General features: G+C 35.7%; 5 protein-coding genes and 5 long non-coding RNA genes across 13 annotated transcripts in view; 3 read left to right on the forward strand and 7 right to left on the reverse strand.

The window, feature by feature from the left end:
* Nucleotides 1–10,999: 10,999 nt before the first annotated feature.
* On the reverse strand, nucleotides 11,000–11,461 carry LOC113340654. Its single transcript, XM_026585776.1, has one exon. The coding sequence runs from the start codon at nucleotides 11,459–11,461 to the stop codon at nucleotides 11,000–11,002; it is 462 nt and encodes a 153-aa protein (XP_026441561.1).
* A 2,139-nt stretch (nucleotides 11,462–13,600) lies between these two features.
* LOC113340662 lies at nucleotides 13,601–14,272 on the reverse strand. The gene has a single exon (XM_026585783.1). The coding sequence runs from the start codon at nucleotides 14,270–14,272 to the stop codon at nucleotides 13,601–13,603; it is 672 nt and encodes a 223-aa protein (XP_026441568.1).
* A 5,572-nt stretch (nucleotides 14,273–19,844) lies between these two features.
* Nucleotides 19,845–26,247, forward strand: LOC113324959. 2 transcript variants are annotated; one of them, XR_003347959.1, is made up of 7 exons: nucleotides 19,845–20,201; nucleotides 20,517–20,631; nucleotides 20,762–20,810; nucleotides 24,746–24,800; nucleotides 25,048–25,332; nucleotides 25,558–25,615; nucleotides 25,707–26,247. It is a non-coding gene; the product is annotated as an uncharacterized LOC113324959 (long non-coding RNA). The 2 variants fall into 2 exon arrangements; XR_003347958.1 differs by lacking the exons at nucleotides 19,845–20,201; nucleotides 20,517–20,631; nucleotides 20,762–20,810 and having other exon boundaries at nucleotides 24,670–24,800.
* On the reverse strand, nucleotides 21,345–23,060 carry LOC113324968. The gene is made up of 4 exons (XR_003347960.1): nucleotides 22,894–23,060; nucleotides 22,700–22,770; nucleotides 22,427–22,621; nucleotides 21,345–22,078 (listed from the first exon to the last, which is right to left on the reverse strand). It is a non-coding gene; the product is annotated as an uncharacterized LOC113324968 (long non-coding RNA).
* An 8,570-nt stretch (nucleotides 26,248–34,817) lies between the features above and the next one.
* Nucleotides 34,818–36,190, reverse strand: LOC113277241 (protein LIGHT-DEPENDENT SHORT HYPOCOTYLS 10-like). 2 transcript variants are annotated; one of them, XM_026526391.1, is made up of 2 exons: nucleotides 35,357–36,190; nucleotides 34,818–35,267 (listed from the first exon to the last, which is right to left on the reverse strand). In XM_026526391.1, exon 1 carries the CDS (start codon nucleotides 36,000–36,002, stop codon nucleotides 35,379–35,381), a length of 624 nt encoding a protein of 207 aa, XP_026382176.1. In that variant the 5' UTR covers nucleotides 36,003–36,190; the 3' UTR covers nucleotides 34,818–35,267; nucleotides 35,357–35,378. The 2 variants fall into 2 exon arrangements, with proteins under 2 accessions (XP_026382176.1, XP_026382171.1); XM_026526386.1 differs by having other exon boundaries at nucleotides 34,819–35,267; nucleotides 35,361–36,190.
* An 11,447-nt stretch (nucleotides 36,191–47,637) lies between these two features.
* LOC113340676 lies at nucleotides 47,638–49,881 on the reverse strand. Its single transcript, XM_026585799.1, has 2 exons — nucleotides 48,347–49,881; nucleotides 47,638–48,241 (listed from the first exon to the last, which is right to left on the reverse strand). Exons 1-2 carry the CDS (start codon nucleotides 49,879–49,881, stop codon nucleotides 47,638–47,640), a joined length of 2,139 nt encoding a protein of 712 aa, XP_026441584.1.
* Nucleotides 49,882–50,760: 879 nt separating this feature from the next.
* On the forward strand, nucleotides 50,761–53,506 carry LOC113277253 (7-deoxyloganetic acid glucosyltransferase-like). The gene is made up of 4 exons (XM_026526398.1): nucleotides 50,761–51,260; nucleotides 51,528–51,588; nucleotides 51,683–52,291; nucleotides 52,378–53,506. Exons 3-4 carry the CDS (start codon nucleotides 51,772–51,774, stop codon nucleotides 53,313–53,315), a joined length of 1,458 nt encoding a protein of 485 aa, XP_026382183.1. The 5' UTR covers nucleotides 50,761–51,260; nucleotides 51,528–51,588; nucleotides 51,683–51,771; the 3' UTR covers nucleotides 53,316–53,506.
* Nucleotides 53,507–63,180: 9,674 nt separating this feature from the next.
* Nucleotides 63,181–66,865, forward strand: LOC113277264. 2 transcript variants are annotated; one of them, XR_003324827.1, is made up of 4 exons: nucleotides 63,181–64,461; nucleotides 64,577–65,326; nucleotides 65,714–65,947; nucleotides 66,035–66,865. It is a non-coding gene; the product is annotated as an uncharacterized LOC113277264 (long non-coding RNA). The 2 variants fall into 2 exon arrangements; XR_003324824.1 differs by having other exon boundaries at nucleotides 65,714–65,943.
* A 3,383-nt stretch (nucleotides 66,866–70,248) lies between these two features.
* LOC113324974 lies at nucleotides 70,249–71,655 on the reverse strand. Its single transcript, XR_003347961.1, has 3 exons — nucleotides 71,612–71,655; nucleotides 71,195–71,296; nucleotides 70,249–70,305 (listed from the first exon to the last, which is right to left on the reverse strand). It is a non-coding gene; the product is annotated as an uncharacterized LOC113324974 (long non-coding RNA).
* Nucleotides 71,656–71,664: 9 nt separating this feature from the next.
* LOC113324980 overlaps nucleotides 71,665–72,089 on the reverse strand; it is an 809-nt gene continuing 384 nt past the window's right edge. The window contains exons 2-3 of the long non-coding RNA XR_003347962.1: nucleotides 71,859–71,933; nucleotides 71,665–71,728 (exon numbers count right to left, since the gene is read on the reverse strand). This is a non-coding gene — a long non-coding RNA (uncharacterized LOC113324980). The remainder of the gene's footprint in view (nucleotides 71,729–71,858; nucleotides 71,934–72,089) is intronic.

Consider the following 72,089-nt stretch of genomic DNA (forward strand, 5'->3'; position numbering starts at 1 on the left):
CATGATCCTTCCATCGACTCATGTGCATTCTCATAATCCGTCAGGATTTCATTGTTCTCTAGAGTCATTCAAAGACTCGGAGCGTCCTCCAGTATTGATTCATGGACATAGTCAGAGACAATCTTATGAGATGATTTCTGATGATATAAATAAGTTGTGCCTTATTCACATACTTCTTTTGTAGGTGAGGATTGATCGAACCAAGTGGTCTCTCCAACTTCCTTTATGGAGCCACGACCTCAACCACACTTCCACTGAGTGTAGTTGCAACACCTTAGTCTATGGTGTATAACCCGTATTGAGGATTTGTAACTTTGTAGGTAGGTTTGCAGCTGGTATGTGTGATCTCATCACTTTAGCAACATCAATGTACATTTTGAAAATCGAATATTGATGTGATTTCAAATTGAGTTGTAGTAATAGGTTCGTTGAGACTTGTGAAAGCAATAGATTTTAGATTCAATTTTTAAGACTAAAAATATAGCAAACTTAAATAAAAGTGATATGAAAAATATGGAGAAGACTGAGACTATGGAATCCACTATTTACCAATATCAAAGTAATTTATATTCTCTAATTATAATCATGCAAATCATGCATTCAAATTGATTCTTAATATTTCAATAGTTGATTTTTTAGAAATAACAATTGTAGATCGAAAGTATGGGACATCAAAACCCTAGGCTAGCATGCTCCATCAATTGAAATGACAATTGTTTAACAAAAACCATTTTATCAATTTATTTATCTAGGCAAATAATATAATAATAATTGCATAAATTACAGATTACCACTTTTCATTGGTGAAATAGCTCCTCCTTCGCCCCAGAGGATGGGTTTAGCTCATTATTGTGTTAACACGCTCAAAATATTTGTTCATTGCTTCAAAAATTGTTTACAAAAATGAAATGAAGAGAAACAATGATAACCGGGTTTGCAACAGTTATAAGTGTTACAAACTGAAAAGAACGATACAAAGGATGTGTCACTGTTACTGTAGCTCTAAGACTGTCGCTGAGCAGTCGCAAATACTGTAGCAAAAACGACTGCTTCTATGGGTCGATGTTCTTCGTGTTCTTCAATGGCAGCAGCAGCAGCAGTTTTCACTGGTGATCGTGTTTCGCCTTTGTGATGTTCCAAAGCTTTCCCCCATTCTCCGTAAACCTTCTAAGACATCCCAGGGCACTATATATAGACTCCATAAGCTCAAATATTCGAACATTACTCCATATAATTCCCGTATCTTCTCCATTAGATGGAAATATCTTCCACGGGATAATTTCCCTTTTTGAATTTCTCACGTTGTTTACTGGCCATAGACACACTCCAAAACGTTCTAAATATCTTCAGAAGGAGTCCAACTCACTCTAGATACACGCCAGACACATGAAATCCCGTGACTTTCTCCATGAAAGTACGTCCCCTGTTTTGGAAAATCTCCGTAAATAAAGAGATTTGATCCCTTAAGAATACTTCCGAGACACGTACGCAACCCTGTTTACATGGTAAGATTTTTATATTCTATTAAACTCTTAAGAATACACCCAAAAATCTCGCCACACACTCTCGCAGTTGAGAGTAAAATTTCCCGCCAAAAATCAAATTTAAATGTAGATGATGGAGTATCCTTATCCAAATACGGTGTGCGAGGATGAATTTGGGCTACGCATAACCTTGGGTACCCCTTAGCCAAATATGGGGTCCGTATAGCAAATGTCCTCCAGGGGTCCGAATAGCACTTTTTGAGCAACTTTTTCCACACAAGTGTATTTCTCCAAAAACACCTACACAAACATAAAAACAACATAATAATTACAAAATCAAGCATTAGTAATAGAGACACTGAGGACAATTCAGACACAAAAATGTGTCTATCAAATATTCTTTATCACTTCACATTTACATTTGTGGAGTACAAGAATAAATGTGAGACACAGTGGGAACACACCACGAAAATTCATGTCGTTCCCTTAGAAAATACTTTTTCTTATCTCCCCCTAACGACGGGAAAAATATCTTATTAAAGTGATAACCTGCAAATCTAGCAGTAAGAGATCTCCTGCCAAAGGTTTTATGCGGATAACTATTGAGAGTAAATATCCAACAAAATTACTTAATCATTTTCGTGATCCATCATAGTACGATGCGGACTCGTAATGGCACATATATAGTGCAACCAAAAATACGTAAGAACACAAACGTCAGGCTTAAATTCAGTTACCAACTGGTACGCAGAAAAGGTTGACTAATATTGGGTTCTAAAAAGAATTAAGTAAATATGCACGTAATATTGCATATCCCCAAAGCAATAAAAGCAGGTTGGTACGCTTAACCTATTCCTTAGACACCATCTGTATCCTTTGATGGTAGCCTCTGCGAGACCATTGGGTATAGGATGCTCTATATTAATCCTATTAAACATGCAATATTCATCAAGTCCTTTTGATGTAAATTCTCTAGCATTAAATAGGGTGGTGAGCCTTTACACTTTGCATTGTGCAATATGTGCTGGGAGTTTTCAAATGCAAATTTCTTGGGAACTATAACTAGTCCAAAATGTCAAAACATTCATCAGATCCATCAGTCACTTTAATGGTCCGCATTCTGCATGAATATGTTTCTAAATTTCACCTTGTTTTCTTTGTAATATGGAATTTTTACCATTTGCATCTTAGGATGGTCTCGATCCTGTTATACTGAAGACTTTGTAAAAATGAGTGGATATGCTTTCTTACCTAAAAGCATAATGGGAAGGGGGGTTGTGCATCTAGTACTTTAGAGAACACTATTTGAGAGATATAACGTTACTTCACATTATGTCAATATTTTTCCCATTGTCTTGTCCACTCAAACACAGTGATGTACGTATGATTCCTTTCAAAATGAAACATCATGTCACAACCAAAGTGCCTTTATGGTTATGTCAAATCCTAAATGAGTCAATTCCCAACATTAATGGCAACTGCAAGATGAAACTTAGCTTATATAAAGACAACTCTCTTTATTGATGTTTAGAAAATCTCTCAAAACTAAACACAAGCTCTAATCTTGCTTATATGATCAACCACAACTTTGGTGATCATATATATATAAAACTATGAATTCCTTTTCCTAGTCCTATTACCTTATTACATGTCTTTCCTTTTCTTAGAACTAGATGACTTCTAATTCCGTTAGGATTACATCAATTTCCTAATCTTGTCCTAACCAGCTTGTTAGTGACTTCTATGTTGAAGTTAATCCAACATTCTCTCCGTTAAGCTTCAACCTTACCCGTGACATATCTTGTACTCCAATCAGTTGTCTCATTTCATCAAACTTGATCCGAGCTAATGCCTTTGTCAATATATCTGCTTTCTGCTCAGTTTCAGGTATGTGTTCTACGTTAATGATCTCCTTCTCGATACATTATTGTATGAAATGATACCTTTTGTGAATGTGTTTCGTCTTCCCATGAAACACTGGATTTTTAGAGAGTGCAATTGCAGACTTATTATCAATCTTGATGAGAACTTTTTCAGGTCCTCTTCCTTTGATTTCACCCAACAGTTCTTGAAGCCATATTGATTGTTTAGCTGCTTCTGTTGCAGCCATAAACTCAGCTTCACAGGATAAGAGAGCTACTGTGTCTTGCTTCTGTGAACACCATGTAATAGGTGCTTCTCCTAGATAAAATATATGACCAGTTGTACCTTTTCCATCATCTTGGTCAATATTATGACTGATGTCACTATACCCAACAATTCCTTTTGATCCTCCTCGACCATACTTCAATCCACAGCTGATTGTTCCTCTTAGATATCTTAATATATGCTTTATTACATCACGATGAGACTTGCGTGGACTCTGCATATAACGGCTTGCTACTCCCACAGAGAAAGCCAAATCTGGTCTTGTGTGTAATAAGTATCTAAGGCATCCAACATTTCTTCTATAACTCGTTGGATCAATCTCAGCTTCTTCTTGTGCCTTTGAAACTTTAAGTCCAAACTCCATTGGTATCTTAGTTGGATTACAAGTTTCAAGTCCTGCTTCTTTCAGAATTCTCCTTGCATAAGCTTCTTGTTTAATCTGAATCCCATCTACTCCTTCATGGACTTCTATGCCAAGGTAATAAGTGAGTTTTCTGAGGTCTGACATCTCAATCTTTGATGACATTTCTCTCTTGAACTCATTGATCACCTTAAGGGAGTTGCCAATCAAAAATAGATCATCTACATAGACTGCAATCACAAGAAGCGTTCCCTTTTCTTCTCTTCTGTATACTTATGTTTCTTTAGAGCACTTAACAAATCTGATTTCTCTTAAGATTTGATTTAACTTTGTATTCCAGGCTCGAGGAGCTTGTCTTAGACCATATAGAGCTTTTGATAACTTATAAACCTTATGCTCTTGTCCTTTTACTTCAAAACCTTCTGGTTGTTCAACATACACATCTTCTCGCAATTCACCATGTAAGAACGTTGTCTTAACGTCTAAGTGGTGAATTTCCCATGAGTTTGATGCTGCTTCTGCTATTAAGAGACGAATTGTCTCTAGTCTAGCAACTGGTGCGAAAACTTCATCAAAGTCTATGCCTGATTCTTGAACGTATCCCTTAGCTACAAGTCTTGCCTTATATTTGTTAATACTTCCATCAGCATTTCTTTTAACCTTGAAGATCCACTTAAGACCAATCACTTTTACCCCACCTGGCTTATCAATTAGAAACCAAGTCTTGTTTCTGTTGATTGAAATAATTTCTTCTCTACATGCTCGTGTCCATTTAGTCGAGACCTTTGCTTCCTGAAAATTCATTGGTTCATCATTAACAGAAAGTAGCATAATCTCACATTCTTCTGCAGCTTGAAGAACATAATCCTCCAGATACTGTGGCTTTTGTATCTGTCTTGTTGATTTTCGCAGTGGAATGGGTTGAGTTATTTCATCGATCTCCTCTTCTTCTTCTTCTTCGTTATTCTCAGTGTTTTCATTATTCTCTTCTTCTTCTTGATTAACATCATTGTTTCCATTGGTATTGATGATTATGGGTCCTTCAACTTCATCAATTACTTGACCCCATCTCATGTGAAACATTCCTGGATCCCTACTTGGTCCATCATTAGTTTCTTTCCAGTTCCAGTTTGCTTTTTCATCGAATACCACATCTCGACTCACTATTACTCTTTTCGTTGTAGGATTGAATAATCTGTAAGCTTTGGATCCAGGCTCAATTCCTAGATGCACAAGAGTCTGAGATCGATCATCCATTTTCTTATGAGTTGCAGAATCAACTTTTGCGTATGCTTTGCAACCAAACACTCTTAAATGATCTATGTTTGGTTTTCTCTTTCGCAAGCTTTCATATGGAGTCATGTCTTTCAGAGCTTTCGTAGGTATCCTGTTTATTAGGTATGTGGAGTGTCGTACAACTTCTCCCCATAGATAATTAGGTACCTGCATATCCTTTAAAGAACTTCTTGTCATCTCCATTAGAGTCCTGTTTCTCCTCTCCACCACTCTGTTTTGTTGTGGTAGCCCTCAAACCATCTTGTTCTGAGACATAGTTTTTAAGGTTCTGAAACTTATGTGTCCTAATCTTGCATGCCACTTCCATGTCTGATCTTCAAGTCTCATATTCAGACACAATGGCCTTCCAATCATGAGACTTATCTTGTAGAGTATATTCTGTGAGCGTGAGACTCTAACTAAAAGTCTTCCACTTGGGTCATGAACTGTTAGATAATCTTGTCGCATTCTAACATCACATCCAACTTTTGTAGCTTGTCCTAAACTTAGAATGTTGCTTTGTAAGTTTGGGATGAAGTAGATGTTTGTGACAAGCTTATGTTCTCCGGTCTTTCTCTGAAATAGAATTGATCCTTTCCCTTCAATTTCTACAGAAGATCCATCCCCAAACTTCACTTGTCCTTTTATTTTCTCATTGAGTTCAGAAAAGTAGTGTCTCTTACCAGTCATGTGATTGCTGGATCCATTATCTAAATACCATACTCCTTCTTCACTATCCTTTGTTTCATAGTTCTTTGGTATTAATTTCTCTTCGTTTAAGAATACCACTTCGTGCATGAAAAGAGCAGTATCGGCTTCCCTTATTTCATTCTTGTTTGCTTCTTCCATCTTTTGTATTCTTTCAGGGCATACAGAGGAGAAGTGTCCTGGTTTATCACATCTGCAACAAATAATGTTTGATCTATCCTTCTTTTCTTTCCCTTGGTTTTTATCATTCTGACTTGTTGTTCTATCTTGTGAGTTAAACCTTCCTCCCCTTCCTCGGCCTCTGTTTACTCTACCACCTCTTCCACGTCCTCTTACTCTTGTCGCAGAGTTTTGTTGGTAAGAGTTTGTGTACAAGAGTTTTCCTTGAGTTTCTCCATTGTTTTCTTCATCAAGGATTCTCTCTTCATATGCTTTCAATCTTCCAATTATATCTTCATACCTAGTCTTCTTTAAATCTAAGACTTGTTCGAGAGAAGCTATGATATGAATATACTTGGATCTTGGTAAACTATTGAGAAACTTCTTTACCAGTTTATCTTCATCAATGGATTGTCCAAGTGACGCAGCTTTTGAGGCTATCTCTGATAGCTTTCCTGCAAAGCTATCAATAGTATCAGTGTCTTTCATCTTCACTCTTTCAAATTCAGACATTAAGGTTTGCAGACGGGCTTCTTTAACTCGATCAACTCCGAGATTACGTGCCTTTATTGCATCCCAAATTTTCTTTGAAGTTTCCTGTTCACCAACTTGTAGAACAAGACTTTCTGGTATTGCTTGAAAGAGTAATCCTATAGCGATGTTGTTCTTATCTTCATCATCTGTTCCTGGTTCAATTGTATCCCACACCTTGTAGATTTTCATCAGTACCTTCATTCTCATGGCCCATAGTGTGTAGTTTATGGCGTTGAGGATTGGAACTTGTTTTAATGGTGGCGTGAACTGTTTTGCACCCACAATGGTGGTTTCGTTTTCCATGGCTCAGAAACACGCTCTGATACCAATTAATGGCAACTAAACACAAGCTCTAATCTTGCTCATATGATCAACCACAACTTTGGTGATCATATATATATAGAACTATGAATTACTTTTCCTAGTCCTGTTACCTTATTACATGTCTTTATTGATGTTTAGAAAATCTCTCAAAACTAAACACAAGCTCTAATCTTGCTCATATGATCAACCACAACTTTGGTGATCATATATATATAGAACTATGAATTCCTTTTCCTAGTCCTATTACCTTATTACATGTCTTTCCTTTTCTTAGAACTAGATGACTTCTAATTCCCTTAGGATTACATCAATTTCCTAATATTTTCCTAACCAGCTTGTTAGTGACTTCTATGTTGAAGTTAATCCAACAAACATTTCATCGTCGGAGTCAATATGGATTCAATAATCCAAATACTATAGTGATTTACGTTTCACTAGATTGACTCATTAGTTTCTCTAAGAAATATTTCCTTCCAAATATATTAGAAACTATAAAAGATGCAATCGATTACATTATCATCATTGTGAGGTTCCAAATGATATCCATTTGCATGAGTTACTTTGGAATTTAACAAGGTGTGATTATCTTTCGGTACATGTAGAGATTTTCTGACATCTTTGTTCTATCTTGAAAATAAATTTTGAGCAATGCTGTGCTCGATGACCCAATCCTCGTAGTCACATTATAAGTAAATAGTTCAACAACTAGTTTAAATTCCTTAAGCTAGTGGAAGAAAAATAACTATGAGTTAAACACATGGGTCTTGAGAGTTTTAAGAGGTGGTGTCGCTTTATTACGTAATAAAATTAGGATTCAACTCAAGTACTATAGAGTGAATATATATTACGTATCACCAAATATATATCTCAAGTGCTTTAGAGAATTTATGTCTCGTGTTTTCATTCCATAAGTGCAGACATTGGATCTCGTTAAACTCAATAAGATAGTCGATTGGCCCAACAAAGTTCTTGTTGCCATTAAAGTTAATGTGAAAATTGGTTGCTACTATGATACATACATTACATTGTATATAATAACACCTACAACTAGATGCATTTCCAACTCTTGCATTTATGATGGAAGCTAAAATTACATTTTTAGCTTCACCCCATGATATATATGTCCCTTTTCTTATGCTTTATATGAGTCATTACGTCCAACCCTTATTACTTCGGGGTTCTTTCCATTTTCAATTTTGCTACATTTAGCTTAATTCGAGAAATTCCTTTATCTCAACGAGCCAAGAGAACCTTACTACACATGTCAACCACTTACTTTAGGTTGAATATATTAATAAAGATAGTTCTCTTGTTTTCATACTTCAATATATACTGATTCGTTAGTATGATGGATGAAGTAGAGAATGGAAATTTTCCTACTCATATCACCTTTTGTGAGTTCTTACACAAAAATTACAATACATGTAATTTTATTTTCAACGTATCTTTTGAAACTAATAGTCGAGCAAGTGGATTACATCCCACGGAACATTCAAATTTAAGGAGAAAATATCATGGATGCAACAATGGTTCTCAAGTACTTTTAAACATCAAATGAATACATTAGATTTGGTGCAACCAATTGAAAAAAAATCATTCAACCATAGCCAATATCATATTCAATAGAACAAAATATCATTAAGATCAAAATTCTTAATGATCTAGATAAGCAATCATAATTTAATTTGACTGTTGAAATGGACTTATCTTAAGAGAAATAAAAAAACAATGAACTAAGAATGTTCTAAAAAAAATTAGGTAAGCCCAATAATTACTCACTGTAGTGTTATGTTACATACCTCAAAGCCAGAACCTGAAGATTCAAGACAGAACAGGATAGCTTGGGCAGAACAGGAACAGTCAGGCAGGCAGGACATGATAGCTATGGGCGAAACCGGAATAGGCAGGACAGGATAGCTTTGGGCGGAACCGGAACCGGAACAGGCAGACAAGACAGGATAGCTTTTGGCGGAACCGGATTGGAACGGTTTTTCTTCCTGATTCCCAGGACATAATACGAACAGATCTTCTTGGAGGAGAAGACGAACAGACTTTGCTCCTTTAAAGGTCGATTCCATAATATCCCTTGATGTAAATCCGAACACCATTTTATTTTTCTTTCTTTGTTGGTTTCTTCACCCAATCATGTTGCCTTGAAAAGGATTCCTCTGCTTCTCCGTTTGCTGTTTAATAGGAGATATGAGGACCCCGGATTTCCTTTGATTTTCTTCCACGGCCACTAACTTTCTGGGCGACGTATTAGAAGATTATAAAATATCCTGTTTGAAGTGTGTGGGTTTCCAATTCAAAATTAATTGGCAATGAATTGGAAGCACACACACTTCTATCATGGATTAGAACTAGGCCCGTATGAGAGTGGAATGAGAAGTAGATCTAAAGGGTTGTCCGTCCACCCGTACAGAGGTCCATGTTGTAGTGGTTTATCTTCGTCCTACACGTGGAGGGGGAGCATGTTGGAGGAACTATAAAATAGTCTTACATAGCTAACTCCTAGCCTTCATCTTAATATATAAGGTGTGGAGCCACTCCACTGATTGCCAATTGGTTTTGAGTTGGAAGCCCACACACTTCAAACATGGTATCAGAGTTAGGCCCGTATGAGAGTGGAATGAGAGTAAACCCAAAGGGCTGCCCGTCCACCCGTACAAAGGTCCACGTTGTAGTGGCTTTATCTCCGCCCTACACGTGGAGGGGGAGCATGTTGGAGAAACTATAAGATAGTCTCACATTGCTAACTCCTTAGCCTAGATCTTAATATATAAGGTGTCGAGCCACTCCACTCATTGCCAATTGGTTTTGAGTTGGAATCCCACACACTTCTATCATGGTATCAGAGCTAGGCCCGTATGAGAGTGGAATGAGAAGTAGACCCAAAGGTCAGCCCGTCCACCCGAACAGAAGTCCACGTTGTAGTGGTTTACTCCGCCCTACACGTGGAGGGGGAGCATGTTGGAGAAACTATAAGATAGTTCCACATTTCTAACTCCTTAGCCTAAATCTTAATATATAAGGTGTGGAGCCACTCCACTCATTGCTAATTGGTTTTGAGTTGGAAGCCCACACACTTCTAACAGATCCAACATGGCTTAATCGAAGATTTTACGAGATGAGACAATATCCTCACTTTCCCGTATTTGATTGATAAAAAAAAATACAGTACAGAACCAACTAAGATGTCTGCGATGGGAACCATTTTTTTTTCCGGATGAGCTCATGCTTATTTTTAATATTCAATCCAAGAACAGAAATACTAATCCAACAAGATGAGGATCGAGATTTCTTCTTACGCACCGAGGGTTTGTTCAATTACATGGTGCAATGTCAAAAAAGTTCTTGCCGCGGGGAAGAGCTCGTGCTTGATAACGTATTGCAGTGGACGGAGAAGATAAAGAAACAAGCAGGGAAAGAGATTTCATTCATTAGAGAAGGTATATATGTTACATAGATATAGTCTTTTATATACAATAGGAATAAGGCCCTAGCTACTATATTGGCCCGCACATCCATAAATTACAGCCCTACAACAAAAAATCAATTTTTTGTGAAGCAAAATAATTTTGGTGCTGATTTCTACTTCCGGAGAAACAAAAATCTTTTGCTTTTGGTATCCAAAGGCAGTGTTAGGGTTTTTCTGAGTCTCTTGTAAGGAAAGAGAGATCATTTTCATTTTCTTTAGAAACCTGTGTTTTAACAACAACGAATATCTCAACAAGCACACATGGATGTTTCTCAGCATGCAACAGTACCGATCAACGTTTGAATATTTTGATCAGCCACCCTAGCTACAAATTAAGTCAGTGGGCGTTAAATCAAATGAAATCGACCCTAGAATTTTAACCACATAAAGAAAAGATCAAGCTGTAATATGTTTTACAGTGACTTTCAGAATGGATTAACACGAAAACCAGTACAAATCCTTGAAAGCAGGATAAGAAAAGTACACAAATAAAATGGAGCAGCAGCAGTATTATTTCAACGTTGCTAATTAAAGGGAAATAGGTAACAAAAGAACTAATAATGCAGCAACAATCACGCGAACCCAGTAAGCAACTTGCAATGGAGCAGCCATAGATGATAGCCAATTAAGTTTCTCCGTAGACTTTCCATGATCATTTACGTCTATATAAGCTCCTACGCTCATCCCGTATCTTCTTGTACGTGGAAAAACATCCGGGATAGATTCTCTAAGTAACGCTGCAAGAGTAGAAGTATACCTGATATCGGTAACCAAGTTAACTCGAAACATAGCTGTACTTCCATTTGAAACAACCGATCTAGCATCCTCCCAAGGCACATCAAAAGTTTCAATTGTCTCACCATCATAGAAAACCTCTCTTCTCCTGATCGTAAATTCAGGTATAGAAGTAGTAGCAATTGGTAAACTTAAGTTCTCACCGTAATAAAACGTCACGTTAATGGCATCACAGTAAACCTCCCTATGTGACATAGTGTTCCAAAATGCTATGCGGAACGATATAGTGTTGATGGTCTGGATATCATATGATCTTACGTCCAGAGAAGGAACGTATAATCTCTCGATTGAAAATTTGGGACCGGATGGACCGAAACATAGGAAAAAGAAACCCAATATCGAACTGACTATAAGTCCATAGATACATCTGTTACAAGATTCTGTAGCAGCATCCATGAAAATGTAAAAGAAGTTTTTTTTTTTTGTTTTCTTTTGAAGCAATGTAAAAGAATGTTATGAAGCTAGGGTATAAATATCAGCATTATATAGCCAATTAAAATAAAGACCCATGACACTGAGTCTTCTATGAACGACTTTACTAATCAAAACAAAGCTTTTAGAAATTGTTTAATTGCTAGTTTCCTCACTCGGAGAAAGACAATCAATGTTGATGATAAGGTTTAAGGTTTAATTTCAAGTACCAAACGGAAAGTTGGATAAATGTTAGAGCAAAGCCAGTTTTTGACCTGAGTACCAAAAACCCAGATATCCCTATTATCTAATATGATGGAAACAAGACCCTTGGTAAGTGGGTTTGAGAAGCCTTGGTTGGCTGGCCTTTGCAATAAGAAGCTTTGGTGATTAGTCCGAAATGCTGCCGGCATTTTCGTTAGAGAATAATAAAAATGAGATCATTCTTCCTTCTTTATGCTTTCATTACCAACACTTTCAGATTCATATATGGCGGCTAACCTTGTGTGAATAACGATTAACACCACTAATTTCTTCTCCCACTTCTCTCTTAAAGTAATTAAAAGCAATGTTAATTAACAAATAAAAAAGAAAAAAGAAAAGCATCATTCAAAAGCAAAATAAGCCATTATCATGTTAAAAAATCGTTGCGCATTTTAAGGTTTACAAGGCTTTCAAAACGTGTGTGGCCATGTGAGCAAAAGCACTTGTGTGTGGCCATGTGAGCAGAAGCACTAACTTGGAAGAGACCATTCATTCTTAATTAACCCATGTGCAGGTAGTGTCTGGCTAAGCTTAAAAAACAAAAGTTAGTGTCTGGTTGTCCATACTTTCAGGTCTAACAAGAAAGAAAACAAAGAGTGCAATTGAATATGTAACTTTGATATGATTCGTTTGGTTATGTGAAGGCAATGGAATTACCTACCCACACCATACACTTCCTTTTGATTTCTTTAAACTTGCACATAATACTTTAACGGTCTTCCTCATTTAAATTTAACTCAGCTCAGTGAGTTGAACTATATTCTAACTGTTGAGATTATTAGTCTCACATTATTGGGTAATCTAAGATCCTGCGGTTTATAATTTCTTAGGACCTCTCTACTCATTTCCAATTGGTTTTGAGTTGGATGCCCGTAATCTAACATGGTATCAGAGCAGGTTATTTGCGACGAGTCTTTGACCGCGCCTTTACTCCGCGTCACCCGATTTAATTGTCCACGTGTTAGACCCAACGAGGATACACGTGAGGGGGCGTGTTAAGATTATTAGTCCCACATTGTTGGGCAATCTAAGATCATGCAGTTTATAATTCCTTAGGACCTCTCTACTCATTTTCAATTGAGTTTGAATTGGATGCCCGTAATCTAACACTACCATATTTACAGAAGCTAGCAAGTAACAACAATAACCAGAGATTTGTGTGAATTTCATGTATGTGGGAAGTATTCAACATACATAATAACTATGAACAAAGCACCAAGATATATACTAATTTCTGGCATGCACCTGCATCCATCGGCTATCTCTATATAACATTTGGAATGGAAGAATTCAAAGTATAATGATCCGATTCAATAACCAAAATTACAACTAATATCTAAACAAGCACACGTGGATATGTTTATTCAACCTATCAATGTTTCAATATCTTCAGCCACCCTACAGGGTGGCATTAAGTGAAGTGAAAGTGACCTTGCAATTAAACAAAGGAAAAGAGCTAGCTATAATGCTTCAAAGTTTATTCATCAAAAAAAGAAAAAGGTGATGTTTCACAGTGATCTTGAGAATTCATTAACAGGAAAACGAATTACAATTGCTGAAAAAGCAAACTGAGAACCACACAAAACTACATGCAGTTGTTAAAAAAGAAAATCAAGTACACAAATCAAAGGAGCAGTATTATCAACGTGACGTTATTAGTTAAAGAGAAATAGGTAAAACAAGAACGACTAATGCACCAATAATCATGGGAACCCAGTCGGTGACGTGCAACGGAGAAGCCTTAGATGATAGCCAATTAAGTTTCTCCGGAGATTTTCCATGATCATTTACGTCTATAAAAGCTCCTACTCTCATCCCGTATCTTCTTGTATAAGGAAGAAATCCCGAAATAACATCAGCTATAGCTGCAAGAGAAGAAGTATACCTGATATTTGTAACTAAGTTAACTCGAAACATAGCTGTACTTCCACTCGAAACAACCAGTCTAGCATCCTCCCAAGGCACATCAAAAGTTTCAATTATCTCACCATCACAGAAAACAGATTTTGTCTTGATCGGGAATTCAGGTATAGAAGTAGATGCAATTGGTAAACTTAAGTTCTTACCGTAATAAAACGTCACGTTAACAGCATCACAATAAACCTCTTTGAGTAACATAGTGTTCCAAAATGTCATACGGAACGATACAGTATTGGTGTTGATGGTTCCGATATTATATGAGGTTACATCCAGATCAGGAACATATAATCTCCCGATAGAAATTTTGGGTTTGGACGGACCAAGACATAGGAGACACAAACCCAGTATCATGCTGCTGATAAGTCCATAGGCACATTTGACGAAAGCTTCTGTTTGTCGATCGTCTGCCATTAATATTGTACTTGTGTAAAAATGTAAGAGAATGCTATGAAGACAGAGTATAAATATCAAGCATTATAAATCCATTTTAAACAAACAAACAAAAAAAGACTTGTAACAGTGAGTCTCCTGAAAGCGAGTTAATTTACTAATCAAAACAAATCCTTTTCTTTTTTCGGTTTCCGAGAAAGAAAATCAATGCTGGCGATATGGTTTTTGCTTTTCTTAATGGCATTTGGTGAGCAGCATCTTGTCAGCCGTGTTTTAGGTGAAAGTGTTCTTTCCTGTGCTTCATTTTCTGCGTGGATAATTAGATAGTACAAGCTTCTAACCCGGTGCATACGCACCGGCATAACTAAATTGTATGATAAAACGAATCTCATTTTACTATAGAATTTAGTTTTAAGTCATGTGTAAGTTGGGGCGTATTTTATTTTTCTTCATTATCTCAGCACTGGTCTCACCACGAATCATGTTGGTGAAGAAGAGTTCTCCAAAACACATTAAAAACCTCAATCGATGAATTTGAATACCGGTTGTCACAACCACAATACTTTTCTACATTGCCTGTAAAAATTTCAGACCAACAATTTAACAAAAAACATCATTCTACACTAGGCCAAATATGGGATTTGGTGACGGTTACAAATTCTGTACCATGGCGGTTTTAGAAAAAAGCGTCATAGTTTATTGTTGGTCAGAAGTAGGTGACAATATCTAGGGAAACCGTCACTAATTGATGCTACCGTGACAGTTGATCTAAAAACTGTTACAGTAAACGGTGACGCTTATAAACTGTTATGTATATTCACCCAGGCCTTCGGCCTGGGCTCAACCTCTCGTGCGCCTTCGGCGCGTTGTACTTCGTGATTTGATCGTACTTTTTGCATATCCAGAATAACAGATCCTTCGGATAGTGAGATATTCTAGATGATGTGAACCCATATTTTAGGTTTCTAATTAAAAAACTCTAAAATTCCATGTACAAAATTTTAAAAAGTAGTTAGGGAATCGTAATTACAACAAAAACTCAAGAATATGCCACATTTCTTGATATATTCTCAGTTCAGCCAATATGGTTGATCCGAGGAAGTTGCCGAGTTCGGGTATATGGTAAGTAATCACTCAAGATTTGGTTTTCCAATGTGATAGTCAAAATTTAAATATCCAAAACTATACCCGAAATATCAAGCTTTCCGGGTTGATTTTGACGAATCCAGCACTATCGGTACCAACTTAATGATAATTAATAGCGTTTTCAACCGAGACTCTAAAGTTTTCTGCTTTGAAGTTAATTAATAGCTTTTTCAATACATGAACGATGTTTTAAAATGTTTGCAGAAACAAAATAATTGTACATTAACCGGACAATTAAAAAAATAATTATGAATGCTTTCAAAGTGAGTAGGAAAAAGTTTTTCTGGTCCGGTTTCATCAAAGGATTATGCAAAGATAAATAAGGTTAGACCAAATTCATTATTGCAATTGGATACAGACGGAACACATGCTGTATGAAAGAGTTACTTTTATCTTCAGAACAAAAAGATAAACATATAATATCCAAAGTACATATTACATTATGCATTTTTGACACCTAAGAAAATATGGTTAAGAAACATAAGAAAAAACAACCAAAAACAGTAAAAGCCAAAAAAAGATTGAACTGGAATACAAAAATCCATTGAAGCAACAACTACAGAAAAGTAAGATACATATGGTGAATGCAAAGAAAAGAGAAGAAAACAGATCATTACCATTGATTGTTTGTCTTATTACAGTAAGATCCGGAAGAAAATTACATTTTACATAATCACATGCCAATGTTTACATTTTAGCACCATTATACATTAAACACATACTAAGAAAAAGTACATACATTTGACTGCCACAAATTCGTTGGTGTGGGTACCATCTTTATGTGCTCATCTATTCCACTCAGTCACCATCTTAGAGCGCTCATGTTATTGGTAAATGCGATGTGCATATTTTTGGCGGCGACTAAGTTGGTTTTTGATCGACCAACATACAGATAGAAAGACACCAAAGCCAAAAATATACATAAACACAAAGAAAATAGAAAACCACTTAGTATTGTTGCTTTCTTTGTAATTGATATTATTTCCTCACTATGCTTTCATTTGCTGGTCTTTCTACAAAAATTAATGGGAATGATACGAGTAGTAGCTTATGTTTTTGTTTCCACTCAGGCCCATAGTGCAAACTAAGATAAATTCTCCCATTTTCCAATAAGAATGTTTGAACCGGTAAGAATTTTTGAAAATGTGATATCGTTTACCTCTGGAGTAGCAACGTATTTTTTCTTTCCCAAATCAGTCACAATCAGCCGGTCCTCAATCGGCTGTTATCGTCAAATCATGGAAAGTAGATTACATTTCATGGAAAATAAAATAAACCGATAGAAAATATAAAATGAACAAACCTTCGTATCATGGAAGTCAATCAGAACACCATTCCTTGCTAAATGTTTAATCTTGTGAAATTGAGAGTTTCCGTTAATATGATAGTCAGAAAGCTAAACGCAAGACATCTAAAAATATGATTATTGTATTTTCTTACCGCGTAATCCAAGTCTCGATCCATCTGTTACAGCAATTAAAAAGTGTGAGACACTAAGAATTATGTATTGTTGAACTAACTGTGTGCCAATGAATTAGAATACCTCGCCATATATAGATAAACATGGATAATTTGTGTCCAAGAACAAACCATTAGTTGTTGTTCGCCGTACTCCGTTTTTTTTTTGTCTGAAAAATCAGCCACAGACTTTCAAATTTCAATAGCCAAAACCAAAGTAAGATATGGTCAGAAATAACAATACAATCTTTAAAAACTACCTTTGATGTATTCTTCCTTGTTTTTGCATTTTCTCTTTGTTTAACTGAATTAGCTTTGTTACAAACTCAGATGTAGTTGAGTCTGAAGGTATTCCAAATTCTGGTCCGGTCACACTATTTCGTACAATCTTCATGTGATTGCTGGTTTGATAGATGTAGTTGTGCCTAAATGTAATCGGGGCTGTCGATTGCCATTTGCAGGGAACAATTCTCATCACTTTCTTTGTGCGATTAGGGGTGTTAAAGATGCAAATGTGGACATATCTCACTGCATCCATGAATCTAGCAAAACTGAAAAACAAAATTATACCCAACAGAAATGAAACCGGAAATTACAGCACACAACAAAGTTCAAATAAATTCCATAGTAATGAGAACAAAAGATTCTGATGTTTTTGAAAAATGAAACTGGGTAAAAGAAAACTGGGGAGAAGTCATATAACCTGGAGAGTTGGAGTTGGTTTTCACTGTTTTGTAAGTTAAAAACCGAATAGTGGGATTAGTACGACATATAAGTACTCCACGTATACATCATAAACTGAAGAGTGGGACCTGGGTTAGACACGTTTTGGAAGAAAAAAAACTGTGTTTTGAACCACCCACTACAATAAAGTAGAAGAGATACGCATTTAGTTGTGAAGGTAGGTGAATAAAACTACGCCCAGATCTGTCCCATGGACAACTGACGGTGGATGTCCTAAAAAGCCACTCCGCTATAGATTAGTGGGTACCATCTTTATGTGCTCGTCTATTCCACTCAGTCACCATCTTAGAGCGCTCATGTTATTGGTAAATGCGCTGTGCATATTTTTGGCGGCGACTAAGTTGGTTTTTGATCGACCAACATACAAATAGAAAGATACCAAAGCCAAAAATATACATAAACACAAAGAAAATAGAAAACCACTTAGTGTTGTTGCTTTCTTTGTAATTGATACTATTTCCTCACTATGCTTTCATTTGCCGGCCTTTCTACAAAAATTAATGGGAATGATATGAGTAGTAGCTTATGTTTTTGTTTCCACTCAGGCCCATAGTGCAAACTAAGATAAATTCTCCCGTTTGCCAATAAGAATGTTTGAACCGGTAAGAATGTTTGAAAATGTGATATCGTTTACCTCTGGAGTAGCAACGTATTTTTTCTTCCCCAAATCAGTCACAATCAGCCGGTCCTCAATCAGTTGTTAACGTCAAATCATGGAAAGTAGATTACATTTCATGGAAAATAAAATAAAATAAACCGATAGAAAATATAAAATGAACAAACCTTCATATCATGGAAGTCAATCAGAACACCATTCCTTGCTAAATGTTTAATCTTGTGAAATCGAGAGTTTCCGTTAATATGATAGTCAGAAAGCTAAATACAAGACATCTAAAAATATGATTATTGGATTTTCTTACCGCGTAATCCAAGTCCCGATCCATCTGTTACAGCAATTAAGAAGTGTGAGACACTAAGAATTAGGTATTGTTGAACTAACTGTGTGCCAATGAATTAGCATACCTCGCCATATATAGATAAACATGGATAATTTGTGTCCAAGAATAAACCATTAGTTGTTGTTCGCCGCACTCCGTTTTTTTTTGTCTGAAAAAATCAGCCACAGACTTTCAAATTTCAATAGCCTAACCAAAGTAAGATATGGTCAGAAACAACAATAAAATCTTTAAAAACTACCTTTGATGTATTCTTCCTTGTTTTTGCATTTTCTCTTTGTTTAACTGAATTAGCTTTGTTACAAACTCAGTTGTAGTTGAGTCTGAAGGTATTCCAAATTCTGGTCCGGTCACACTATTTCGTACAATCTTCCTGTGATTGCTGGTTTGATAGATGTAGTTGTGCCTAAATGTAACCGGGGCTGTCGATTGCCATTTGCAGGGAACAGTTCTCATCACTCTCTTTGTGCTATTAGGGGTGTTAAAGATGCAACTGTGGACATATCTCACTGCATCCATGAATCTAGCAAAACTGAAAAAACAAAATTACACCCAACAGAAATGAAACCGGAAATTACAGCACACAACAAAGTTCAAATAAATTCCATAGTGATGAGAACAAAAGATTCTGATGTTTTTGAAACAAGTAATGAAACTGGGTAAAAGAAAAGTGGGGAGAAGTCATATAACTTGGAGAGTTGGAGTTGGTTTTCACTGTTTTGTAAGTAAAAGCCGAACAGTGGGATTAGTACGGCATATAAGTACTCCACGTATACATCATAAACTGAAGAGTGGGACCTGGGTTAGACACGTTTTGGAAGGAAAAAAAAAGTGTTTTGAACCACCCACTACAATAAAGTAGAAAAGATATGCATTTAGTTGTGAAGGTAGGTGCATAAAACTACGCCCAGATCTGTCCCATGAACAACTGACGGTGGATGGCCTAAAAAGCCACTCCGCTATAGATTAGTGATATCGTAACGGCTCAGACAATAACCCGTCATAATATCTCAAATGTATATTGACGGTTGTTTACTAAAACTCCAACTAAAAAGTCTACCGGCAAAATATTTATTTTGTTACTTATTTATCGGCGGTAAATTAAAATAATATTTTGGAACGTGTGCGAAACGCATGTATAATAAATCCGGACCCTAAGATTATTGAGATCATCCTGGTGATTGCACATAAAAAGATTCGCTTGTACGCATAAAATTGAAACCCTAATTCTATCTTCTAGTTCTCCGTCGCTCAGGCTCTCTCCACTTCTTATCTCCTTCCCCCTCACTTTCTCTGCTAAAAGTATTAACGTGTTCTTAGATTTACTCCTGTATCTCGTATTCGTTCCTCTATTGAAGACTTAATTTGGTCAGCCATTTTTGGAGTATGATATTTGTTATCCCTTTTTATTGTTTTTATTTCAAGTATTCGTTCCTCTATTGAAGACTTAATTTGGTCAGCCGTTTCTCGTATTCGTTCCTGTATCTCGTATTCGTTCCTCTATTCAAATAAATTTTATTTTTGTCGGACTCTTATTTTGCTATATGAAATGAACTGATCTATAGACAATTTGATTACTTTTCAATCGAAGATCTCCGCAACAATGGACAACAATGGCCGCAAAAGAATTGTTGATCCCGAAGAGGGTAAAGTATCTTTGCTTTATCGAATTCACCTATGCATGCACAGCTAGAGTGGATGTTTCCAACTAGCTTATATACTCATTGATGAACTTAGTTACTGTTAAGCTATTTGCTTCAATATATTTTACGAACTTAGTTGATTGATTAGATATACAGATTTCAAGCTACGAGCTTGGTATTGACGTCTACCCCACATAGCATTAAACTTGGTATTAGTTTATACTTACTAATTGGAACATTGTATTGTTTTTTGCATCTGTTATGTACTGAATCACCAACACTATTATGGCTGAATAAGTTGGTTGCTTTCTTTTTTAGGTACCAAAAAAACATCTATATGTTGACAGCCAAAGTCCCAACGGCCAACGCATAAGGCATTAACTGTAAATTGGAGCAATATGTTGATGCTCGGTACTTTCTGGGTGCTTTCTGGGTGAGTATTAGCTAGATTTTGAGTTTATATTTTTCAAATTGTTTTATCTTTGTAGAATTCAAAGGAAAACTGAGTAAATTATATTCTTATTACTGCGAGTGAATTTGATGGATGTTAATATTGCAATTAGATTCAACCAGTGGAAGGCCGAGGGACAATATAGATGAAATCATGTTGAGGTTGGTAAAGGTTAAATATATATGGTTCCCTAAACTCTTACTTGTTTTCATTTTAAATAATTTATACACAGTCCCGTAAAGCTAAGACAGACGCGAAAAGGCTGTCTTGATATTCACCACCAGTAAGTGAATTAACTCAAAAATTCGTTAAGCTAAACATTTTGAACATACATAAAATTGTTGAATGCATACAACATGTCCCAAAATAACCTGGTGGTTAGAAATTTATGAATCAAACCATTATGCCAGTGATGTAGATTGAAAGGGTACCTGCATCTTGGTGCTTTCGTGGTATGTTTTTAAAAGTTTCTTTGCTGAGCAAAAAAGAAAAGAAAAATTATAAGAGTTCCCAAAAAATGGCTATGCTTTTCCTGTTCCAACGTTTCTCTTGAAAACGAAACCAATGTAATTGAGCAAAACTCCAAATGAGAAAACATTTGAAGAAATGGTAATATCGTTAAAATAGTAGCGTGCAAGGAGGCACCCGAAGCATATAAAAAGGCGAACAAAGAACGTTGAGATGAGGAAGAGAGAGGGCCGTTTTCTGAAAAATGAAGTTATACTATAGATTGTTCATTATATCTCACCAATAGATAAATTAAGTTACCAAATGTGAAGCACCTAATTAAACTCTTTGTACATTGATGCCTAATTACAGACTGTTAATGTGACCTGGTAATATTAGACTGTTTGATACCCTTCTTTGTTGTTAATAGACCCCTTTGCATCTCTTTTAGCATGACCCCAATCCTTGACAACAAAAGAGTGACGAAACATAATAACATCAAATGGGAGATTAGAACTGTATTTACCTTCCACTGCTTGAGACTCAAATACTATTTCACAAACAGACCGAGAACTTTCCATTAAGATCACCATGTCACGACCGACAAAGTGATTTTCATTATGTTAGTGAGTCCAAATCGACGTTGCAATGAAAACAAAGAGGGGAGCAAATAGAGGCACTATTACAGTGAGTCAGGGTTATTTGCAGGTACAGTAATATCAGTATTGCTCTTAATTTGAGTGACATATCATCAATAGGCAATAACAGTAGCATCTAATCTAGGACTACCATCAAAAAAACAAAGGTATCATACATGAACGACTGATGAACATATGACATTCAAAAATATATAAGAAAGTAATTTATACCATAAATAGAGCAACCCAATTTGCTTACCAAACCTACTTGCTTACTATTTTCTCTTCTGCGTCTCAGAAACAACCAACAGTTCTCTCCCTTCATGTTGTTTAGGAGGGCCATGCTACAAAGTCAAGTTTAAGTTTCTTATAATGGTCAATCTTTTGGGAAAAATATTTGATGGGGTTTTTTTTGATAGAGGTATGGGGGACAAATCATGTCTTGACACGTATCTTTGGTATAAATTGATTCCATCAAATTTTGTTTCCAAATATATAAAAGAAGTGTATTTTTGGTGAAAATACTGGTTATCTTAATTGATGATATTTTATCCTTTATATTTTTGGTAACAGAATTTGTTAAAACAATTAATTGAAGAACACATGTCAAGACATGATTTGTCCCCCATGTCCGCCTTAGGTAAGACCTAGATTGGATGAAAGAAGATGATACTTGGAAATAAGATGCTTACCTGCGCCCATATGGTATGCCTCTGGGAGGATTGCAAGAGTGCCATATGGTATGCCTCCAATTTCTGAGTGGATAATAGAAAGTGGATCAACAAAAAAGAATCCACATAACTAACCATACTTTCCATTCGCAGTGAGCAATATCACGTAGCCTTTTTGATTTCATTATCTTCTTAACCAAATATTGTTCACCGGATCTGCGGATCATTAATTCCTCAATCAAAACACAGAATCTCTTTGCCACTGTAAGAAAGGAACGTCGAAGAGTATCTTACCTGGTACGCTATTAAATTCTGATTTTTTAAGAACAAAATCTGAGAGAATCCATCCATATCGGATATCGTACCTGGAATGGTATAAAGGAAAAAACACGAACCTAAACAGTGGTTAGGAACCTGGTATATAAGTGACTCACAAAACTGATTATTCATCATTCACTTATCACATTAGTGAAAACGGGACGTATTACCTATTTCTTTGTTTGGTTCATGCTGAATATCTTCGGATAACAGTCTCCAATTCGGTTCCACTCCGCTGGATTTGTTATTCCGTAAAACAGTAGCATTGTTATGAATATCTCATGCAAGGACTTGCTGGATCCCCAAGTGTTCTTGGTCCACGTCCATTTTTCTGGGATTTTGGAATGTAGACAGATGTTTTGTTTGTTGAGGTGGTTAGTTCGTGTATTTAAAACTTATGAAACGATGTGATAGTTAGGAATGTATTTGAGGGGTTGCGACTGCATTTTAGATTTTCTGTGCCTCTTCGTTGATTTTGCAAGTCGGATCTGAAGAGACATGATCTGTATTTAAGCGTTATAGGCAGTCTAGTTTGGAGTCTCCTATACCGTTTAACCACATAGCAGGCTCATATAGGTGCAACCGAATATGCAGAACTTTCTTTAGGGGGGGCCGGGGACGCATTACTGAATTTGTTTCACCACGTAGTTGAAGTGACCAAGTTTCGTTTGATCTTGCATCCCTGAAAGGGTGTCATATTTTCAAAGTGACCTTTGAAGTTACTAAATGGATCAGTTCAGAATAAGAAGTGCCTGTTAGAGTTATGGCCAATCAAGTCCGGATGACATGGAAATTAGTGCTAATGTGGCCTCACCAGATCAAAGTTTAATTGTGGAGACGATATGTGGTTTCTCGGTGTCTTTTATTCTCTATTTTCGAGCGACGTGATTAACCAGAGTTTCTGGTTGATTCTGGTCCTACCACTTTTTTTTTATTTTGTTAATTTTATAAAATTTTGAAAAAAATATCTAAGAAAATCTTTTTTTTTTTTGTCCCACGATGTATTTTTTAGACAATCACAATAAAAAATTTACCAAAAATAACTAATTACCTAAAATAATTGAATCCTGGCATTAATATACATATAATATAAATAAATAAAAAATGAATTATAATACATCATGATTTAATCATAGGGTTAAAACAACCATGAAATCAAAAAATAATAATAATAAAGAAAGTCAAATGTCCAAATTTCTGTTACAATTCTTAAAATCACATAATTATAATTGCAACTCCAAGTTGTTGCTAACTAAATTAATCATAATTGCAATCTTACAGTTTTAATCAAGATAAAATTAAAATTACTTGAATACAAATTTAGACCAATAGTTGAAATTAAGATTAATCAAATTTATACCAATAGTTGAAATTTAAAAGTAAAAATACCTGGAATAAGGACCCTTGATCTGAATACACTTCTTTTCTCCGTAGAAAGAATCAGTAAACAAAACTTTGAACATCAATCCTATAAAAAAAATAAAAACACAAAAAATAATGAGAAGAACAGCAAAATAGAAACAAAAAATAACATTTTTTCTTTTGCATTATACGTTCTATTAGAAGAAAAAAAGGAAGAAAAATAAACACTCCATAAATATTAAAGACATATAATTAACCAAAAACAATAATATTATAGATATTTTTCCATGGATATCAAGCTTTAATATAGTAGTTAATTAAAAACAATACCGGGGTGTTTTATATATTTTTCTAAAATAAACCGGTAGATAGAACAAAATTATCTTCCTAGAACTTTTTTTGATAAATTTAAAATTTGATTCCTAGAATTTTTTAGTAAATATAAAATTTCATCTCAAATTAGAGAAGGGAATTTTTTTTGCCGTTTTCTTGATAAATATAAGGCATAAATTCCAAAAATAATAATATTTTTCAAATATAAAAACGTTTGGGGAAAAGCTAAAGCTCATTTTTTCTAGCGGTGCCTGTTATTAGGGTTTGTTCTTCTACTTGCTTGTGGATTTTTTTTGCCTGATCCGTGGTTGTCGTTTATGTTTGCAGGTCATAAAATAATACCGACGACGGACTCTGCTTCTCTCATTCGAAATCAACTTAGGTGATTTGCTCAATTCCTTTTTATTGTATTGTAAACAGTATTTCCATCAAGCTCTATTGAATGATTCAAGTTTCTATCCAAATTTTGTTTCCATTATTTTCAAGGTATAAACTCCTTGATTCTTGCAGATATCGGTATCAAACATTGTTTTTTTTTTGGTGTTGGTACCCTCGATCATGCACCTATCATAAACTCATTGATTCTTGCAAGTATCGGTATCAAACACCAGGATTGTTTTTTCTTGCAGGTCTTATTGGTGCATCGAAACGAGTTTTGCAACTCTTATTATTGTTTATCGCTGGGTAACAAAAGAGATTTTTGGCCGGGGTGTTTTTTCTATTTTTCCTTCACAGGGTGGACAAAATTGATGAGGAAGAACATCATGAAGACTATTAATGTATTTTTCTAATGTGTGCGATCTGTTGAATTGGTACCGTAATTTCTTAGACGGAAGCCTGGAACTGGGTTGAAGAAGATCAGGCTAATAATGAAAAATTTGTTAAGCTGGAGCTGATCTCAAAGGCGCATAGAGGTGGTTTTCTATCCTTTGTATTTTTGATTTCTGTCTGATTATTGAGTTAGGGTATATTGTGTTGTTTCACGGTTGTTGATCGTTTCATCGGCATGATCTCACATTTCTTGACAACTGCAAATTGGTTATTCATCTTCTAGCATTTGTATACCTCCTTGTGTTGTGTGAGTTAATCCAATGTTTTCTTTAACAAATACATCCGATGCTTTTGTTGAATTTTTGTAGGTGCTTTTGTTGTTGACTTTTAGTAGGCGGATGGTGTCGACTAACTCTTTTTTGTCAGGTAAAAGGATAATCATTCATTTTTATTTGAAAGTGCAAACGTGTTTGTTTCTTTATTCAAACTATGCTCATTATATTCAAAATATTTGTAGTGACTGACTCCGTCACTTGAAAAATGGTTCTTGAGCAAGGTTTAATTCATGCTGTGTCCGTTAGAGCTTGAGGTTTTTTTTTCCTTTCACTTTTTCAAGTACTATGTTATTCTCCTTTGCCATTGTTGTCTTATCTAACTTGATAGGGAGTGTATGAGTGAAGTAATTCTTATATTATATATATGTTGGTGTTTCTTGCAACACCATGTTGAAATGGTTTAGCCAATGGTTAAACAGAGGCGTCTGGGACCAGATATTGTTGAAATGGTTCAACCAAGAAGATGTGTGACCAGCTTACTCGGAATAAACATGTACTGCTAAAAAAATTGTAATTAGTTAGTTTGTGATTTGTGATTTCTACACTGAACCAGATACGGCGGAATAATATACACTGAAAGTCAATTTCCAGTAAAAAATTTCTTTGTAATGCACATACCAAGTGCTGTCCATAGTGCTTAGATGGATTCTACTTGAATTTTCGATGAGAACAAAAATCTAATGTACATTGGCATTTTAAATGCAACTTATGGACCATCATTAAACAAGGCCCAAAAAACAAATGCAGCATCAAAAAAATAATAATAAATGTCATCAAGAAGAATGATTTATCTAATGGATATACCAAAGTACTTTTGCTTTTGCGTCAACACTCACAATTCGAGATCTGTATAGACCATATTCTCCGAGCACTAAACTATCCACATGAGAATGGTTAGTAGAATTTTACGTTGTTGGTTTCAATTTTGTTGCCGTTGGGATACTTAGAATTTTCCGTTTATTCTTTAGGATGATATCTCTTCCATCATTGTTACTATTGTACTTTAATCAAAAGTGACCAACAAATATCTCTTGGATGATCTATATAGTCACATAAATGACCAAGAACATTTGGATATCGATAAGCAATAAAGAGAAAAAGATTCTTTATAGACAAAAATGGTATGATCATAGTGTAGTCACCCTTGGTCCCTCCACATCATCCTTTAGGATCTTTGACTGTCTAAATGCATTGATATAAGGTTCTGCGTCACTCTCTTATATTTCGAAATATTATAACTTATTCTTTTTTGATAGGTTTACCGGTTTTTAATTTGTTTTCACTTGGGCTCATTTGTAGAAGAGATTTGAAACTACAAGATATATGAGTCTTAAAGCACCATAAGCAATTTTAAAAAATAATCCGTTTCATTAGAGAATGGTAAAATATGTTGGTTATATAGTTCGAAGCTTTTACTTAAATTATCCGGAGACTAAAAAGCAAGTTGGGAGGCCTTGTGCACAATCACTCTTCTCATCAACAGTCGTTTGGATTCTTCTCATGCAATTGAACAAGAGGATAGACAATTAGACATGATTCATGAGGACAATATAGCATTCATGCCAGCATCCCTATTGCAATAAATGGTCTCGCTGTATCCGAGCACCATTTCCAAATACACATATCATGTATTCCAAAAACGGAAACATGTATCACTTATCAAAATCTATCAAGATTTTTTCTGCTAAATCTTCCAAACTAATATCATAAAATTTAGTAAAAAATTTTACTAAATCATGCTGCTTTTATTCCCATACGAAAGCTTCCATAAATGTTAATTATAGTTGTTCAATTTTAAAATAAAATCTTTGCATGCAAATAGGCGACACACTTATTATAGGTGTAATATCTTTGTTGTCCGTAAATGCAAATCAGGGTTGTTCAATTTTATCAAAATTTGACTCCTAATTGGATGTATTTAAGCCTGAAAATATCAAGCTATTTTTTAAATAGTTTGGGTTTGGGCATTAATTATTTCGAACACGATGACATATGTAACATGAAAATTGTACACAAGGATAATCGGTTATAGTGTGTTAGATGCAATAATGCAAAGCCTATGTGTCATCATCAACAAAGCCATTTTAAGTATGAAAAAAAAAATGATTAACATAAGAAAATAATGTGAGGTGCAAACGATCAAGTTTAGTGTTGCATGTGGGTATACAATTCATCTCAGAGTAATGGATGATCACATTTCTGATGCGACTTTTATTCTTATGGAAAGTCCGGTAGAAGAATTCGTGGGCCGTATCATGGAGGAGCTCTGTAAAAAGGTATTGAAAATCAATCCGAATAACTACTACCTCCATCGTTTAGGTATCATATTTATCAAAGAAATGATACATTTGCATAATAATGTTAAGGGGAACAGTCTCGAAGATGCTTTGGCACGATTTGATGCAATATGAAAAATGGATGGCAAAACGTATGTATGATGCACGCTTTGGCATTATTTGACAAGATTTTTTTTTTAATGTGTTGTTTCTATGATTTAATACGGGTCAAACAGGTACATGGTCAATGGCGGGGGCAGAAAAAAACTTTGAAGAGGGGCTAAAAAAGTTATACAAATTTGAGGACTAAATGCTAATGTTTTGTCGACTAACCGCTAAAAGACGGAAAAATGAATGATATTTGTATACATTTGAAGATCTTTAGGGGGTTATGGCCAGGGTTAGTCAATCCATGTCTTCGACACTGTTCGTGGTCTCGAAGGTCAATAATTATAATACTCTTTACAAAGATAAAGAGAAAATGGAATGTTCTACCTCCATGACGACGATCTTTCTTTTCCAGAAAAGAGAGGAATGATTTATGGACATGACAAAGAGGATGCAGAAGAACGTTAACAAGAAGTTCTTCTTAATTGTGTTGTCTCCTTCGCAGCGTCGGAAGCAGTATTGAGAACCTAGATGGGATAGAATGCTATCCTGGGCTAAATATCAAATTTCAAAGAGGGGTAAAAAAATTGCCTATGAAAAATTGAATTTTGGGATGTATTTAGATTCTCAGTTCCGTCACTGCTCCCTCATGTATTTGTTTTTAACTCTTTATGGTTCATTTTATTTTCTTATATTTTCTTACATACCAACTCAGATATTACTAACTGATTTGTTAATCATTTTTATAATAGCTTTATATGAAAAGTGTCCAGTATTTCCATAAGCAAGACAAAGACCCGTGCATCGCACGGGTGAAAAACTAGTTATATGAAAAGATATCTTATGTAACCTGATCTTGAAGGACCTTAGGAATAAGGTAGATTTTTGAATCATTTATTTGTCCTTTCTTTTCACTGCAATTTTGTTTTGTTTCTTTCGTGCTTTGCTTCCATAAGCTACCGCTCCATAGTTTGAAATACATATCCCTTGTGCGTTATATAAATCCACGCCTAATACAACGAATGAGTGGTTGCGTTAAACTTTACAAGAAGGAATTAGGTGACGGAAAAAAAAACCATTAGAATGAGAAAGTTTGATATATGCTGAAACATAAAAAGAAGATTAGCAGCAGGGAAAGGATATTTGTGTTACTGTTTGGACAAAACTAACTTGAGTCATGTTTCTGTCGTCACAATTTGTACTAAATTAGTTAGTCAATATTTTTTACCTGCTATTTCTCTGTTGTTCGTCTTTTATGATATCATTAGGGTAACATGTGAAGTGAATATCAGGGAAAAGGAAAGTTTCTCAAAGTTGTTGATGCTTCATCTCCTGATACGGGGAACAATTATAATTATAAGTACCCATATCTTCTCACCATGTTATTGATTGATTTCTGTTCCAGAAGTTGCATCATTATTTTTGCTCATCAGTGGAGCACTTCAGCTTTAACTTTCTCTTTGTTTTTGTACTCCCGTTTGCTTCGTATTTGGACCTAGCTATACATGGGGGTGGAAGGATTGGGTCTATTGGGAAGTGCAGGTTGGTCTCTTCTTCATCTTCATAATTGTTAAAGTTTATTTGGGGACTTTTCCTTTATGTGTCCTGAGTTCATGCAGGTACTGTTTTCTTTTTTATCTGTCAACACAGGATGGTACTTGCTAATTTTGTTTTTATTTAAAGAAATGCAGTCTTTTATGGGGGGTTTGGCTACATCCATCCGGCATTTCGTATGTCAGATCTATTATGCTCATCGTTCTATAGTTGGCAAACCAATTTAGTTTAGTAAAATGAGCAAAACTATGGCATTATGAGGCAAAATAAACCACCAATTTGTGCACTAACAATAGTTGATTGAAATGAGCAAAAATACTTTGGTTTTGGAGAAGTAATATATGGTGGGGTCTCATAGATAAATGGTTCCTTTCTGAAAGAATGTCAAGTTATAACTTTACTTAGTATTGCTCCTGTTTTTATGTTTGAAACATCCATGTTAGTTCTTGCCTTCTTGGCTTCTTTCTATCCTACATATATTATTACCATTTTGACATATCTCTCACTTCTTTCTATACTTTTGTGAAGGTGATCATGAATATACTGATGTGGTCATTCACTGAAATACTGGAGTATCTGAACGTTCTTGATATTGACTTCCGCAACCACTTAGAAATAGCTATAGCAGTTAAGTCTTATGACAGCTACCTCTGTTAGATTTGACTACCGCAGTCAGGTAAGTTATTGCATGCTTCTTTTGTTTGTTGTTTGAAATTCAGATATAGAAAACTTTGTGTTTCACTTTTTCTTCTTACAGTTCATGTTTATGGTTTTGGAGCTGCTAAATTAGGTGATAACCTAAAATTTTTGGTGGTTTATTTAGAAGAAAGTTTGTGTGTTTGATTTTGCTGGACTGGGAACTGCTGTGATTCATTTTAGAGATGTTGATGATATGGAATATACATCTTACTTCGGGCGATTTTAAAACCAGGTTCTATCCACGGGCTTTACCTAAGCAATCAAATAGAGTGTCCAATAACATAATAAGAAAAAGAGAATAATAGAAAAAAATGTTAGTTAAATACAACTCACAGTTTATCAATAAGAACACCCATGACTAGCATAATAGAGAAAAGTAACTCCTTATCTAGCATTGAAAAACTTAAAATAAGTAATTTAAGCTTTATGGTTGGTTTTGGACATATTTTTAGGATATGGACTGGTGTACGCAGCAAAGACTTCAGTTTGTGCCTTTAATTGTTCAGAATTGTGCCTTTATATGGAAACCTGTTTCGAGTCATACTGAATTTTTTTGAGGCACTTATTTATTATTCCATCTAGGATGGTTTTATAGGGGGTGTCTAAAGGTAGTGCAATTACCTATATATCCTTAAATAATTTAATTACTAGAGTTTCCTTATCCTCAAAAATCTAAAATCAAAAATCAAAATAACCTTTAAACTTAAACATCTTGGACTCCAATTCAATCAAACAATCAATCAATCAAAGGAAACACAAATCGAAGTGAGCGATGTTGGAGTCCGAGATCCAAATCTCAATTGCTCCTAGATGTATTTTAGAATGCATTTGTAACAAACCCATCTTGGTTTTGATTGATTTTATATTGTTCGATCGGTAAAATATGATTTCAAAGATTACATTAGGATTTTCAGAAGATCAGTTCTGTTGATCTTGGAATATCAATTTTGAGCCGAACCAAGTATATGATTTAGAGAAACACTATGTTCGGCTAATGCGATTTTCCTAGATTTTGTTCGAATCAACCGAACTTAAATTCTTCAGTTATAGAATGAAGTTCGGCTGATAACTTGTGAGTCGAACCTTGGTTTTTGGAAATACACCTAGGTTCGGCTAAGAACGATTTTGTTTGAATCAGCCGAACCTAAATTCGTGAATTACAGAGTAAAGTTCGGCTGACAAGTTATCAGCCGAACTGTTCATCTGGTAAGTAGATCTGGGTTTTAAAAATTCAATTTTTTGATAGATTCAACTTATAAAAAGGACATTAAACCTCGTATAGAACTACCCATTATTTGAATCACACATTTTGGTCATTTCTAATCACTAAAATCTCAAAACCCAAGTTTTTTTCACTTCTTCTTCTTCCTCTCAAAAATTCCAACTCTCTCACATAAATTTGATTTCTTTACTAATTTAACATTAATAATTTAATTTAATCAATTCTTATAATTCCTAATTAATCAAATCTAATCATAATCACTAACACTAATTTTGTAAGGGTAGTTATGCCATTATCAAAAAGGATGAATAAGGAATGATGTTGTTTTTTATTTAGTCACCCAATTTTGATATTATTTAGTATGCCTCAAAAAAATCCATTATGCCTCAAAACAGGTTTCTTTTGAGTTGTGCCTTACTTGGGCCGTAATATATGTCTTATGCCATGCTGAAGAAAAAGCTCAAGCTCACCCCATAACTAAGGTCTAGTTCTGCCCCACAATCTCATCACGATTTGTTTGAAAATACTGGGTTGGGGGTTTTGGGTAGGGGTGAGCATGGGTCGGTATGGACCGGTTTTTACCTCATCCGCATCCAATCCAATATATTACAATCCAACATTCAACGGATTTGCATCCAATGGATGTACGGATGAACGGATTGGACGCGGATAATCCAATGGACTTGTATTAGTTAAAATTTATAATGAAAAAATAAAACCAATATAGATGACTTCTTATAGAATCTACACATTGTATATATATATATAAATATAGAAGTGACATGGACACCACTCCAACCAAACACCTTAAAATTTCCAAAACTATCTATATATTTTCTAGAATCCATATAAATGTCCTTATCTAACGGGTATGGATGTCCAACGGATTTTCAAAGTTGCATCCGGGCCCAATCCATAAGCCGTTGGATTTCAAAAATCTCATCCACATCCAACCCATTAGCAAAGCCGTTCAGACATCCATCCGTAAAAATATAGTTGGTCCCGGTTAAATTCGCGCATTACTGCTAAAATGCTCACCCCTAGTTTTAGGTATACCATCTAATTATACTGTGTTTCTTTTCTTCTCCGCAGGGAATTCGAGCCTTCAGAACATTTTCATGGGCGAAACTATTGGACCTGCTCCTGTGGATTCTGGAACTGGCAATGGGCATAGATTGATAGTGAAGTGCGACGAATGATCTAACAAGATTAAAGCACGCTCAAAGGTTCATGAAGTTAACTCAGGAATGACATCGTTCAATGGCCCCACTGCTACTTTGTTAGCACAGATTCATTGGAAAATGATATAATTGGGCCTTTTCCCTGGACAAAGCCCAACTAGGTGAATCGGCCCAACTGGCCGCAACCTGCCTTTAACCCTGTGAGAACGTTAACTTCTCCGGCTCAGTAGTCAGTAATGGATGGATGATTTTACGAACGTCGAACTCACAACCTCCCGTATGGGGAGGAAGATAGGAATTTATCGTATTAGAGGAATGTTCCTCATTTTTATTTGTTACTTAAAAATTTATTTTTCAAGTACAACCTTTGAATTAATTTACGATTTTTTTCGCTTTTATCGACGTCATAACCGGAACCAAGAACTGAGCACTGAGCCCTAGGACGCATGAAAATGAGCTAGAACTGATTCATTCCTACAAAGCAATCACTTTTCTGAAGAGAACGCTAATGGGTTATCACATAGCTTAGCTTAGCTCATTGGGGAGAAATCATTTAATTGAGCTTGGGGTTGATCACTTCGACATTTTCCTTTTAATATATAAAAGTAGGGGTGTACAATGGACGGACGTTTGCGGATTAGGGGTCACCCGCAACCAAACCGTCAAAGTTGCGGATTTGGAAAATTGAACCGTAACCGGTCCAATAATCCGCGGATTTGATATCCACGGATTAGCGGGTGATGCAGACCGAATGCGGATTAATCGCGAATTTAGAATTAAAAAAAAAAAAGTCTACCTATCTGTGAAAATCCTTTCGTATGGGTAATTGATCTCTCTATTTATGTTAACTCACTGTCTCACTCCCATGATAATAAATTAATAGCAATGAAGCAAATGCCAAAGTTTTGTTGCACAACATTATGAGTACAATATATACTTACTAGGTAGTAATCTTAATCAACACTGCAACTGATAAATGTAGTGATCTTTAATCATTTGATGTAGCACCTTGTTTTTGAAAACGAATTTAATTTCCTCTATGAATTGACAAACAACAGGATAAATTTCCTGGATTAGTGCTTTAGTAGGATTCTTGTCCACATTAGACCACCTTTGGCGGATAATTAACTGCTACCTTGTTTTGTGTTTATATTCAGTATCAAGAGGAGGGCACAACTTCTTTTTCCAGTAGTTCTCACAACGCACGGAGTGGATCACGTGCAAGCATCGAGGAGCTTCAAAACCTTCAGTTTTTTCAAGAAGATTATGCAGATCTTGAAATGTTCTCTGAAGAGGACGAACCTCTTATTCCGAGTAAATTAAATTAGAGATATCTAATCTAATCTAAAATCTAAAACTCAATTTTTACGGGTGCGGGTGAATCCGCGGATTTCAACGTCCAACCGCAACCAAACCGCTAAACCTTGCGGATTTGAAAACTCAACCATGTCCGATCCATAAACTCTTACGGATTGGTTTTCACCCACAATTTTGCGGACGGTTGCGGGTGAAAACCACGGTTTCGATTTTTATGCACACCCCTTTGTAAAAGCAAAAAAAACCCGAACTATGATAGCCAACATAATTGAGTAAAACTGATTAATCATTCATGGCACATATCATGATGAAGCATTATTGATCGTCATTGCCATCCATGGGGAGCAAAAGATGGTGGGGATTTTTACTAGGGCCAAAATTAGAGGGCAAGAATAAGTATACACCTAATTAAGATTATAAAATTTATATAGTTAGCTAGAATTTATGACTAATCCCCTAGTGACACTTTAATTGTTTAATGTGCACGGTGCATGCTTACGTAAGATAGAGAGAGATTGATCTTCTCTTTCAAATTGTAATGCCTAACCCCTATCGATTCACCGGTAGAAGTTCCTGCCATGGATAAATCCCGATGTTTGTTTATGGCTTTCGCTGCTAGCTTGAATGCATGTCCCATGATAAAATATAGAGTTTATACCAGCGCACAGGTGTAAAAAAAAATTGATCTTCTCTTTGTGAATGTGAAGTCTCTAAGTAAATTGTAAAATACAGTAGGGTAGATATTTACCAGTACTTTCTGGTGTGAAATTTGAAGCTCAAGCTTATCACAATCACCTCGAAGCTACGTACTCAAAAGGGTGAAAAAATCTAAGGTTTGTCTAGGTGGAAATAGAATCACGGAGGACTACAAAGATAAAATTTTAGGCTGATCACTGACAAGAATATAATGACAAAGATGCACATGTGGAATCTGATTAATTAACTAGTCATCATGTTGCAGAGATATAGTACTCCCAAACAAAAATAGGCAAAATAGTCTGAACATTCATGATTTTGATCATTTTATCTCATCCCTTCTTTGGAAAACTTCGTTTTCACTGCAACCCCCTTATAGCTATAGCTAGCTAATAATTCAAGGAGAGCCTAGCTGCTATAAAATCATGATGAGATCAAATGCATTTTTGCTTGCATTTGCCTAGCTAACTAGCTTAACAAGAACATATAGTTGCCAACTTGCCATATAAGGAGTAAAATTAATCTTAAAGTAAAATAGGGTTTAAGCTGGAGTTTAGTATGAATAGGTTCAAAGCTGTACCTAATTCTCATTCATTGTTGCAGTTGCCTTATTTCAAGCTGGAGTTCAGTATGAACAGATTCATCAGATATACGCAGAATTGCGGTGTCGGAATACTTACTGATCTTAATCTAGCATGCAAATCAGGGAAAGGAAAAACACTTAATTAAATATATATGTATAGTACTGATCATCTGAAGAATTGCAAAACGAAATTTACCCACAAGAAGTACTAAGTTGAATCATGATCTCGACGAGGGCAGTATCACAGGAGGGGCACTACTAACTGTTTCGTCTCTGGCGGAACTAGTACTAGCTGTGGTGGTGGTGATGGCAAGTTCATTTTTCTTCTTCTTCCTCCTCTTCTTATTCTTCTTGTAACTGATTCCGCGAGCTTTAGCCTGTGATTCTCTGACCTCCCGCAAGTAAACACGAATAGAACCTCGTCCGAAAGGATTTGATTCAGCCGTTCCACCATTCTCTTCATAAGCAGCTCGAAGTCGTCCAATTAACGCGTCAAGACTCCCCCAAGCTTGTTTCAGAGGACATGGGCAAGGTGCAGGTGGTTCCGGTTGCCCGAAATATACACAACCTTGTGTATGAACTCTTGTTTTCCCGAACTGATCCAAATACTGTAGAAATTCAAGTACATGGTTTCCGCTACACTGTGAAAGTGAAACTGGTGGTCTCTTGTTCTTCAAGTACTGACTAAAAGTGTTCCAATCTCGCCGCTTTTGTGACTCGTACCTACTTAACGGAGCCGGTGGTTGACGGCTATGTTCACCGCCGCCGCCACCACTGCTAATCGATCTTGACGATGATTCTGTGCCTTCCATAACATCTTTTCCTCTATCACCTGATGACATCGCGCTCGACCACCGGCCACCACTGCTACCAAGAAGCCATAAAACTGCAAGTTATAGTATGAAAAACTCTTTGATGCTTTAGACAAAAGAAGGCAAGAAAAATGGGGTTGGAAACAGGAAAAAGCAAATCAAATGCAGATAGATTTAGTGAAGTGGAGAAGGATATGAAAGCAGAATCACATCATGGCCCTACTGGTTTAGACATTTCATGGGGCCTGTTTTATTCCTTTTTCTTTCTTCACCAATTCATTCTTTTTTATCCTTTTCATATATATTCATTGTCTGTACGTACTATCTTAATATATTTAACTATATATTTCTCGTCAAAAGAAATCAATTATTGAAATGCCATCATCAACACCATCATTTTTAGACTTTTTTCATATTGTGCAATGAAAATAAACAAAAATGAGTGCGAAAATTTTAGATTCTCTATTATGTTTATTGGTTCGATCCATATAATAACCTACAATATGATATGTCAATTTTGATAAAAGGTGGTATTATTTTTTTTTCATTTTAGTCTAAAATATCTCGAAATGAAATGATATAAGATGAGAATAGTAACTCTTTTCAAAAACAAACAGAGGAGTTGACACGGGACGTTCCCTAGCACAACTCAGTGGCTAATATTTGTTTCCATTCTAATGCTCTTGCATATCTTTCCCCATCCTAAATAGAGAGTCCAATATAGGGAAGATATCAGTATTCTTGTTAAGTCTTAAATATTTAGAGTTTTGTTATGTTTAGTAATTGTTTGGCTTTAGGGTTTATTTAGAAATATAAGTATTTCCTGGTTCTCATCTTGTAGAACAGCTTGGATTAGCTCATTTTATGATAATATTAATCAATCAGTTGATTGCCTATGAATCATTGTTATTATCTTTTAAACTCTTGGATTAGGGTTCCCTGTTCTGCTCCTGGATTGGAGTTGATTTATCCCATTCTAGGAGTGGATTCTCCTTTTGTTACGTTTTCCATTTGATTACTTCCGTTGTGCCTTATCAGGTGTTACCAGAGCAGGTTCTTTCCTGCTGCCATCTTTAATATCTACCTTAGAAACGGTTGAGGAGTCCCGTATAATCTAGGATTTTCATAAAAGATGACGATTACGGAAGGGGAAAAGAATACCAAGAAGGATCCTATGTTGATGATGATTGAAGCTCAAGACAAGATCATCGCTGAACTAGGACACACATTACTGTCGCATACAAGATTACTGAATGATATACACAATTCAATGAAGGATTTGAAGATCGAGACGCCGGACCATGTTGAGCATATCCTGGAAAGGGAACGACGACCTTATAATCGTGTTCGCAGCCTATTAAACCAAAACTTTACTGCTAGGGGCTATGAGGGCGGAGATACTCACGGTTCGAGAAGATGCTTCAGAGGGGGTCCAAATCGAGCAACTAATCTCTTCGAAGATGCTGCTGGACCTGGTTTCATAAAGGTAAATCCTACACAGAGAGTTCCATGGAGCGAGCAAAGCACCAACGAGTACCGAAGAAAAACCATTCGAGATGGACGAGGGTTTTCAGAGTATGATTTTGCTCCTGATAACTTTATGGACTTTGAAGATGTCGACGATGTGATGCAAAAGAAACCTATGCAGAACCGTATGGCTTTTAGGAATGACTACCACAATCCTGATCAAGCCAACCATAATTTCGTACAACGTCGACCTAGATTTGAATCAGGGTCGAGAAGGCATGAATGTCAAGACCTGAACGAGTGGGAAGAAGAGGATATAGATGCTGATTTTTTCCACGAAGATTCGTCTCAAGCTAACGCCATGATAGGGCCGATACCAAACCAGCATATAAGATGAAGTTAGAAGTGCCGACGTATGATGGTAAGATTGATATTGAAGGTTTTTTAGATTATATTGTTGTTGTTGAGGATTTTTTTGAATGTATGAAAATTCCTGAAACCCAACAAGTCAAAGTTGGTTTCATATAAGTTGAAAGTGGGAGCTGCTTCGTGGTGGCGGAAAACATTGCACAACAGAATGCTTAGGGGTGAGGGTGCAGTCACATCTTGGTCTCTAATGCGACGATTAATGAAAGCTCGTTTTCTTCCTTCCGACCATACTCAACAACTTTTCCAAAGCTATCAACAATGTTCACAGAAGAGGAGGCCAGTTGATGAGTATACAGAAGAATTCTATCGATTGGGTTCAAGGGTTTAGTCGCAGCGGGGAAGCCTGATACGGGACGTTCCCTAGCACAACTCAGTGGCTAATATGTGTGTCCATTCTAATGCTCTTGCATATCTTTTCCCATTCTAAATAGAGAGTCCAATAAAGGGAAGATATCAGTATTCTTGTTAAGTCTTAGATATTTAGAGTTTTGTTATGTTTAGTAATTGCTTGGATTTAGGGTTCATTAAGAACTATAAGTATTTCCTGGTTCTCATCTTGTAGAACAGCTTGGATTATCTCATTTTATGATAATATTAATCAATCAGTTGATTGCCTATGAACCATTGTTATTTTCTTTTAAAATCTTGGATTAGAGTTCCCTGTTCTTGTGTTACAGCTCCTGGATTGGAGTTGATTTATCCCATTCTAGGAGTGGATTCTCCTATTATTACGTTTTCCATTTGATTATTTCCGATGTGCCTTATGAGGAGTATATCACCAAATCATTTTTCTTGCCGCTTAATTTTAAGAATATTTGTCATGCTTCAAAAAAAAAAAAAAACAAATCATTTTCCTTACTCTCTTTTATAAATTTTTCCTCCTTTTTGAAGCATAATATATTTTCCGATGTTTCATACTTCATTACATTGAGTGTATGCCCTATATCTTAGTGTTATTGTACCAATTTTAAATTGGTCTGAATCAGGTGTATATCTTGTAGTGTTATTATACCAATTTTAAATTGGTCTGAATCTGATGTTTGATCGTTGGGTTTTCTTAAATTTTCACAAAATTGGTTAAAAAGACCAAAATCAACAATTCCTGGGTGAAATGTACAGTTAGATTTTGATACTGTTTAATGGACAAAAATGTAAAAATAAACAGGATGTAACCAGTTTCATCGTGCCCATTTTCAAATATTTGTTCTTATTTTTAATTTGCACAGAATATATCAAGTTTCATCCTTGCTATTTTTTAAATTTAAGATAGAATGAAACCAATTTCATCCTTACTATTTATTTTTTTGACTATTTCACCCAAACTTTTTTTTTACTCGTCCATTTGAACCGTGATTTAAAAATATTTCCGTAAATTTTTCTGATGTTTAATTCAACCTCTAGCTCTACTCATATATTTGTGGCTAAAAGGTACTTGGGCCAGATACAATTTTGTGTTAGTGACATATCTTGCTAGATTCGACAAATTATTTGACTAGGAAGGCTGTTAGCTTAATTACAACTTGGTTATACATTTATTTGAATTATTATTAGTCACGGTGACATAATAATTATATAATTAATCTTTGGCTAATAAACTATAGTATCCAATTGTTAAAAAATAAACTATAGTATCCAGCTATAATGCTCTTTATATCTTTTAGAGATTTTGTTTTTGCGTTGATGATTGCTGTTCTCACTATCCTCGTCATTGTGATGATCACACTTTACTTAATTCCTTTTCGTTTTCTTTAAAAAGAAAACAAAATTTTCGTCAATTAAATTGGAACAACCTTTTGAACTGTCGATCTATTTGATTATTGGTCTTTTCAGTGACTCGATCTATGCAATCCAGCGGGTTTCATGGGACTAAATTTATGGCCGTGCTACCCCTGGGGCATTTTCTTTTTCTTTTAATCGTATTTTTTTAGTTTGGTGTGTGCGCAGCTTCGCCCCTCCCGTAACAATTCACTTTTGATTGGGTATGCGTGGAGCTTCGCCCCGTCCCGTAACAATACATTTTTGCAGCGCGGCGAATGCTAGGTGTAGAAAAAATATGTAATTATTTACTTTTTCCTTTTATTTTCGCAGAGAATATGTGTGAAATATATGATTTTTTTTCCCTTTATGTATTAATTTGGTGTGCGGGTGACTCCGTCCCGCCCCGTGAAAACGTGTTTTTGATTTGGTGTGTACGGAACAAATACATTAAATAAATAGAGAATATATGTAGATTTTTCCCTTTTATATGATCAGGATGATCAGGATAATAGACATTTCCAATCCAGGCTATATGTTACTGCCACGTCTTTTTATGAAAAACGCAGTTAACCGAATGACGTACTCATTGTATGTTTAACGCAAGTCCCGTCAATACGAAAAAGGCCCCGTCAATACATGTATGTCCGATGGTTAGCAGTTAACTTAAAATGTTTCTCTAGTTTATATGGTTTAGGATACAATTTCCTAATTACACATGGTCTAAGTTAAAAATACACAATTTCCTAATTTTATATACGATTTTTTTATTATTGTTATTATTTTATTTTATTGACGGAAGTATTGTCCACCATAGACGGTGTTACTAACATACAGTTAAGTATTTGGTGTAAACACGGTCTTGTAGTGTCTATATCGGTTTGTCCATGCACGCAAAAAAAATTCCTTGAACTTATCCAACCATTGAGTCCGACAATACCAGCGGTAGTCGGATAAACTTCGTTCCAATCGGCAATAAATTTGTCCAATCTTTTTTCGTACATATCCTCGGTAAGAGACCAATAAGCTTTCTCCCAATCTATTAGAAATTCCAACCACTGTTTATGATTTTCCGCATGTTCTTTGTCTACTCGCTCTTTTATCCTGCCTCTCTCATCTTCTTCTTCTTCGGGTGATAGTTTGTTCTTGCGAACATCTTCCTCTAGTAGAACAATCATTCTCTTCTTAATATCCACCTTAGTCGGTTCAAACAAGGCATGGCAAGTTTTTATGATATTTTGACGTATATGATATGTACATAGGAAATTTTGTGCGTCCGGGAAGACATCGGATATTGCATTCATTAATGCGTCATCTTGATCGGTTATGATGAACTTTGGAAGTTGATTTTCCCGGAAGAATAATTTCAATTGTCGTAATGCCCAGTGATAATTATAGTCCCTCTCGTTTTCCATTAAACACCAAGCAATGTGAATGATACCTTGTTCGATGTTTACCCCACGATGTTGAACAACGACATATTGTGTTTGTTTGTCTTGTAGGTGCAATCCATCAAAAGAACACCACAACATGTATGAGCCAATTGTGAAAGCAAAGGATGTGAAATGAATATTTGAAGGGGCTTGTTGTCCGTCTCTCTTTTAGTGATACGCGTGTAGTTGTGATCCCAAACTATCTTCTCAAATTCTTGCATAACGGTCCTCCCTTCCCATTCCACCCTTCTAACACTTGCTTGTGCGCTATAAATTGTACTTAAAGAAGACACGTTGGTATTATCCTTTTCCTTTAAGCCTTTGAGAATTTGTCTCGGTTTGATAAGTGATTTGGTAATTCTCTTTACATCCTCCAATTCATGAGGTTTTATCTTCGCAACTAGGAAGTGACCAACAAAATCTTTCGGATCTCGGTGGTTATGACGGCCGAACCAAACTGCACAATCCCTTTCATTGTTCTTGTCATTTAGATGGAATACAAGCTTAAAGGGGAAATTATCCTTCCTCGTATGAGTCTTGTATACCCTATTAGTCTTCTTTGGATATACATAACCCTTTCTCTTGTGACTATTCTTCTCCTTGTATTGCCCACTTCTCTCGCAAACCATATCAAAACGACCATTTGAACCTTGGGTATTCCTCATCAACACACACGTGTTCTTAAGAGCCGTCTTTTTAGCCCAAGCGATTGCTTCCTTTGGATCTTTAATTCCCTAAATAAGGACAACAATGGCAGATTAGAAGGTTCATTACAAGCAATCCATTAGTAAAGTTCAAGATACTAGGTGAAAAGTATTCTTTGGTAACATACCAGAGGCATTTTGTAGTATTCCGACGTATCCCGACCAAGCGGTTTTGCATTTTTTGGATCAATATATGTCACCACCTATGGATCGAATGAAAAGAAAATAAATTAGTTCCAAAATAAATAAAAACCCTATGCCGGAAACGATTTCCGGCATGCTCGACCAATGTTCCGGCATGGTCGAACTGAACCGAAACTGAAGACAAAATTTGAAAACCTTTTCCGGCATGCGAATTTCATTTGAAATCAATGTCGGAAACATAGGTTCCGACATTCTCATAATCTATGGTTTCACGCCGGTACCTGCTTCCGGCATAACCCACAATTAGTATATCATGCCGGTATTTAGCTTTGGAAAACACTCAATCCTGTATGGTTTTTTTGTAGGTATAGGCATGGAAACGTTATAATTGAACAATGCCAGTTGTCATGCCGGCATGCTCGTTATCTATGGTTCCATGCCGGTAGACAGTTCCGACGTGGTAGTTAATTAATTTTCCATGTTGGTAATTAGCTTTGGAAGGCAATGCATCCTGTATGTTTTTCATGCAGTACCGGCATGGTAATCTTAGAATATAACCATGCCGGTATAATATTCCATAGAATATTCCTTGGTAGGTAAAAAGTAACTTTTGAACCGACATAGTTTTTTGGTTGAATTTCAAAATGGGGAATATCGGGATGCCGGCATGGCCGTAGTATGAAATCATGTCGGTACCGCTGCTTCCGGCATTGTATTCATACCGCGTCCATGCCGGCACCGATCTTTTTCATCTGCAAAAATGGTGCGTTCAATGAAAAAAATCAATTTTTCAACCTCTTAGCAGCTTTACCTGTGTATTAGGGATGCTTGTATGTTGTGCAAGTTTACTTTCTTGTGTATGTTTTTTAAAACACTTTCCATGCTCGTAAAAATCATCATTCAAGGGTGTTGGATCAACAAAGAGTTACAATTGTGAGTTGTTGTGTCATTAGCTGAAGATTCAAGATATGCTCCTTGTTGTAGTTGAGCTAAAGATTCAACAGCAACAAGTCTCTCTCCATAATCATCCTCCATTTTCACCAAAAAAAAGTTCCCTCTCAAACACTTTTTTCCCTCCTTCTACTCTCACCTCACTCATCCAAATACAAATAAAAATGCACACTAATCTTTTAACAAATACTTAAGATTTTTCTTAATTATATATTATTATACACTAATCCTGATTAGTGAGGGGTAGATTAGGAATTAGGTAAAATACTTAGATAAGATGTGAGTCTGATTTGTTGTTTGTATCCTGTTTTTGTCCTTTTCCTCTATCCCCCAATTAGTTTCGATATCCCCCAATCGCGCGTTATATTATAAATCTATTTTTTCCTAAATAGCTTTATTTTAAGTTTAAGAGCATCTCCAATGTAAGGGATCCAGGTTATCATATGTGGAGATTTCATCATCACTTTTTGTTTGTGGATTTTTGCTGATTGGCGCAAAAAAAAATCCCAAAAGTTCACCTCCGACTCTAAAAATCATATGTAATAAGTGGTCTAATGGTTCTCATGTTCTCACCCACAGCGGAGGAAGGGCTCGAACCCCGTAATTAGCAGAATCCACTCAAATTAAGGAGTTTGGAAATAATCTAAGTTATTTTAAAAAATAAATAAAAATTATTTGAATTTAAAAGACAAAATAAGAACCCATAATTGGGGAGTATGATAATAAAAAAAAATAAGGTCATGCTGAAGTAAGATGAAGAATCTTCTATCTATATATTTCTTGTAACGGCTAAACATCCCTTGTATTTGTTTAAATAACTTTTATTTTATCTTTTAATTCCAACATTTTTTTTTATCATTTTTCCAAATTATTTTTTAAAACTTTTAAATATCTTTTTTAACTTATTTTTTTTTGTAATATTTTTATGGCGTTTTAAAAATAAATACTTAGAAAAAAGTTTAAATTTAAAATAAAAAAGAAAAAGTAAAATTTAAAACCAAGTTGCATCATTTCGTGGTCTAATTTCTAATTCAACTTGGTTATACAATGGAGTATTATATAAGAGCGACGCTAGATTGACTGTGTTTTTATCCCGTGAAATGTACCGAGAAAGATTTAAGGATAAATTTCGCTCCGATCTTAGTATTGGGATGGGTGAGTGAAATAGTGGGTCCCGCACACTCTTTCACACGGTACATTATTCCGGATAAATATCTCGGTACACCAAGCATTTTTGACTATATAAAGGGATAGAATTGCTTGTCAACAACATTTCGTGCATGGATATTGCACACTTAAGGTGATCATATCTTCCTCCTTAAAGGCCTTGACAACATAAGCTTCCACGTTGAACGATGATGAAACTCTCGCTTCCTATTAGTCAAAATAGGCCTTTTCTAATGCAGAAGCTATGGTGAGGACACTTGGTGAAACTATATTGGTCGGAATATTAATATTTAGGTTACACTTTGTTTACATTAAGTATTTAACCGTCCGTTAGTCACACCGTCAACAAAAAGGAAGGTGGACAACACTTCCATGAGAGTTTTTTGATCTAATTAATTTTCTTATAGAATGAAGCAACTAGTGTAGCGGAGTCTGCTCATGGGATATTTAAAGATCTCATCGAGTCCGGCCAAGGAAACGTGGTTACGGTCACCGAGGCAATGAAGCAATAATTTAAGAGTGAAATCGATAGGATCAAGAAGGCCTTTTAGAAAAGCTCAATGGAAAGGATGACATCATATTTGAAATATGGTAAGTTGATCCAAGGAATAGAGTTCAACGTCCCTCATTGGACAATAAAATATATGATGAGAGAAATGAAAATGTAGAAAAACTACGGAAAACCTGGTGATGTGTGTATTTGTCCCGACATGTCTTCATTGGGGCTCTCGTGTTGTCATATGCTTGTGAAGTATGAAGAAGTGATACCTACTAAGTTTATTGATCCGTTTGGAAGCAACCATCTTTCACCCCCCCCCCCCCCCCCCCACACACACACACACGGAAGATCCCGGACAATCACCATGAGATACGAACGAAGGAAAGGAATTCTTCGAAGCTTACTCACCTCGCAACTCGGTTAGCCGGAAAGTCTTGTTTAGCCAACTAAGGCTAATTACACGGCCATGGATAACACAAAGTGAAGAGCCAACAAAGGGAGATCCTTCCGGTAGACCACAAACTAAAACGGCAAGGAGAAAACAAAGGAAAGAATTGAAAGAAATGACTCAACGAGAATATGAACTCGCGGCAAGTAAGAAACGAGATCTAATCGCATGTGAGATTCCGGAAGCAAGGTTCCGGAAGCGCCGGTTCCAAACAAAAGGGGTAGTCCGAGGAAGGAACCGCTATCAAGTCAACAACAAACGACGTATTTCGTATCCACACCAAAAGCCAATGGATCGAAGGTTCCAAAGAAAAGGGGTAGGCCTAAGAAGGTACCCACGTCGATTGAACAAGAACAACAAGATGAGCATTCTGAAGCCAAACCCATATTCGATGTAGCGGGGGTTCCAAAGAAAAGGGGTAGGACGCCAAAGGTACCAACATCAAGCTACCAAGAACAACCAAAATAAAATCAATTTTTCTTAAACCTAATGAATCAGAAAAAATCAAATCAGTTTTTTTTTCATCTTCTTCTTCATCTTCTCTTCTCCTCCATCAACCGTAACCTCCATTAAAACTGAAAATTTCATTGTCTTCGATTAATCGTAGATTTGAAAAATGTTTGAAAAAACCCAGTTAGGATTTAGTTTATCGTGTTGGATTTAAGTTAATTTTGTATCAAAAATTAAGGTTTTGTATGAAAACTGAAATTGAAATTTCTGGTTGCATGTGAGTTACGGTTGGTAATAACTCAAATACGAACCGTAATTGTAGATTAGGTTGATGTTACGGTTGGTTTTAACTCAAATATCAACCGTAAGTTCTTAGTTTTGAGAAATATGTTCAGTTACGTTTTGTATTTGCATCATATTTATCAACTGTAATTTGAGTTACGGTTTGTTACTCAAACAACCATACCAACCGTAAATAATTCTGTGTCTTAAGAATTTATCAAATAATGATTTATGGTTCAAAAGTTAAGTTGACACACCAACCGTAGGGTAGTTACGGTTGGTCTTGATTCATTAGTTACCAACCGTAATTTAGTTATGGTTGTTGTTCAAATTTAATTACCAACTGTAACTGGTTTTACGATTGGATCTTCCCCAAATTTAACTAGTTACGGTTGGTATTCGATAACTTACGAACCGTAACTAAGAGTTACGGTTGGTCACGAGCAGAATTGCAACCGTAAGTTCTTCTGAAAAGTTAAAAGTTTTGATTTTGTTACGTACTTTAGATAATTTTGAGTGAGAAAAAGCTAATAGGAACTAATTTAGAAGTATACCGGGTCACTGGAATCACTCATTTTAGTTGAGTGAATCAAAATCTAGGGTTTCACAAATATCACAAAAGTTTTTCTTTTTCTTCTCCTCTGAACTTTTTTTTTAACTCTAAAAATCTGATTTTGTTTTGATTTTGAGTTAATATAAGTGAAATTAATCATTAACACTAAACTTGATTATCATCACTAAACTAGTTTATCAATAATGAGGGTTAATTTGTCATTTCCAGTTTTTTTGATAAGGGACACCTTGAATGATCATGTAATGACTCTTTTTGTCCTATTAGAATGTCGCCCCTCTAATAAAACAGGCCGTCCCTAGAATAAGCTTGTTTTGGATTGATTAAAACAATGGACTAGAAAAGATAGTACCACTACCTCTAGTTAGTAATTCGGCGTATTATTTGCGAATAATTCGCGTACACATCTGAATTCGCGGATTATATGAAGGTCCCGAATCATGCATATTATTCGTGCCGCATTAAAGTTCGGCGTATTAATTCGCCCTGCTCTGCTTGCAGCCCAGACAGAAAACATCGAAATGGGCCTAGCTAACTAAGCCCAACTGCCCATTTCCCTCTCTTATAATTGGATTTCCACGAAAACATGTGGTGAGAATGACCTCATGACCTCCAAGCCCCTTGGCATCCCACAAAGCCACTAAGCCAACCGCTCCTAACTGATATAATCCGACAATACATAATATCTGGGAAGCACCGACACACGACACGGACACGGACACGACACGACACGGACACGAGGACCGGCAATTTCTCAAAATACTAGGACACGGACACGTATATATATAAATATTTTCATTAAATTATATATGTTTGTCCCCATTCCTAACATAAAAGATTAAGCATTTACCTGTCTAAATGTTCCAGCCTTCCAGGAGAACATAGATATCCATTATCAACAAAACGTTATATAGACATTTACTAGTCTATATATACATATCAACAAAAAATTAGAAGGCTTTGCAAAAGGGAGTAAAGTCCTTTCCGCGACATTTACTAGTCTATATATATACATATCAACAAAAAATTAGAAGGCTTCGCAAAGGGGAGTGAAGTCCTTCCCGCAACAGCGCAACTTCATGAACCAAATACTAGCCCAAAAAACAAGGATCCTCCAAGTATGATGTGAATGCCGCTACATCCAGGATCCAGCTGTAGAAATTTAAAACAAAGAATTGGCATAAATGAAAGTTGCCAGAGTTTGTAAGAGTGCAGGGCTACTTGTAGAAGGTCAGTTTAAACACAAATTTCAGGGGGAATTCACATCATAAAACAAAGAATTGGCATGATAGTAACTAAAATTTTAGAATAAAACAGATCAAGGAGATGGACAGTTACCTGGTCACCAAAAAATAACGTCAACAGTCAAACCAGGGGGTATAGATCCTCCACATTAGCTTCATTATCATCCAATATCATGCGTTCCATCTCTGGCTCATTAAGAGAAAGATCAGCAACTTCAAGTACACCAACAGTACCCTCCATAGTATCAAAAGAATCACCTCCAATGTCCCACATTCTTGTATCCCCTAGCAAGTATTCTGGGCTTCGTCTTGATAAGAGACGAAGATTAGTATGAACAAATACCAAATCTTCACCTCTTTGTGGAGTAATTTTATTTCTCTTCACAGAATTTATGAAACTATACGTACTCCAGTTTCTCTCACTACAAGAATATGAACAAGGTTGGCCAAGCAACATGAGTGCTTTTTGCTGAAGTAAAGGAGCATACACCCCATAAGTAACCCACCACACATAAGGATTCATACTCCATCTATCATTTATGGTATTTGCATTTGCAAATTCTTCACGGCAAGATGAAAACTTAGCATACTCAATGTTAACTTCTCTTAACTCATCCGCATCGTAATACCTCTCGAAACACTTCAATCTTTGACCTGCAATCAAAAGATCTCTATGTGGTGGAACACGCCCTGGACGTTCATCAAGCCACTGACGACTATAATACCTATGTTGTTTCAATTATGATTTTAGTATAAATTTTTTTAACATTTAACTCAACTGACCAGAAAATATAAATAAGCGATTGCATATTTTACACTATCATACATACCTTGGGTTCAATGAATGTGCCAAAGAGTGAAGCGGTGTGCTACTTTTACTCCAACGATCTGTTAAAATCCCGTCCACCACCATATGAAATGGTGAAATATCATATTCTTGTAAGCCCTCGTGGCGATGTATAATGCTCTTTACCTCATCTATCATTCGATCCCACCTTTCATAAACCAAGTGAAGACAAGGCTCGTCTGTGTCGCATAATCTAAGCATTTCTATGATAGGTTTTGTAAAATCAATAACATACTGCAAAGTGTTCCACCAATCATCATCCAACAACTTCTCTTTTATAAACAATGCTTGATTAGGATCATCATCTTTATATGATGACCATTGATTGCAAATTACCAAGTTACGGAGTCCTTGCTTCACATCTTTAAATCTTTGAAGCATTATAATACTAGAGGCAAAACGTGTCTCTGCAAGTGTGAATAATTTTAACTCCACATGTTCATTAAACATGGCTAATCTCATGGAATGTTTAGTGATGAAGTTTCTGATCAGTACCACCTCAGCAATAATTTCACTAATCCAAGCACACCCTTCATATACTAAAACATTAGTTCGAATATCTCTCGGATGACATATATTCTTTAAAGCAAGGTTTAGTGTGTGGACTACACATGGAGTCCAAAAAATGTGTTTAAAGTGACCTTCTACAAGTAGCCCTGCACTCTTACAAACTGGTGCATTGTCCGTGATTACTTGCACAACATTCTGATGCCCAACTTCCGTAATTGTCTCAATGATCAACTTAGAAATGTACTCTTTGTCCTTCACTGACCCTTGAGTGTTGACTGCTTTAATAAACATTGCACCAGCCTCTGAAACAGCCATAAAGTTCATGAGGGGTCTTCGTTGTTCGTCGGTCCATCCATCGGTCACAATACTCACACCTTTTTCTTTCCAAGTGCTCTTAATTGGTTCTAGCTCTTTCTCAACATGTTCTCTTTCCTTCCGTAAAAGAGTTGTTCTTAGTTTATTATAACCCGGCGGAATATAACCTTGAATGCTTTTACTATCTGATGTAGCCAAATTAAATGCAACTTTATAATATGGACACCTAGCAAGATGGAACGGCAAGCCAGCTGCATAAAACAACCGTGCAATTATGCTATCCATTTCTTCACGTCTGGCAGCATTATACAATTTCTCTATTGGGCTCTCAACCCCTCTTTTCTTCTTCCTAGGATCTTCAACAAGTGATGAAGAATTTGACGCAAAAGAAGAACCACTACCTGATCCACATGTTGGCAGAGGCACACTTTTAAACTTAGATGCTTTTGCTCTGGCCTCAGCTTCATCACTCAATTGTTTCATTTCCTGAAGTTTATGTTCTCTGACCTTTGGACATATTCTAATTCCAGAGCCTGGAATCTTTAACAAATGTGCTTTCACTCTTGAATATGAACCCGAATATGGAACTTGACAGTGGTTACATACAAAATTCCAATTACCACCACCTTTAACTTTATCCTTCTTAGTCACATATCTCCATAGCGGAGTAGTGCTTAAAACCTCTTCGTTCATATCTGGCTATCTGCATCAAAATTAAAGAGATGATAGCCATCAAAATACAAGCATAAAATCATTACAAGCAGAAAATTAAAAGATAAATTATAAGTATTATATATAAAGCTCAAATTCAATGAACGACCAAAAATTCCCCCAAAGGCCCCAAAAAAAACCCTAAAACCTACACAGTAGACAATACACATGATCCCCACCACTAAAATCAAAACAAAACCCAAATTCACCAAATACAGCAACAACCCAAATTCACAATAGATTGAAAATAGAACAAAAAATCAATAACTCAACAAAATCATGCAAATCAGAAGGAAGAAGGGAGAGTAAAAGAAAGAGAACATACCTTCAAATTCAATGTAAACAACTAAGAGATAAAGCCATAACAACTAGCAAATGATTGTAAAAAACTAAATAAGTTGATTTTCGGATGATCAACTTAGATCTGAGAAGAGAAGAGTAAAGGTGAGGGAGACTGTGGGAAGGGGTATTCTTCTGAGTTCTTCTGAGAGTAGAAGATAGACGAGAGAGAGAGAGATGAGTTTTGATAAAAAAAAAATTTTTTTTTTGGAATTTAAGATAGAGGGTAACATATGCGTCCGACGTGCGTCCGAGTGTGTCCGATGTGTGTCCAATGTGCGTCCAACGTGCGTCAAGTGAGGACACGGATTTTGATGCGTCCGACACGCGTCGTGTGGGCGTCGTGGCCGCGTCATGTGTCCATGTGGCCAAAGATTGAGCTGCTTGCAGTTAAACAGAGCATTGTTTCCTAAAAGTTAAGGTTTGTTGTAGACAACGCAATGCACATGTGAGGTTGCAGGCCTTCAATATCTTCAACGATTTTTTTTGTTAGTACTTCAATAAAAAATGGGAAGCATATCTTATAGACTCCAATTATGCTGTATTATATAGACTTACCTACTGGCTTCAAGTGCTTTGTATATCTCATACTAGACACCAACCAATGTACCTCGAGAATTATAATAATGCCCGTTGATGATTCTGCACATATTGCACAATTACGTCTATTCAAGAGGAGGTATTTATGTTTTTAGATAGGAACTTGTTAAGTAGAAGTGAATTAACAGTTTTAGGTATTTACGCCAGTCAGAATGTTCAGATCTGATTAACTGCAACTAATTGACTGGTGGTGGTCCGCTTGTTATCAAAGAGTTTCCTGCATCAAACCAATCAAGCATAATATCTGTAATGCTTCCTTGATGATGGACCTGAAACAAACTAGCTATTCAATCAGCAAAAAACTGTTATTTCTGACCCAGATTTCTATCTATTGCGCTGCATATATCCTTGGCAAAACAACATTCAACACAAAGGACAGATGGGATTAACATGGCTACCTTGTTTGTTTCCTAAAAGTTAAGGTTTGTTGTAGACTATGTTATGCACATGTGAGGTTGCAGATCTTCAATATTTTCAGGGATTTCTTTTTGTTGGTACTTCAATAAAAGTTGGGAAGCATGTGTTATATGTACTTAACTTAATCTGTATTTTATCATCACTTACCTACTAGCTTCATCTGCATCGTACATATCAAGACCACATGAAACAATCTTACAGGCTAATAGACACCTAATGAGGTTCCTCGAGAATTAAAATAATACCAGTTAATGATTCTGCATATATTGCAGGCCTCTAGATGAACGCCAGGGGAGAAAAGCATCTTCATCTCTCAGTCAATGTTACATATTGGTCAGTAACATGACTGTATTTTTTGTGGTGACTAATGATAAATTTGCTGCATTCATCAGAATGAACTTATTAAGTTTGTCACCAATCTATTCAGAATTTCAGCTCTCTACTAAATTTATATAGAAACACGGAAGCACCAACAACAGGAGCCGGAAAGGAAAAGGGTAGAGTGATCAACAGAAAATGGAGCAAATCAAGCCAACAGTACCACATGTGGTCATCTTTCCCTACCCAGCACAGGGTCACATGAATTCCATGCTCAAATTAGCTGAGCTTCTCTGCCTATCAGGCATCCATGTAACCTTCATCAATACTGAGTTCAATCAATCTCGTCTCCTCCGCTGCACAGATGCCAAATCTCGCTTTGGCTGTTTCCCGGGGTTCCGTTTCGAAACCATCTCTGACGGTCTTCCTGATGATCACCCTCGCGAAGTTGGTTTCCTGAAGCTCAACGACATGTTTGGTCCCCTCAAAACTGTTATTGAACCTGCTTTCCGTGAAATGCTTATTTCGGGTCGCCTGAAATCTGACGTCAGAGGTCAAGTTACTTGTATTATTGCTGATGGAATTTTAGGCTTCACCATAGATGTTGCTGAAGAATTAAAGATACCCTCCATCTGTTTCCGCACTGTTAGTGCTTGCTGCGTGTGGATTTATTTCTGTTTGCCAAAACTTGTCGAAAATAACGACTTCCCATTCACAGGTATGTGTATCACTTCAAGATGCTTTCAATGGTTCATTTAAATGTGTGCCAAGTGTTCTTGATTCATTTAAACATATGAACTGCAGATGAAGAGCTTGATCGGATTGTAACAAGCGTGCCAGAAATGGAAGGGTTTCTACGATGTAGAGATCTGCCGAGTTTCTGCAGAACTAAAGAACTCGATGATCCTGCTTTAGAGTTTGTCAAGACAGAAACTTTCAATTCAACTAGATCCACAGCTCAAATACTCAACACATTCGATGACATTGAAGCACCGATTATCTCGCAGCTGAGATCTTACTGGCCAAATCTTTATACAATTGGACCTCTCCATGCTCTCTTGAAAACAGTGAGGGGAGATTCTTCATCTGCAAAAGTATCTTCAAATGGTTTATGGAAGGAGGACAGAAGTTGCATGTGTTGGCTCGATCTGCAACCTTTGAAGTCCGTTGTGTACGTAAGTTTTGGTAGTCTAACGACGGTAAGTCGAGAACAGTGGTTGGAGTTTTGGTATGGGCTAGTCAATAGCGGACGGAGATTTTTGTGGGTTAGACGACCAGACTCCTTTGTTCAACAAAATGAAGAAGATTGTCAGATACCGGTCGAGCTGACAGAAGGTACTAGACAGAGAGGTTACATGGTTGAATGGGCACCGCAGGAGGAGGTACTGCTCCACCCGGCAGTAGGCGGATTTCTAACACACAGTGGATGGAATTCAACACTGGAAAGTATGGTTGCTGGAGTTCCAATGATATGTTGGCCACATTTTGCTGATCAGCCGATTAATAGCAGGTATGTAAGTGAGGTGTGGAAGATTGGAATGGACATGAAAGATACATGTAGCAGAACAATTGTGGAGAAGCTAGTTAGGGATATGATGGATGATAGGAAAGAGGAATTGATGGCTACGACTGGTAATGTGTCGGAGCAGGCGAGGAGGAGTATTTCTGAAGGTGGATCCTCTTATCGCAACTTTGAAGCATTACTGGAATTCCTGAGAACAACCTTAAATGTGGGTTCCTGAACCCAAAAACACTTGTGGCAAACAAAAATTAGAGTTAAAATGCAATCCAAAATGGCATTTGTTTTTGGCACTCGTTTAGGACCCACCATATTTGTCCGTGTTTGTGTTTTTTTATTTGTTATTTTGGTAGTCTTACCCATCGACTCGGGATGGGAATCAATCCAACAATATAGGGAACGATTGTACCGTGATTGAATCAAATAATAAAATTTATTATTTGAACAATGTTATCAAAAATCCTAAATGAAGGTTTTTGACTTCTTTTATTAAAGTGGAATGTTATAAATACGCTATATTTTTGTTGACTTTGCATATATATATATATATTCCGAGGGATAAAAAATATAAATTTTTTTTGGAGTCAACTTGAAAAAGTTGATTCCACTTTTTTGAAGCAATTCATATAAAGTTGTGTCTATTTTTGGAAGCAACTTGTGTTAATTGTGTCCACCTTTGAAAACAACTTGTGCTGGTTGCTTCCGTTTTTCAGAAAATAAAGATATATTTAAAAACTAAATAAGGATATATTTTAAGATACGGATTTTGAGGAGTATTTAGATAATATTCCCATTATTAAACTTGGCTCATTTCGCTACAACTGCTAGGATTATTTATACCGACATGTATCAGGTTGGTATGTATTGACATCCTGCAAATGATGCAACCTTATCAAGAAATACTCCTCCTCATAAAATTTTAGCTGCTAGATACCGAAATACAATCTTCATACAAGGAAAAAGTATTGGTGCAGCCCACATTAAGAATATGCTTGCGATTTTCGTACTAATTTGGCAAATTGACGAGACACGGAAATTTATGACTTAAGCAAATATCTGCAGCATTCTAAAAGGTCATGAGCTTGTGTGGAAGACAAAGGTGAAACTAGGACAAACAAATATGTGCCATTAAATTTATAAAATAATAAAGATATTACATCCAACAGTCAACCAAGATTGCCGGCTTATAATTATAAATAATCAGGGTTTGCATCCTCTTGTAGATAATCAAAGCTACTTATCTCCTCAAAGTTAACCGACTTTTTTTATGTTCTTCCCCTAATTCTTTTAGAGAAACTAAGGTGTTCTTGTGAGGGGATATTTGGAAAACACAATTATTAAATTTGACTAGACTTTCAAAGGTTGAGGTTTTTGTGTTGTAAATTTTGAGATAGTAATGACTGTAAGTTAAAACTCCACCGCTCTTCGTAACGGTTAATAATTTATGGTTTTTGTTAACTTGTATACCCGTATACATGTTAAGGTTTAATAAAGAATTATTTTATTCTTTGGAAATGGTGTTTTTTTGTCTTATTCTACTAGAAATTGGTTTTTCTTGCACTAAAAACAATAATTTTTGTTCCCAATGCAAAGAATTACTGTTTTCAATGCAATAAAACAAACAAATCTTATTTCCAATGCAAGAAATTGTTGTTGTACTAAACCTTAACATGTATACGGGTGTACAAGTTAACAAGACCCATAATTTATTATCGATATCATTAACCCTAGACATCTTACTTCAACCCAATGCCTGATGTTCCTCTCCCTCTTTCATTTCATGATTACCGTTCCTCCTTTTCAATAATTGACCATGTACCAAACCATACAATAAAAGCCAAAACCCCATCTACGACCCCTAACCTAACAGAAGACCCACCATAACCAGTAATTCCTGGTGGTGAAACATGTTCCAGAAACTTTTCCAGAGCCAAATCGAATGTGATTTTGGATTTTATGTCCAACCAATAAATAGCTCCATTGGAAAAGATACCTGGTCCCAAATAAAATAAGTTAACTGACCGAGCATCGAAATTTCCAAGGTCTCGCAATCCGTTTCTACTGCCTAGGGTATATATGTGGATCTTTACATTGGCATTCATCCTATACATTCTTAAAACTTTGTACTCATTGGTCGCGGAAACATAACCAAAGTGCCTCCTCTCCCAATTATTTTCTTCCGTATCACCACAATCTCTCTTCATTTCTGGAAGCATTAAATATTCTCTATTGATGGGTTATAGATACAAACAGATGGGTCATGAGAAAGACAAATTAACCCGTTACATGAACCAACAAAACTAGTACCCAAAAAGCAGAAGCTAAATTAACCCTTCTAACTCTCAGAATGGGTGTTGAATTATGATTCTCATTGTATTCAAAATAGAGAAATTTATCATTACCGTATGTAGAAATAAGAAAACCCAACTTACCAGAATCATCAATGGTAGAAGGAAGATCACTGAGATGATGTAAGTGCTTTTTCGAGAATGATGGATGATGAACAAGATAGTTCCAAGTTTTTGATACTAACTTGCAAGTCTTCGAGTTAAAATATTTATTATAATCTCTACTGGGAGACCGTTGAAATACTCCATTGAAACCCCTTCGATGGAAACCACTCTGGGAATATAGAGAGAATAAGAGATCTATTTATTAAGGTAACTAGTTTTGCACCCGTGCGATGCACGTAACTGTTCCTCTCTTATGAGTTATTGATATGTGGTTTAATTAATTTCATTAGAATGGGACAATATTGTTAAAGAAATAATGAAGTTCACAACCCTAAAAATCAATGACAAATTCAACAAACTAATAAAAAACTAGAGCAATAGAAAAAATTTATAAATAATTTGTTGGTTTGTAGTGCAACATCTTCAATTCCCATAGTACTTATTCCAAGTTGATCGATTGATTTGAAGTTATTTCATTTCACTTTCTCCATATTTAATTACTCTTTAAGTTTCTGGAGCTTATATAATTTTGTTTTTCTATACATAATCTTGCCTCTCTCTTTCCACCTAGTCATATATGCCTTTACTTCATCGGCAGACCCGTCATCGGGATTCCATATATCATATTCTCTAAAAAGTCTCGTCCAACCGCTTTATCTTATATAAATTCCTCAATCTCGATTACATTGGTATTGCATCGAGGTAAAATATATATTGAGCAGTGATGTTTTTGATAGTGTAGTTGTCTCTTTTTAATTTAGTTTTTCTCTATATAAACCTAAAATTAACTTTTACATGGAAATCATCAAACTTAGAATCAATTAGAATTTAAATGACATAGAGATAATAGAATGAAATACAAAGAGGGAACAACATATATAGAGACATTTATAAGCAATTAACTGGAATGTGCATCGAAAAATCTTAAAAATTAAGTAAAGTTAAATTCATAAAATGATATATTTTCACCGTCTTTAGTTACCACAGTGGCGTGTTTGACTCTTAGTTTCCTGTTGAAAACCGAAAGATGAAAATTTATCATGACTTTTATATTTTGCTCCCGTAAGTTTTCCTTGTCATTTTATTGTGACATCTTTAGATTATCACATGTATCATGTATGTATTATCCCTTTTAATTGTTCGTTGATTAGTTATTTCCAAAAAAGCTAAATAAGTTATGAAAACATAATAGTCACCCACTCACATTTTTGTGGAGTAAAATTATATTGATTGTTTGAAAATTGGAACGATTCATTAGATTTTGTTGATCACCCAAAAGTTTAGTGTATATCATAAATGATAATTCAAATGAGGGAGAAAATCCAGAGCTTATCACCAACTGAAATAAAAGAGCGGACCCAACTTTTGCACGTATCAATCCCAATGCTAAGTACGTGGACATGGACCATCAGACTGCTTTTTTGGATCTTTTTCAGTGAAAAACACGATAAGTTTAACAGGTCCCTTAGTATATAATCTTATGGAAAAGTGACTCTTCGTTCATATAGTCGGAAGCCATCTGTTTTACGTATGGCTATAAATATTCTTTACCATGTGGCACGTTCGACACATTCTTCCTGATGTTTCCACTATATGTGTAATGACAGCTTGGTATGTTTAATACAATTCTTTCTTGGGAAGTATTTTTTTACTATAAAAAATGGCATCTAATATTATCTCCCCCTTCTTTAATGACATTAATATTTTGTTGTTAATATTAGATGCCTTTCCTTCTTGGTTTTGATCTGGAGCGGTGGAGTGGGTCCCCTGTGTGGTAAATTAATATTAACATGATCAAGAAGGACAAGCCATGCTAGAGACTAAGATTTTCATCTTTTATCTTGCTACCAAACTGGGTAGTTAAATAAAACAACCACAAAAGTAAATGAGATATTAAGATGATCAACATAATGTCCACGTCGTTTTCATCATTCAATCAAATTAAATCACTGCGAATTCACCAAAATCAAACAAATGAATACAAAAACCAAGAAGTTTATGGAATTTGAGTCGAAGAACACGAAATGCTGGAATTACGCTGAAACTTTCAAGTTTTTCATTATCGAAAAAATATGTTAGGAAGCTGATAAAAAAAAAAAACAAATATGTTAAGAAAGATGAATCTATAATTCAAAAGAATAAAGATCAAAGTATTGTTTGTAAGGCAAGATTTAGGAATGAACATAAAAGCACCATAAGATGATGGTCGTCTTGCCGATTAAAAAAAAAGATGATGGTCTTCTTAATGAAAATCCACCAAATAACCAAACTAAGGGGAAGTAGAATATTAAAAAGAAAAAACTGTGTCGAGGAGAGCCTTTGGTCTAGCAAACTCCCTTACGGGGTACATGTACTGACTAAGCTAGCAATTCATACCACCAAGTACCAACTGCAAACAACCACAAATAAGTCTATCAAAATATGAGTGCGTTAAGAAAATTTCAGTGCTTCATATAGAAGCCAAAAATAATCATATAGATCATTTTGGAATATGTAATTCATATGATAATTACCATTCTAATAACAGTGAACATACAAAAGAAAATAAAAAACTAATATAATAAATGAAAGTTAAAGTAATGGTTGGGAAAATTGCAAACCAAAGACACCAGATAGCTCATACAATCCCCTTACACATAAGTCCACCAGCTTGAAGCAAAAAAAATTCTTCCTTTTTCACCTTACGAAACAACACCAGCAAGAGAAAAATAAAAATCTAAACCATCAAGACAATATCAAACAACTTATCAAGTAAGTGGATCCACAGATGCTGAACACCGGTAATAATCAGACATCACACAGTTATGGTATAAGAAACCAAGATAAGTTATAGTGCGTACCTCTTTCTCACTTTAGTGACTACCTCTTTAATTGTAATTGTTTTTTTGGATCCTATTTCTCCACTGCTTTGAGCAAGGTTCGAAAAACGGGTCACGGCCCAGGTCACAGGTACTAGGCGTGACCGTTATAACGTGTTTTGACGGGTGTGAGCATGTTTTGGGTAAAAAACGCGTTATATAGGAATAAAACGCGTTTTTTTGACGTTTTTTTAAAATAACGGGTGTGATAACGGTTAAATAAGAAAAATAAATAATTTGTGATCTGAATTTCCTATGTAACGGTAATTACAGCTGTGAATACGGTTACAACGGGTCTAAATAACGTTGTTACTACGTTTTTTCATTTTTTTTGGTTTAATTTATTTATTTATTTGTTTATGGGTTTTTAACATACAAATTTATGGATATCTAGTAAAATTCACAACCCTAAGTCTATGACTTATAACAATGCATTGTAGTTATCGTCTACCGACAATATTTATACACGCATACTATCACTATCCACTTGATATGTTCAAGTTGTCACTCGAATAGTTCAATGCATTCCCCAATATTTCAATAATGCATATTCGGATTCAAAAGCAGTCAAAACTTTGTTGTCAAATAATACTCCTAGGCTCTTAGCTACTTGCTACAAGACTAACCAACAAGGAATGCAACAGGAAGAGAGTCAGAGACTAGCTAGAGAAAAAGAGAGTGAGAGAGGGAAGTCAGGGAGTCGATTTATCTTTTTCTTTTGCATTTGGAGGTGTGTATAGTATATGCTACATGTGGTCTGTACTTTAGAGTTCAGACTCAAAAGTTAAAGAAATAAAACAAAAAAAAGAAAGTCAAAAGAGTAGTTGGTTTCATGATCAAAGACATAGCTAGCCTGTGCTTATATACGCATGCAACGAGATTCCAAATGTTTCAAGAATATTTCAATTTGCTAGCTATTATGTCTTCTTGCCCAAAGGAATGCTTTAAAACTCGAAATAATTTTATTGTAGGTGTGATTAACCGACGATGGAAAGATCAATTGAGTTCTCCTCTTCATGCTGCAGCGCATTTTCTGAATCCATATTATATCTACAACCCAGCAGCCAATCTCATCAACAATGAAATTTCTCAGCCCCAAATTTGTCTCAGTGAAGTTATATCAAAAATGATTAGTACCCCTCAAGAACAAGCGACATGCATGCTAGAGGTGTGAATTTTTATTAACAATTAATTTCGTAATTATATGAATTTCTATTTGCAGTTTTTGATATTTTTAGGCGGGAAGAATGCAAATGATGCAAGGCCAATTTGCATCACCATCAGCAAGATTGGCTGCTCTGCAAGGTGATCCTGTAAGCTGGTGGTTGTCATACGATGCTCAGTTTTCATCACTCCAGAGGATCGCGGTAAAGATACTGAGCCAGACAAACACATCGTCTGGATCCGAGAGGAATTGGAGTGTGTTTGAAAGAATTCACACCAAACTACGCAACCGTTTAGTTTCGTCAAGAATAAACGATTTGGTATATGTTCAGTACAATTTAAGATTGGAGCAGCAAAGAGTTCAAGGTAAAGCAAAGCGACATAACATCGATGTCCACGATGTTCATAACCTGCTGACAGATGAAAATATGCTTGATTGGATAGCAGGGGATGATGAAACACCAGTTTTACCTCAGGAAGAACATTGGTTAAATGAATTGGAAGAGGAAGCAGCTAATAATCCAGAGCCTCTCCCTCCACCATACGAATGACATGATCCAGAAGTTGAAATCTCATATCAAAGGTTGCCAGTGAGTAACTTTGTTTATGACTTTGGTAACCTAACATTTGGAGACAATACACAAGGTCATGAAAATGAAAATCCCATATACAATTCTCATTACACTGAAGATCGTCCAGAAGAAGATACCCGAGGAATTAATGAAGAGTATAATTCCAATATTAATATCAATAATGAAGTAGATAATCGTAATGATAATGAGGAAGAAGACTATGGTTATGAAGATGACGATACTGTTAACTACGACAACCAAATGCATTACGCGAACCAATATGAGGCGGAGGAAGAGGAGGAGGAATCAACTGAGAATCGTCGAGAAAACAGAAAATACTTGAATAAGTCGAAAAAAAATGCCGGTACAAGTTGGTTTGTCTAAGTTTAAAATTTCAAGCACTACTGTCACTAGGTTACTTATTGTAAGTTTATAAAATTTGAAGTGTTTAATGATTATTTATGAAATTTTAGTTGTAAGCTTGAAATTAAAAATTGTATAAGAATTTCTCCAACTCAAATTTTTTTTCCTTAAAAACGGGTTTAACCGGTATGAAAACGGAAAATACGGTGTAAAAAACGTGTGTTAAAATGTTATTTAGAAGAAAAAAACTGAAATATTAATTTTAGAAAAACGGTAATCACAGGTGTGAAAACGGTTATAACGGGTCTAAATAACGCCATTTTTTCCCATTTATCGGTGTTATTTAGGTAAGCGTGTTGGTGAGCCTCACGGGAACGGTATATGGGCGTGAGTGTTATAACGGACGTTTTTCGGAAAAAACGGCCGTTTTTCAAACCTTGACTTTGAGTGCAGGAGGGTTAACACTTTTTGGTCGTCCAAAATATAGAAAAACATCCTCGTATAAGAAACATGATCAATTAAGCTGATATGGAGATTTACACTGATGAGTGACACATGCTCTTAAGCGACATGAAGCTTTCCGGACATGATTTCTAGCAGCTATACCAATAAAAACTTACAAAAATTAATTAATCAACAACAATATAACATAGAAATGAGAAAATAAACAAAGGAAAATCGCGACCACAATCAGTAACTAAATTGAGCAAACAATATTAACACGATCAGTGATATTTACGGTATAAACACGATCAGCAACAAAAGTGAACAAAGCATATTCACATGGGTTGAATTATACCTTGATATTGCTTACGCATGCTCATTAAAACAGCTACCGCGGGTGCATGATCGATACCTGCGAAACGAACAACGAAAGTAGATCACTCAAAAAATAAACCCAATCACAAGAAAAGAAAAAAAACTAAAAAAACCCTAGAAGGAAACAAAAACAGCTACCGCGGGTGCATGATCGATACCTGCGAAACGTACAGTGAAAGCAGATCACACAAAAAATAAGCCCAATCACAAGAAAAAAAAATAAAAAACTCAAGAAACCCTAGAAGGAAACAATTTGGCTCAATACATAAAAATCCAAGCAATAGGGTTTTGCCGATTTGGCATTTGCATGAATGTTTTATATATACACTAAATCCACAAATTTCATAAAAGAACATACTTTATTATGGTAATAATATCAATCAATATCTCAAAAAATCTGTTGTTTTTATTTCTTTTTGTATAGGCATATTTATTTTTGTCCAAAAAATGTTATGTATTTATTCACACGATCTATGAATAAAATTAATACTTAATCTTTATGGAATTAGGAATATGCAGTATTAAATATTGAAAATATAAAATTAAGCATAACAAATCCTATTTTGGATATTTTGTTTAAGAAAATATAAAATAATATTTTCTGGCCAATGTAACTATGTTTGGAGTCAAAATCAAACTAAATTTTTTCTATTTCACAAAGAAAACCTCGAAAACCCTTAATTATGGAATGAAGAATATTAAGAACTCATTCTTGTTTGTCGCCTATTCTTTTCTTTATGCTTCTTAATGTTCTTTTCAAATCTCTCCGATTTTGTACTTACGATCTTATACTTTGACTATTGAACAGGATTTATAATTTATTTATTAGCAAAAGAGGAAGAATCGATCCTTTAGCAAATAGGTATTTTTGTTTCCAACAATTCTAAATTGATTTAAGATTTTTAAGACTGTAATGAAACTTTAAACCGATCATTTTTTTTCTTCAATTTGATCTAAATTGTAATTGATAGGGTTAATTTATTATTAGAAGATTGGAAATGTAACTAAAATTAGTTTAGTTATATAAAGTGCAACGAACATTGTACACTGGGTTATCTTTTATAACTTTTTTTTATCCATATAAATTTTTTTTCCTGATGAAATCTTGATGATCAACGAATATTTTGATGTGCTTTTATTTGTGGAAAATTATTTTAATTCTTGGATTGATTTGTTGATATATTTATGGCAATACTATGAAATTTTATACTCCCTCCGTTTTTTTTAATAGGCCAGTTTCTATAAATAAAAGTTTCAAAAAAATAGGCCAGTTTCTTAATTGGGAAAGTCAAATGTTATTTTAATTTTTTGGGACCACTTTTCTCTTAACTTCTTTTGGTGACAAGTGTCATGTGGACCACTTCACTTTACTTCTTTTGCTAACAAGTGTCACGGGGACCACTTCACTTCACTTCTTTTATTGACAAGTGTCATGAGGACCACTTTCAATGATTAGTTCTCTTAATTTCCTTAAATTTCGCTAAAAACAAAACCGGCCTATTAAAAAAGAACGGAGGGAGTAAGATTTAGTTGTTTTAGGTAGTTTTTTTATTCTATTTGATTGGCCGAAATTTGTTGCGTTACCAAAAAAATATGATGGGGGCAGAATCAACCAGAAGCTCCGGTTAACCACGTGGCTCGAAAAAACTCTGTTTTTATATAGAGAATATGTAATCAGAAGAATGTCAGCTTCCCAGGTTTGCTGCAGTTTTGGGCACCGATGGATAGAAATCTGAAGACACCCACTATAAAATTACCAGCACCACATATGAGTGTCTCTGTATAAAGAACAAGGGTGTCCAAGTAACTTGATCGACTCCTCCTGTATAAAATTGCTCTTTCACCCAAATGAATCCTAGGTTCCCATTTTAGTGCCAGCCGCTGATTACCTCATACCACCACCACCACCACAACCACCGCCACCCCTGAAATTAAATTTGCTTCCGACTCACTTTCGAATGCTCCCAGGGCACACTCTCTCCTGCTTTCAAAGAAAATGAATTTGGGTCAAAGATTATTACAGGTTAATGCAAGAACTATCTCCAATTTTTATTATCATCAATCATTTCTTCAGCATAATTGTTATGAAATATTTTTGAGATATTATTATTATGGTTCTGGTGGTCATAATAATCGAGTTACACAACTTGAGAATTTTATGATGGATGAGTGTAAATCTGGTAAGATTAAGAAGCTTGATGATGGTTTGAAATACTTTGATTAGTTGATTCTGGAAAGGCCATTACCATCGAATGGCACATTCTGTCATGTATTAAGTTCATTGTAGAAGATTAGGTGTTATTCAGATGTCATTATGTTGTATAAGAAGATGAATTTGCTTGGAGTAAAACCCGATATTTCCACATTCAACATTTTGATTAACTGTTGTTGTAAACTAGTCCAAGTGAATCACGGGTTCTGTTTGCTTGGAGAGATTATTAAGAGAGGTCATCAGCCTAATGTTATCACTTTCACTACATTGATTAATGGGTTGTGTGTTCAAGAAAAGATTGACTTTGCATTCAAGGTGTTCGAGAAAATGATCGAGACAGGTGTTCTACCTAACTCCTTCACATGTAATACTCTATACACGGGCTTTGCAGAACTGGTAAAGTGGATCTTGCTCTTCACCTAAAAAACAAGATGGTGAAATGGAACTGCAGACCTAATGCTGTTTCATATTGTGTGATTATAGATACTCTTTGTAAAGGAGGTTTAGTTGATAAAGCTTTAGTTCTTTACTTCTTTTCTCTGAAATGCGTAGAGATTTAGATGTTGTTCCTAACGTAGTTGTTTACATTTCTTTGATCAATGGGCTTTCTAGTTCAGGTCGCTTGAATGAGGCCAAGAGATTCCTTGAAGAGATGGGCAATAGAGTAATCTCTGCAGATGTAAAGACTTATAATACTATCATTCATGGTTACTGCTTACATGGTCAATGGAAAGAAGCGAGAAGATATTTTGATCAAATGATGTAGGGATTATATGGCTAAGGGTTTGAACAATATCCATATAATCTGAAGAATAAAGATAGATGAACATGTCTTGGCCATGGGTTGCAGCGTTAAGTAGTTAATCTTTTTAAAAAATGACAGCGGAAGATAAACGACTTGATTCAATGGCAGACTGCAAATTTCAGGGTATTACTGTGTTCATTTTAAAATTTCAAAATTTATTGCAATACTACAACTTCGGCCCTCTTGGCAGTTAATCTTGGATATTAAGGATGATGTTCTTTCGTTTTTGATCGCACAGGCACTGAAATCAACTTAAAAATGGGGTACAGCGAAGAGGGCGGAGAGGGAGCTTTATCTGGTAGAAATGATCAGGAAATTGTCACATGCTGTTTTTCCTGGTCGAACAAGGTTGGATGTCAACTATGGTGTACGAGCAATGATGTTGGTGGTGATGAAAGTGAAATCTCTACTACAATGTTCATGTCTAGACACACTTCATTTTCCAACCCAGCTATGCCAGTAAAGCCTGATCGCAGTACAATGACATTCAGGATTGTTTGAATCACAATAAAGTGTCTCTACTGGGTGTGGAGGAAGGTGAGAATCTGACAAGTTTGATTGAAGTAGCTGGAATCTCAAATGATAATTGGAAGTACCAGATCCAGAAGAGTTGCACTACACTCAGTTCTTCGATTTTTTGTGGATAAAAAGCACAGTTCAATTGTTTTCATGATGACGAGGCATATATAAGGGCATCCACAATCAGTGAGAGAACAAAATTGCAGTTAATTCTGTACCAAGTGATGCTGTTCAGTTGGATTCTTCTCCTAAAATCTCAAAGTCTCACAATCCCTCAAAGGGAGATACACTTAAGGAATATGGCCTTCCATGTGAAGTGTGTTAGTAGAAACACATGTGCTCAAGCTAAGGATACAAATGCCCTTGGTCTGTTGTCATTTCTATAGCCGTGACGGGGGTTGAGAAAGAGGTGCAGCGAGAAAGTTGTCAGCGTCACCAACTTAAGTGGCACTTTAGCATTAGTGATGAGGTATTCTATTCACTTTGGCAATTTGGTATAATATGTTGTTCATATTAAATTTTGTCTTTACCTGGACCAGCACTTTGTAATGACATTTTTTTTTTCAAATTTCCACTGTATAGACACTATTGAAACTGGCATTCTCTCCGTTTTGATACCAGACCTTGACATTTCTGACACTCCCTCTAAATGAGAAGAAAACTCCAATTTTTTTCCTTGCAAAATAACCTAGTTATGTAATTGTAACACCAGCATTACTTTTGCGTAAACCACAAATGATTTATATGGTAAGATAACAAATATGAAAGAGCAATATGGAATAAGAATAGGATCCTGATTTAATCATCACATTTCTGTTCCTCATGGGTGGTACTTTATTGCTGTGTGTTTATGCAGGTACTGTCAATGATGAAAATGCTTTTTTTTGGTCTCCTCGGATGCTGCTTCAGCTAAAGTACCAGTTTTGTTGGAGGTTTCTCCATGGGTAGCTCAATTGCACTCAAATTTTCGCTGGTTGGGAATTACAAGCCTGTGATAAATTTCGCTCAAGGCTTTAACTTTCATAAGTGTGTCTATTTAAGTCGTCCGAGAAACACTGTGGCAGACCTCCTTGGATTGTATACGATGTTTGTAATTCTCTTTGCATTGCCGTACTCAATAACTTGCTTAACAATTTTTTTTTACTTGCTTTTGATTTGTACTTTTTGTGTTGTTCAGTTGACAAAGAGGTGGATAAATCGAATGGGCATTTACTAAAGAGTTATCCAGGATAGCAACAGAGGCAGTTGGGTTTATCTACCAAATCTGGTTGACTAAAGGAGTCTGACAAAGAGCAAATGAAGTTCCGGATCCAGATTCCAGTCTTTAAACGCAGATATAAAAATTCACCTGACAAGCCTAATTCTAGTTCTAAGGGAATTGAAGACGACATTCAGGAGATTGGAAACAAATGCAGAAGGAGATGGGAAATCTGGATTCTGGAGGTTGTGAAGAGTACAGAAGGAGATAATAACGTTGTTGTTCCATCAGTATAGAGCAAACAGTGGAGCTCGTTGTGAACCTTTGTTTCAGCTATAGTTCCATCAGTATAGAGCAACAAATGAAGCTGAAGGAACAGCTAAAGAAATTGGTACTTGGGGTATAAGGATAGATTCAAGGTGCAGAACATATCTGAAGAGTCTGAACAGGTTCATCAGATAGATGCAGGTGCAGTTGGCGAGAATGTAGAGAAGGTTAGCACAATAGAAATATGCAATCTGAAGTTGTTAACAGATTTTGTAAATTTTGTTGATACTGCTCTTCAAAACTTGGTTGCTGCATAAAGATGTGTTATTTGTCTTGGGGGTCAAATCCCCATCACCTGATACATGGTTGTTTAAGGCGGTTAGGCTTGCAAGTGGTGCCAGGCCCATCTAGCTAGGTCGGGCCAGAGGGTCAGGCCTAGCTTTGCCAGAACATCATAAACTTAATAATTTATGCATGTGGTACAGCTTATTATGCACACTCCGCCCAGTGAACCTCATGTTCCAAGCCATACATTAAATGCTACCTCCCTGTAAATAGTAGTGGAACTTAGGGGGAGAGCCAAAAAAAAAATATTCTCGTTCTCAGGCCCATAATTAATTTTGGGTACTGTGACATCCATAATTATTTTCTTGACACCCATAATTATATGAAATTATTAAAAAAATTTGCATGACGGATTATGCATCTGCATGACTGAGTTATGCATCAGGCGTATAATTGGCAACTCAACTTGGACATAATATATCTAAAAATCCGCACCTTAGAAATTTACAAATTTTATATGGTTGGAAATCTTTTAAAGAGAGCTACGCAACGAGTACAAACAACAATATCAAATTTTTGTTTTTCATGAAAAAATCGGAGGTGATCATCGTTTTAGGCAAAATTTTCGAAAACTTGATACATAACCATTATGCAGCCACCAAAAAGGATGCATAACGCATTATGCAGACGCATAATGAATTATGCAACCATTTTCTCGACTGCATAACAAATTATGCAACCATTTTCTCGACTGCATAAAAAATTGATGCATAATGCAGTATATATCCATTTTTACGGATGCATATCATGTTATGCATCTATTTTCTCGATGCATAAAAGATTGTGCGACAATTTTCTCGATGCATAATGCATTATGCAGTCATATTTTCGGATGCATAACAGGTTATGCATCCATTTTCACGACTGCATAACATGTTATGTAGATATTATTGTAGGTGCATGACAAATTATGCAACCTTATTTTTTGTTGGTTTCAATACTAACAAAAATGTTGTTGTATAACGTGTTATGCAATCATTTTTCGGACTGCATAACACGTTATGCAACAAATTTTGTAGATGCATAACAGGTTATGCAACTGTTTTTAGAGTTGCATAACAGATTATTCAACCATTATGGACAACAACAGGTTATGCAACTGTTTTTGTAGTGCTTTATTGAATGAATTTTTGTTAGAGAATGAATTACAAGCTAGTTCACATACTCTGGGGTACTTCAATGGATGTCAGAAATCTACTATACAGTATTTTGCAACAGATTGTATGTGTTGGACTAAGCCGTATGATTGAACTAAGCCGCCTGTAACACCTGCTGCCCTGAAACACCCATGTTGAACTCAACTGGCTAAAGACTGGTTAACAAACTCTTGCAAGACTGAACCAGGTTACAGGAAACCCCCAGTGTTGGAATTGCCTCAAATTCTACTCATTTGTCTATGAATCTCTTGTAGAAAAATGGTGGAGCCTCAAATTATAATATGAACACCAAACACTGACTATGATTGCTTGAGACAATTAAGTTCATGTTTCCCTCGAGACCTGACCTTACGAAATCAATCATCCTTTCTGCACTTAACTAGGTCCCCGAAACACCACCACCAATGCTGGAATTGCCTAAAGTTTAATGTATGTGTCATTCTCCGATTATGCGTCTCCAAGTTCCCTGCAGAGAAATGCTGGAGTCTTGGACTTCATGCGCTGCAGACTTCATCACTATGATGCACTTCCTATACATTTTCCGCAGGTAAATGTGGATCCTCAGCCTTTGTCCCTGTCAAGCAATTATACATAAGGGGAAATTAGGATCAGGCCCAACCCATGGATAACCCATAATATGAGGCCCTTAATTAAAAAAAGTTTAAATCTAGGCCCCGAGTTTTTAAAAGACCTTGATACCCTTATGTATATTGTCAAGCCCATAATTAAATAAAATTTAAATCTAGGCCCAAAATTATTAAATCTAGGCCCGAAATTATTAAAATACAGTGCGAAGGTGTAAACAGAAGTTACACATGCATATGACATGTGTAACCAGAAGTTACACATCCTTATGATATGTGTAATGCAAAGTTACACTTGTATATATATGCAAATAAATAGACATCAAAAAAAAACACAAAAAAAAAAGTTATTACTTTAATATTCATTTACAATAATTTCTTAGCATGTGTAACTAGAAGTTACACACGCATCTGTTTAGTGTAATTGAGAGTTACATATGTGTCTATCTAGTGTAACTGAGAGTTACACATGCATCTGACTTGTGTATTCAACGTCAACTCCAGTTCCAGCGAGACCATTACCACGTTTAAGCAATTAGCTTTTATGAAGTTATCTAAAACCTGAAATATAACAACAAGCAATCAGTATTTATACGATTAAAATGAACAGTACATAAAACAATGTATATTTCAGTTTCACAAGCATCTGACTAGTGTAGCTAGCGGTTACACATGCATCTGAATTGTGTAACTGAGAGTTACACATGCATATAACATGTGTAACTAGGAGATACACATTCATATGGCTAGTGTAGCTAGCAGTTACACATGCATATGACTAGTGTAACTAGGAGTTACACATACATATTGATATGTGTACCCAAAATCAGTATGTGTAAGTAAAAGTTACACATCTAAGTAGAAACTACACATCTAATTTGCATGTGTAACTGGTATCTACACATCTAATTAGCATGTGTAACTAATAGTTACACATGCATCTCACTTGTGTAACTAAGAGTTACACATGTATCTAATCAGTCTAATAATCAGTATTATCCTACCATTCTGTAATCTGGAGATAATGCATCATTATTATACATTGTTTGAGGCATGTAATTGAGATCTAAAATGTTTTTCAAGAATTATCATCTCATATGAAGGACAAATGATTAAGTCAACAGGGTTGAGCTTTTACCTCTGAGTGGCAACGACACACTATTCCCAGATATATGAATCCCATGCTTCTTATGAAACAATTCATCACCCTGAAAATTGCAGCACAGTAGTCAGTACCAGACAATACAAGATCCCTAAAATTTTCAAAGTGAAAACCAAAATCAATATCCGAATCTAAAAGCAATTCAGCACAAGAAACATATTCATCAATCTCGCAAATGGAAATCAAAACATGTATGCAACATATAATGCGCATCAGAAACTCTTGGCGGCATATTATCCATCAAAATTTAACAGCAAAAAGTATATAACAAAGGCATATCCTTACCTTAGCTCCAACTACAACACCACCACCACCACCGGCTCCAAAACCTGCACATATACCACCACCGCCACTTATTAGCCAGAGGAGATCCTTCATACAAAGAAATTCACTAACACAATAATGCTACTCAAGATGAACATGCTAACTGAAACAGTTGGGTTTCATGGTGCTTAGCAGGTACACATGTAATGGCTTATGTAAACGGCAGTTACACTTGCATATGGCTTGTGTAATCTCCAGTTACACATCCATATGCTTGTGTACCCAGAGCATATAAATTATCTTCATCAGCGCTAGAAACAGGGATATCACATAGAGTTGCTCAATAAATAAGATAAATGACACTTACAACATATGATGTATCTCAGCTTTAGCTTTCTCCTTCTCATTAAGCATTGGAGTCTAATGATCTGGACTTGACTATGCTCCAGAGTCGCTTTTCTGCATTAGAAACTGCTGAAACATTAAACATAATAAAATCATTAAACTGAAATATCCTATGCAACCACATGATATCATTTTTGCTCGTCTAATGCATAATATGTAATAGTTATATTTTCTCATTTCATGTCATACAAGTTTCGCAGAATACGACATAACAAACTTCCAAAAGAATGTACTTGCACGAAGCTATGGGACTGAACAAAGGATAAAACCATCTAGAAAGTGGAAGAAACATAAACTCCATCTTTCAAGTTTTCTTGAGTAATATATGTGGTTTTACAGCATGTGTAACTAGCAGTTACACATCCATATAGCTTGTGTAACTACTAGTTACACATCCATATAACTACTGAAATACAAGCTCAGCAAGACCAGTGACAAAGAAAAAAAACTAAGCATTACAACACTATGAAAATAACCCATGTAAACTAGAGACTCTAAAAGCTACTACTTATCCAACCAACATAAGCTCAAACATGAAATTTTATGCTATTTCAATCAACTAATAACGGATAGAAGTTTCATATTAGGTTACATATGCATATCCCATCAAATTAGCATAGTTACACATCTATTTGCATGTGTAACTAATATATACACATCAATTTAGCTTGTGTAACTAGAAGTTACACATCTAATTAGCATGTGTAACTACTAGTTACACATCCATAGTCTACCAATACTATGCTGGTAAAAAAGCCTTACACTGTGAAGTGGGAAACCTGGTAAAAGTTCATACACAAGAAAACTGTACTACATGTAATCGGCAGTTACACATTCATATATCATGTGTAATTCGCAGTTACATATGTCATAAGCATATGTAATAGGAAGTTACACATGCATATGGCATGTGTAAGCCGCAGTTACACTTCAGTGTTTTTTAAAGCCATCTTACCATTGGGAGAATAGATACTGAGATGAATTGGATCGGTAGAGATAGATTTGGAGCGTCATGTCCCTTTATTTGTTTCATCTGCGATCTCCTATCTCAGAGCAGCTACATAAATATAACAGATAAGCATGTTAGATGAAATTTATCAAATTGGGTCAGTTGTACAAATTATACTTAAATTTCAGAGAATCAAATGCTTAACGAGGACACCTTTGTATATCAAACAACAAAATTAGTTACAATGATGACCAAAATTTGCAGAGTAACCAAAACAGACCTAGGACCACGTAAAAAACAGATTAAACATACTTCCAACATTTGCAGAGTAACCAAAACATTTGCAGCATGACATCGGAAAATGAAGTACCTAACAACCAAATAACTAAGACACAACCAGTGAGAAACAACCAAAAAATTTACCTCAAGAGCAAAACATTGGCAGCATGGCATCTGAAATGAAGTACCTATAATCATCTTTATCAGTTGACTTCTACTTCTCAGCACTGCTTTCTTTCATATATGTCAACACATATGAGCCTGGTGATAAGGATGAATCAGAGCTTTCTAATTTCTCAGAAAAGTACAACAATTGAGCAATCAAACTCTTTTGTGATTCAAGAGTGTTTTCTGTTGTTTCATCTATAGCCACTTGGATAAACAAACTAACCAATGAAGCAGTTCTCATTCAATTTATCAATTCTGATATCACCAGTGCCTCCTCATCCTCCTAAAGAACCCCTACCTGCACCACCAACATCACCAGACCAGTTCATATGAGTGGATGAAAAATCAAATCAAATCTATGGGTAACAGAGACAATGATTCTTTGATACTGAATCTCAAAACATTATTTTAGATCGTAGCTACAAATTAAGATTTACGACGAATAGATATGGAT

This window comes from Papaver somniferum, chromosome 1, assembly GCF_003573695.1.
Source record: "Papaver somniferum cultivar HN1 chromosome 1, ASM357369v1, whole genome shotgun sequence".
NCBI lineage: Eukaryota > Viridiplantae > Streptophyta > Magnoliopsida > Ranunculales > Papaveraceae > Papaver > Papaver somniferum.

Bases quoted from the DNA above. Each gene is read 5' to 3' on its own strand.
- LOC113340654 (XM_026585776.1), bottom strand. From the start codon at position 11,461: ATGTCACATAGGGAGGTTTACTGTGATGCCATTAACGTGACGTTTTAT.
- LOC113340662 (XM_026585783.1), bottom strand. From the start codon at position 14,272: ATGGCAGACGATCGACAAACAGAAGCTTTCGTCAAATGTGCCTATGGA.
- LOC113277241 (XM_026526391.1), bottom strand. From the start codon at position 36,002: ATGTCATCAGGTGATAGAGGAAAAGATGTTATGGAAGGCACAGAATCA.
- LOC113340676 (XM_026585799.1), bottom strand. From the start codon at position 49,881: ATGAACGAAGAGGTTTTAAGCACTACTCCGCTATGGAGATATGTGACT. The intron at 48,242-48,346 runs GTATGTATGATA...GAAACAACATAG, and splicing joins GCACATTCATTGAACCCAAG to GTATTATAGTCGTCAGTGGC.
- LOC113277253 (XM_026526398.1), top strand. From the start codon at position 51,772: ATGGAGCAAATCAAGCCAACAGTACCACATGTGGTCATCTTTCCCTAC. The intron at 52,292-52,377 runs GTATGTGTATCA...TATGAACTGCAG, and splicing joins TAACGACTTCCCATTCACAG to ATGAAGAGCTTGATCGGATT.